Source organism: Athene noctua, chromosome 1 (genome assembly GCF_965140245.1).
Source record: "Athene noctua chromosome 1, bAthNoc1.hap1.1, whole genome shotgun sequence".
NCBI lineage: Eukaryota > Metazoa > Chordata > Aves > Strigiformes > Strigidae > Athene > Athene noctua.
The window spans coordinates 84,600,618-84,672,706 of NC_134037.1; the positions used below are offsets into that span (position 1 = coordinate 84,600,618).

A 72,089-nucleotide genomic window follows, 5' to 3' on the forward strand; every position below is an offset into this window, starting at 1 on the left:
GTCTCAGTGCTCTGCCTGTAAAATACCCTCTCTCTTACTGGTTAGTTGCATGATTTTCCAAAATCCTTGTGTCTTGGTTTAATCACCCCACCATTAATCAGCGGGTTCTTTGCCACGTTCCCTCACACAGGCACCAAAGAGCCCTCCCCTGCCCCAGCACCAGAGCTTCTGGCATTATTAGGATGTCAAGGGAACTTCCTTCTCTTGAGTGCGTGCCACAAACCCACATCATCTTCCTGCCCCTACCAAAACCCCTCATCTACTGCACAGAGCCTGCGAATGGATGGAGCGATGTGGCTGCTGGTCTGTACTAAACCTTCCCCTTCCTCTACACTTGTTTGCACGTACTTCACATGACCCAGGATGGGAGTACATGCTCTCTGCTGTGAACAGAGAGAAAACCCATCCTGTCCCTGCTGAGCACTGCAGTTGTAACACTTTAAGCAGAGTAGTTGTGCCATTAAAGCCTAGCTAGTCTAGAGGACACCTATTATAGGTGGGTTCAGTGACTCACTACTACTTCACTGTATATGACTCATCTCCCTGACTCTGTGTTAAAGTCCAGATTTGTGTCAATAGGAGTTGTGTTTAAAGAGTTGTAAGTGAACACCCTAACATGGTAGTCAGTAAAGATGGCATTATTTTATTTCCAAGAGTGCAAAGATTTTAGCTTTCACCATCCTAGCCAAATTCTAACTTGAGTATTTACTTTTTGCATCTCAGAATGGTTTCTGTTATTTTTGCTGGCAACTACAGTTTCAATTCCTATCCTAAACCCTACCAGGTTGCTCATGTACTGTAAATAGTACCACATAAAATGGAGCTTTTAATGTATTTGTATATTTGGAAAAGATTTTGAGAAGAAAAGACAGCGAGTAATGTTCAAATATAAGAATATTTCTTATTAGTAACTTATATACTCTTCTAGCTCTTCTGAGAGATATTGGCATTTATAAAATGCTGTTCTGAGTTTCTCTGATGAAATGCGAGCTGTAAGAACAGTCACTGCTTTTAATCACAAATGAACCTGAGGTGTCATAATTACCCTTGGCTCTAGATTCAACAGAGTTTACAATGCATTAGAAAAACATAACTAGCTATATGACTGCAGGGTAATTAGTTCAATAAAAGCAAGATGGACTTCTTGTAAAACAAGCTAATATAATTCATTTATTTCAGCTTCTCCAGGAAAATCTCTTCAGGAAGAAATTAATTACTTAAGTTTTTCACTGGCAGCCAGGAGCTTCTGACAAACACTGAGCCAGGAGCTGACTCAAGCACAGCATTCAGGGCACTGGTGTCAGATCAACCCTTCCCACAGTGAATCCCCTGGCCAGGCTCCGAGGAAAAATGCCACAAGTTGGAGCCCACAGGTTCCCGCTGCCTGATGGGGACAATCCCAATGATGAGAAACAGAGAAGCTGCACAGAATAATTCTAGGAATAACTCACAAATAACTTTCAAAAAATTATTAGGATTTCGTAGTTAGTTTCCAGAGAAAAACTACCCACTCTGATATGGCATCCAGCAAGGTTTATTCTTGTGAGTCTAGCTCTCAGAAGATGTCTATCCAACAAAAATGTCAGGAATTAGACAAGTCCCAAATACTGACTTTTCAGTGGCTGTTGTTATCCCCTGGAGCCATTCATAGCGCTGAGGGATATGGTGTCGTTGAGAACTGTCAATGTTAGGTTAATGGTTGGACTGGATGATCTTCAAGGTCTTTTCCAAACAACCCAGACAATTCTGTGATTCTGTGACAGTCACAGGCATTTCCATGAATAAAGAGATATTTTTCTCCAAGCAAGAAATATTCACAGGCTATTGTTACATAAATAATTGTAATATCAGTTATTTCTCTTTCCCTTAAATACATACAGGATCAGACAGAAAGCCCAGACAAACTTTCTTCCAGGCGGCAGAATACCAGGATACAAAATGTAAGTGAGGCTTATCCTTTAATCACTAGCTAGTTTTTCTCAGATTGTGTAGACAGCAGGTGTTTTATCATACCTTGTACAATCATGCTTTATAAGAATTTACTGAAGCTACCACCAAGCTCCCTAGGTTCCTCACCGAGAATCACTTCTGAAGTACAACCCTTAAACTTTCCTTACCAAGCAAAAAGAGAAAAAAAAAAAAAAAAGGTGGGTACTCTGGGAAAGGATGAGGCAATAATAACAATTATAAGCAAGCTGCCCTCTTAATCAGAAACTAAACTTATCTCTGTGCTGGACCATGAATAAGGCTCAGTGACTATAAAGCAAGAGATGTTCATAGTGTTTTGGCTCATCAGATTTGATGCTGCAGAACGGAAACAGATGAGTTGAGCTGGTTTCACAGGGAGACTTAACATCTAACAGTGCACTTACAGGTCTTACCAGCTCAGGCACAAAGCCCTCTAAAAATCACTGCATTGCTTCTACATGCAGGCTTAACACCTACATACATGCTGTTCAAAAGAAATCACAAATTAATCCTTGTGATGTTATCCAAGATGGCAAGTCCAGAAGACACATGAAGAACTTCAGTTCTGGCTGAAAAGAGTATTCGTGCCTTCTGAGCTGCTGGGACAGGTAGATGACAAAAGTATTTGTAAGTAAAAACTTTTGGCCTCCGTATCTTTGGGAGGTAATTGTCTCAGCCAGATTTAGTAATATTTCTTAGAACTTCACCATGCCACTTTTAGAAGCTTTTAATGTGTAATTATTTGTAGATCCCTGTTAGTGATTCATTAATGCACTAATTTCTTTATCATCCTTGTGTTTCAAAATATTCACACTTACTGATACATGCCTACTAAATATTTTCATCTCCCTCCTTTCTACTTTTTCTTGATAGTGAAAACTTCACTTTCTAAGTATTTTTTTTTTCTTTCCATTTCTTTTTTCTTTGAAAGAGCATTTTAAAAGAACAGTTCAATACAACAATATTTATTAGAAAATTATAACCCTTGAAGGCTTTTGAAGCACCCTGTGGAGTTTAAAGGAGAATTGTGTCTTCTGTAGACTGTTACAAGAAGTCTCAAGAGTATTGCCAAAGGATATTCATAACAGTTCAGAGGTTTCAATAGTAATTTCTTGTAGAACCATTTGAATGTGTCTATAATTCTCTCATAACTTTAACAAGGCCTCTTGGGACAATCTTAACTCACTCTGTTTGTTGATAGATTTGTTGTGCTTCATTTCCTTGAAAGTTTATGGTCTGAAGGCTAGATTGTACATGTCCAGGATCCTTTCATTCAATACATTATTTGGACAATACTAATGGACCTTAGCATGAGCATATAGGCAAAAAAGGAGATAAAGTACTACCTGTTCATGTTTGGGAAAACACAAATGATGTGTCTGAGAAGACACACAGATGAGACTTTCAAAGTCAAGGGAAGGAGCCACACCTTTGCTTTCAGTGGGTGTTGAGCCAGGCTGTTTCTGGAAGGAGAAGTTTCTTTTCAGTTTTTCCACCTTTGTGTATTGTCTGTAAATCTCTTGTGGCTGCCTTCTGTCCTTTGCATTTTCTTTGTTCATCTATTTTTAAATAACCAGACAGACACTGTTATAGTTCAACTTGTTCTTCAATATTGATTTTTTAGGCTGACATATGATTTGCTCCCATGGCTGTTTGCAGTGACAAATCTTTGGAGCCAGGACTTCTTGATAAAAGAAATTGTGTTGTTTCACCCAGCCACATTGTCTGGAAGCCAGGATGGCCTGAGCTGCTCACGCTGGAAATGATGGCTTTACTTACATGACGATTGAGTGAAAGTCGGCTGTATATGTCCTAATTAGTTTTGAAATATCTGAACTCACCATTGTATGGTACAAAATGTGCTAAAATGAGAGATGCTGCCTTACCTACCTAATGTAAAAAATGTTCTTTTTTTCTTTTTATGCTGGAGGTTGAAGTTAACAGTTTAATTAGGTTGGAATTTCATGTACAGTCAGAATTCCTTTGGGCTGAGGTGTGATTTTTACAGTTCATTCCTGGCTAACAAGGGGAACTATTTCTTCTGAAAATCAGAGGTCCTGAAGGGAAAATATTTCCACTGCATTATGTTTCAATTGGTTTAAACATAATTCCAGAAGTGGCTGAACACCTGAGAATGAGCAATACGTGGCGGAAGTGGGGTGCAGCTCTGCTCTTCTCAGGGATGGAGGCACCCACATCTAAAATGCAAATGGAATGAGCCATCTACATTGGTCTTGTTTACTCTGATCAATGCTGACTAACGATCTGACCTTGTGCCCCTCTACTCCCCATTCCTTCCACTCCCTGTCACTGCTCAGAGACCAATTTGGGGGCTATATCAGAGCTTGTCAAATGTCAAGAAGTGGACTGGAAGTCAAGGAGGAAAGGATCATGGAGGATTCCCAGCACTGTGGCTGCTACTATGGGAGTGCACGTCACCAGGACACATCGCAGAGAGATTAGGTGGTCAGGGGACAGAGCAGCTCCCTTGTGTCCCTCCCCTCTCCCTAGCTATCCACCCTGTTCACACACTACGTGCTGTAGGTGTACCCAGAAGGCATTAAAGCACAGCAGTGTCTTGATAACTAGATGAAATATCAGTACGATGTCAACAGCTTCATTAGGAGTCACTTACTCTTCAGTTTCTCTTTCAAAAAACAAGCCCCAATTTGGAAACAGCCATCACAAGTGGATGAGTAAAAAACCTAACATTATAAGTGGCTGCGTTATTGTAGCATTTCAGACAATGAAAAACCTAACAACATCTGGTCAGTCAGCATTTTTTCTGAAAAAGCACAGCCATATAAATATCTGTCATACTAATAACCTTTTAAAAAATTATTTATATAGTAAGACCACAGAACAAAAGAAAATACTACAATTGCTGAAATTCCACTAGTGTTTATATGGACTAAATAGCACTATATATATATATATATATAAGCATCACTTGTAAAATATGAAATAGAGACATTTATAGTAAAATTGTGTACTATCCTTAGCTACAGATGAATCATTTTCCTCCCAAATTTACAGCACACAACAATACATAGAGAAAAGCAAATTATAACAAATTATGCTACAGGAATGAGAAGAACAACTGCATCAACTATTAGATTATCTTTTATAGCTAATACAAAGACATACTCTCCTGAAAGCATGCCACAGGGTTGTAATTTTCACGAGAGGAAGGCTATACTCTGAAATGATAGACTTCATAAGGACTACAGTCTGCAGAAATGCTAAAATGCACTGAAAGAAGTGACATTTAAATCTAATTATAGACAAATTTTCAAACTCAGCAGACAATGTAATTTCCTCTGTAGTTTAGTGAAGCTATATTTAAAATATTATTCTTGATTATTCTACTTTCATAGCTAAAACCATTTCAATATAAAATGATGAGGTGAAAATTCAGTTTTCTGCTTTAACATCAAGCAGAAGAAATATGTCTTAGGGAGTTCATTTGGGGGACTGGAGGGGAGATCTTTCTTTGTTGCAAAGCATTGTGCCATTTGTCAACAACTTAAGATCTAAAAGAAGTACCTTGGGACCAAAATCACAAAAGCGTATTGCACAATTGTACATAAAATGCTGTGAGATATATATTTTTCATAAATATTTCATGCTTTAGGATAGTTACATCCAGCTTCTCTTTCAATCTGAACTTCTCAGAAGACGGGCAGGATTTATATGATTCTGTGGTAATAGTACATTCTGTTCTCCCCAATAATGTCTGTCTATCTGTCACAGAGTATGAATGGGAATGTCTACACAGACATAAGCCTGTGGCTAAAAATTTTGGACTGCCTACCTTCAAGTCCCTGAATTGGGGTTTAGGCAACTAATCACAAGCCACTTGGCTTTCCTAAACTGTTATGGTTCCTTCTGTGTAATGCTCCTTCGGGTCTGCCATCCCATCCCCCTGGCCTGTGGAAAGCCATACACGGGCCACATATTGCTATATGGGAGGAGGCAGTGCCCTGGCGTATATTGCACATTTCCACCACAGCCTGGACATCATGGTAAGTCACCAAGGCCAGCTCTGACAGAGGTGTTATGCTGGAAGGTAAGATTTGCACACCAAAGGGATTTTTCATCCATTGATATTTAAACTGAAAACAACTGCTGTTTCTTAGTGGGGGCTAATGGTGGGAGACACTGCATCATTATCAGGGAAGGCTGTCAAGTAGAAAGGGGCAATGGTGACTGGCAGCAGAGCGGCTGGGACATGGATGAGTTTTAGACATGCCTATGATACAGATAAATGATTACTTGTTTTGAGATTTATTTACTTATTTACTTATAGAAAACTGCTTAGCAACTTATTTACTTATTTATAGCAAGTTATAATATTTTTTTAAATATTGCTAAGAATCCTGCTTGCCCAGACTGTTCTGTGGAATTTTACCAAGGACTACCATGTTCATCAAAACAAAGCAGTTCACTGTGAAAATCTATCAAGGATTACAATGTTCAGCAAAATATTACACGTTTGGCCTTGAGTAACAGGTGACTCTAGTTGGAATTTTGCTAATGAGTAAAGATAGCCATATACGAATGGTAGAAGTTCTATTGGTTCTCTTAGATAAGATAGAAAGTAAACCGTCTGAAAACACTCTTGTTATTCAAGAAATTGGCCAAGAGAATCTGCGCATGCTCCAGGGAAAAAACAGTGAGAAAGACTACGAGCCTTCCTCCCAAAGACCCCCGAAGACGACCACCAGGAGGCAATGCGCAGGTGCAAAGATGACATAGACTGCTGACATCAGCCTTTCGAACTAACCCAGCCTTACTCATGCATATGTATGTTTGTGTGATGTAACCCAATGAATATGGATATCCACACTCTGTAAGTTTTTGGTAAAATGTGCGGTGGGTGTGCAAGCTTTGTGGAGAAATCCCCTTGCACCCTGGCGCCGGAGTAAACGTACCTACTTATAACTCTATTCAAGTTGTAGAGTCTTTTTTTCTGCAAATCACCTACATGCATACAAACATCCTGGAGAGACTGTAAGAATACTAGTGGAGATAAACAACGTGGCCCAGAGAAGAAGCAAGGTAAGATCCCACCATAGGACAAAATTTGCTGGCAGAGGCCAGCTTGGAAATTGGACATCCCTTTCACATGCTGTAGAAAAATACACTTTGCCTGTGCTTTGTACACAGACTTATTTGCTGGCAGCAGACACCTGGTTCCATCATTGTTTTCTCCTCCAAGCAGTGACTTCAGTCACTGGGGATTAGAGGTTTAGGAAGCAGGTAAATCCTTCATGAGATTGAAAAGAAGTATGGCTTTGACCTGCACATGTCAACTTCCTAAAGATTTCAGTAGGGTTTTGCTGGGACTCTTGACCATGTTATTAAATGCCTGTCCAATTCTCACAGCAACTGTGGTTCAAAAAGTGATCTTCTGTTTCTATGCCTCCGTTTTCCAGATATGAGGAAAAGAGAATTTCCTCACTCAAAGGCTGTAAGGAGTTTAAAAGCACTGGAACTTTCTCTCTTTTCAGTGCTCAAAAGCATTAAGCTGCTCAGTAATTATGGCACAATAATATAATATAATAACCTAGATAAATTTGTTGGCCAAATAGATTTGTTATAATTATACAATAACATACTGAGGAGAAAGTTCTTTGCAACCCTGGACCTAATTGCTATGGTTTTGGGTAGCAGGAGTAACCATAATCATTTTCACCATCAACATGCCTCCCAATCTCACCCATTCTATGATTCTTGTCATTATTATTAGCTGACAAGTAGTACTTCTCTTCTAGGTGCCTTAAGCAGTTTAAGGGAACTCCACAAGATTATTTCACTGGTTTTGGCTAGGGAAGACTTCTCTGTACTGGTATTCTGACAGGAGAACACTCAGCCTCTAGCTGCTGGATGTATATTATTCTTGTCTTCTCATGCTTGTTTCCTTTGTGCGACTGGACTGAGAATCCTTTGAGGACTGAGGGGGTCTGTTCAGCACTAGCTTAAATGCTTAATATCTGTGAAGCTTAATGTTTAATATATATCACCGTGCATAATTCTTACAAAATCCTGCTGAAACTTTCTTTTATTACAGTCTGATTCTTCTCTGTTTTGGCTCCTTGGAACATATTGTGCCTTATGTTTCATTATTGTAATTAAACGTCAAATTAACTAAAGAAGAATATACAGCCCCTAAGCTACTTCTTCTATAAACTTTCTCTTTCAATTCAATACTTTCTCTTTCAATTCAACAATGGATTTTGGATGTACCATATTTCATCAGCAGATTTGATTTTGCTCATCAATGCTGGTTTGCACCATTGCAGGTAAATTGTGCTCTGCCAATAAAGCTTTTTCAAAAAGAAACATTTCATGCGGTGTGGTAGCCACATAGCATATGAAAGCCTTTGTATTTTAGTCAAACTAGACACAGTAAGAACTTAACTGTAGTGAAATAGAGGACATCAGTACAATGTGAAAACAATTTATTTGTCCCTATTGACTAATAATATTACACATTATTCTAATCCCCAATATTATTAGGGGTTTCATCTTCCTCTTTCCTTCTCTGTGCACTGCCTAGAAAAATACTTCCCTTTACTTAGTAAGCACAAAATAAGAGAATTTGTCATTTGTCATTGTGGCAATATATCTGATTACTATTAATTATAATTTTACTATTATTTATTTATTTATTTATTTATCTATTAATATTTTGATTGGTTTATGTTGATGAGGGATCTGATGTTGGCCTGAAGAGAAAACAGAGATCCATCTAAAGCATAAAGCCTTATGGAAGGAAGGCTTCCAAAAGGAAGATTGTTCCACAAGTTAAGTTATACATGTACCGTCCCAGAATTAATTTCATGTCAGTTCAGATTCACTGGAAAACCTATGCTAGTGGTCAATTCTGCAGCCTGGTTTAAGATTTTCTCATTAGTTATTTGTGCTGACCTAAAACTTAGAACTTCATTAATGAAAGGACACCTTGAAAAATATACATAGCGTTAATTTTATTTCATTTTCCTGTTTATGAAAATACAATCATAAATTCATTTTATGGGGCGTGTAGAAGAAAAGGACTTCAGTTAGGATCAAGAACAGGCAGAGGTATTATTAGTTTAAACAAAGAAAAGGGGGAGGTAGAGAAAAGCATAATGCAGCATAAAATCAAAATCCATAGCTGGCAATGTTCAAAAGGGTTGCAAACATTAGTTCCCAATCTCATCTTCTCAAAGCATTTTGTAGATCTGTCTTAAAATCAGGTGTGAGAGATCAGAAGAGAAACAGTGGCACTGTGAGAAATGTTTTTTCCCTAGAAACTGCGTTATTCAGTCTTTTATTCTTTATCTCTGTCAAGGTTAAAGACTTGTTTGAAGGATAACAGGCTGGATTCTGGGAAAGAATTTTCAAGAGAAAGCAAGGAATGATCTTCTAGCATATGTTGTAATTGTTTCCCATATACGTCTCATGAGCCAGACAGAATAGTATCAGGTCACTGATAATTGTTTTGCTGTAAGAGCAAGAAAACCAGAATTTGGGGGGGGTGGGAGGTGGGGGTGGGTGGTGTTTTTTATGTGGTTTTTTAACCGCTTCACACATTTCTGACAGTACAGGGGAAAAAAAACCATCAGGTTTTAAATGAGGTTATTCTGGATAGACCTACATTTTAAGCCATTTCTTTAACAGACTGTAGGCCAGACAGTTTTTTTATTTCTTTCTCAGCACACATGCCCTCGTGAACATCTGGTAAATGTTACAAGTGTACAGTGCGTTCTGACAGAAGTGGATAAAACAATAATACTATTGTATTATATTAAAAATTAATCAACCCAATAGCATGATATCTCATATTAAAGTTGTCTTACTTCACAGAACTTTTTCTCTTGACTTGTGATGTTCTTTATAAGTGTATCTTTTCAGGGGAAAGTATAGAATTTGGCCTTGCTGAAATTGTACTTAAACCTTAAAATATCTCACGACTCAAGATTTGCAAAGGCATCTCGGGCTGAGTGATAAAATTATCCTTTTGTACTTCTGATAGGTTTGTTAGGCTGATTGAGAGCCAGTGGGTGAAAATAGGACTCAAATTCAATTTTGATTGATGAGTCAGATGACATAGTTGAGAAAAAGTAGGACACTGCTGCTTGTGTTCCCTCTAAGTGGATAAAAATAAAGGACTAAATTTTCAAAAGATTCAGGTCACTGAAGTAGGCTTTGGTATTCATTATAGCAGGTACATGTGGCAATAGTACCCATGGGCTGTTCCAGGCGTTCGTTCAGCAAGGCAATGAATTGCACTTATTAAAACTTAACTCTGCTGAGGCAGAAGGACTGCATGGAAAATGACCCTGTCCAAGTAGTGTGGCTGGGTGGGAGTTTATCACAGATTAGATGGTTTTGCTTGTGTTTCCTCATCTGTGAATAGTAACTCCTGCTTACTTCATTGTGGTAATGTGGGCCTTCAGTGATGAGGCTCAGGGTTTCTAGTATGGTGTGTTTGTGCTGCACTCACAGCAAAGAGGTATTAGGCATCAGAGCTATCAGGACTGACCGCAGAAAGAGATGGATTTGCTTTGCAGGAATGATGAGGGAAGGACGCCTGCTTCAGTGCTCACCCCCACCACGTGCTGGCTGTAAAGCATGTGCCCAGAGAAGAGGGTTGCCTGGGTTCTCTGTCCCACTAGAACAGTTGTAGGAAAGTATTGGAGCTTGTGCCAGCCTACAGTTAAACACTAAGCTTCTTCAAACTGGAGGATCCATCCAGCACAGGAAATATCCAAGGTTAGTCACAAGGGTTGTCTTCAGGTACAGCTGAGGATCTGGGTTAGAGTGTGGTTTATGTATTAGAGACTGACAACGATCTGTAAGACCTCTCTTTAAAATTTAAATTCTCGAGGAGTCCAGAAAAGCCAAGTTGCTGCACATCCTAGCTATCAGCTATGGCTGTACCAGGAAAGAGAGATCCTTTCCCAGAGCTGTAACCCTACTTCTTCCAGGGTTCCTTTACTTCTTGGGCTGCATCTAGGCAGCATGTGAAGGTCATCCTAAGAACCTGCCTTGTGGTCTCTGTATGATCCACACAGAAGCAGCCACATCCAGCACCAGCCTTTCCTACTTCAGCAAAATAACTTAGCCTGGAAGCAATGTGTAGTTACCACAAGGTCTCATATGGGCCAGGATGGTTGCAGGCGTCCAGAAATTCAGTGCTACAAACGATAACGGCTTCAAAAACATGTCCAGCTGCCTGAGACCAGCTGCCCAATGAGGAGTCAAAGAGCAGTCAATGTCAGAACCAGGTTTCAGCACACCGACTTGAGTGCATGAAGAAGTCCGAGTGCACACACTGTTCAGTCTCAACTATTTACCCAGGTCAGGGAGGCTTTGGAGAGCAGTGCTGTGCTGTGTACACATGCTGGGGCCCAGAAAAACAGAGTCAAATGGACCTGAAGCTGACACTTATTCTGGCAAGTTAACGTGACCTTCCATGAATGGGAGAGAGGGTGTGTTAGCTGTCAGTGAAAACGTCACCACTGCTGGGTCCAGGTTTACTTCTACGCATCCTGCTGTAACACAAGTCCAGCTCAGCCTGTTGCATAAAACTGATTATACGAGTACACAAATTCTAAGGCAATACAGTCTGAATTAAAACAGGGAAAAGGACCTACCAATGCTTTCCAATGGCAGCACTAAACTAAGAGACTGGGACTAAACCTCAATTAAACTAAAACAGAAATCATGGAAATATGGCCCAACTACTGAAAAAAGTAGTTACAGAGAGGCCATTTCGTGCATAACCCTGTCTGAGACTGTGTGTTTTGAAAGTGACCCAGAGAAAGCTGTTGGGCTTTGCTGGCACCATCATTTCCTGGGTGTCCAAGAACCCGCATGACATCTCTGAGACAAAGCCAACATTGGTCCCAGAGGTGGTAAACTTGGAACACCTGTTCGAGTCCACCTCAGCTACTGCATTATTTTATAGCCCTCCATAACCATCTTTAACACCAGGCTGCAAAGGAGGGGGAAGATGTACTAAAAATTCTACAGAGCAGAAGGAAGAGATTAAAAGTACTTTGTGAACCTTTATCTTCAGTACAAAGTATTAAGTATCTTAACTGGTTTTCCTCTTTTCAATATCTTGAACAAGAGGTTAAAAAGACTGATTCTGCTGGCTGACTGCATAGGACTTAGGAGGGTAAGGTCACTTTATTTAAAACACTGAATTTTATTTAATGTAATGCTCTAATAAGGTCATGTTGACATCCTGAATTCTTTGAGCTATTACATTCCTTTATCATTAACACAATCCTACAAATCACGGGCAATTATCTTTCTACCAAGATATGGCACAACTTAGAATATAACAGTGAAAAGTTTGAGGAAGCACATTATATATATAATTATATAAAACCATGTGTGTATACACATGAATGCATGTATTCATGTACATATATGCAGCCCTCATCGCCACTGGACCTATACCTCTTGGAGTGAGCAAGTTCCTTTTCAGATAATGCCACTGGGTAAACCTGATGGCAAGTATACATGAAATTACTTTTTCCATTACATAAAATGCTTATCTTATTAAAACAGTTATCTATCAGTTATTCCACCTGGACACTGAAATAATTGGTTAAATATGAATACTTATTACAACTCCAAGGAAAATTACATTTACACTGAACAAGGCATGACTCACTTGGGAAAGAAATTGTGCCTGACCATGCATATAGGCTTTCTTGAGTCTAAGTAACACTACTCCATGACGTAAACCTTCCCCTAAATATAGCCCCCGAACCAGGCACGTTCATTCTTTTGCTATCACAGATCAGTGGTCTTAACCTTTGTGAACAGTGTTGCACCATTAAGTTAACGGCATAAAATGGTCTTTTTCAGGAAGCTACTAAATCTCAATCCTTCTCCCCTCCCTCTCAAGTAGAATGCAGCCAGGCAGGATATTGGAAATGGCACGGACAGAGACTTTGCTGAGTCTTTTTCTTCCACAGCAATATTTCTACTGTCACCAGTTTGCTTGGTGATAAATTTTAAAGACCTAAATATGTCTGTACTCTCCCATCACATCTTCATCCTCCTGCCACATTAAGATGGGAATGAATCTCCTCTTCAAATATTACTTTTTTTTATAAAGTCAGGCTGTGTTGTTTCAATTTTTGTAAGATTCACATTATTTGACCCAAATCTAGATGATTCCCTTTAGGCAGAACACCTTACCCACTGGAAACAGAACACATGGCAACCCATATGACTGCTTCTCAACTTCACTACATTTGTGTTGGTGTCTGTGAGGATGTGATTCTTCTAACTCCACATTCTGCCTGCCCACAGGGGCATGACATTCAATCAGAACCACTGGATGACCTTATATTAACATTTGCAAAAGCCCACAAATTGAGTGTTCAGAAACAATTGTTCAGATACATTTTCTTCTACAACAAGAAATGTATTATGTTCCAACCTTCATTTAACAGATACAGCAAATTAGGAAGGATTCTACTTCTTCTCAGTTTAATTTAAAAAAATATTCATGGGAACCGTTAAACGTGGCAGGAACCTTAATGCAGGTGAATTCAGAGAATCTCACACTTAAGGCTATCTTCATGTAGGCATAATTTAGGACAGATCAGTCAGACTTCAGACCTTCTAGAACCACTGAATTTATACTTGTGCCAAATTTGAAGAAAAATCCTGAAAGACAAATCAGTTCCCTATTGCTACTAAATATTCAGCTGACAGGGTGACACAGCTTTGATACTATTTCATGCTCTCTGTATGTAACTGTTTACTGGCTCTCATGCTGTCCTGGTTCATCCCACTCTTCCCCACCACCACCTCCTCTGTTCACTGTATTGTGAGCTCATGCTATAGGTATGCCAGAGCAGAACAGGTTTGTCAGGACAAGTATTGCCTAGTAACTGATCTTATTTACCCTGCTTCTCAGGACTTGAGGTTCTTCAGCGCAATTTATACTTTGTTTTTGAGAGGAATGACATTTTTTTTCTAAGATTGATGTAAAAATGTTTGTGATTTTGGTATGAGACTACTCCGAAAAAAAAAAATCCTTTCAGTCAACTTGAAACTTTCTGTGTGTTCGAGTCACTTTCAATTTGGTTTTTTTTGGTGATGAAAATATTTTAGCGTCTTGATATTAGTAACAGTGCCAAATGTGGGTGTTTCCCTTTCCCCAGACTCATATTCCCCTTTAGGGTCTAGAGCTCAGTGATTAGAGCAGCAGAGCCCCAGTGTCAAATCTCCTCTTTGCCATATGCCATTCAGCATATGCCAGTCTCAGGGCACTGGAGCACTCTTGTGAGCTATTGCTGCTTTTCACTGAAGCTACTATTTTTATCTAATGTCATTTACACTCACTGGACAAAAGACTAGAGTACAGTGGTCCCCCTCTCTGGTCACTGGCTGCGACCAGGTTGTCATCTTCCTCAAGCCTGCTACCATCTCCTTGTCTTCTGCTGTTTGGAGCACTTCAGCATTTCATTGGAAATGTGTCAGTGTCGTGGTTTAAGCCCAGCACAGTCAGTAATAAAAGATTTATTTAACCAAAAAGCTCAGAGAAAAATAGGCTGCCATTAGCACAAAACCTCTTTATTTCAATTTCATGTCTCCTACCAGAAAATGTCAGTGATTCACACAGCTCTGCGAGGGCCTTACATTTCTGATGTATGAGAGGATTTTCTCAGCCGCTGAACTACACTAAAGAAGCTGCTAGTCCAGTGATGTGGCAGGGGAGTTATCCTGTCTCCCCAGGCAGCAGAGTCAGATAGACTAGTAACTTTCAGTACGGTTTTCTAGCACCCCAGGACACAAACGTAGTTTCTGTTTCAGTTTTATGGGTGAATTAGAGCATCTGTCTTCTATCCTTGATAGACAGGCAGCTTGTACTTGCATTTTCTGTAGCTCAGAAGGGAGTTTGATGTGATAGAGAGCACCAGTATCTACCAATATTGGGTTTCTTCACTATGTTAGCAGCTGGACTTCTCCAGCAGTAAGGAGCCCAGTCATCCCTGAGCACAGCTAGTGGATGGGTGATGTGATGATGTGGTATGCTTTATTAACAGGATTCATGTTTTAGTAAGAGGGATGACAGTAGAATGAAACTTCTGCCAGAAAAATACTGCTCTGTAACAGCCTGCTCCAGAGCTTCAGTCACTCCTTGCTGAAGCATTTTTTGACTTTCTGTTATACAGTACATAACACTGAATTTAGTACACTGAATCCTTCACTAGCTTGACCTTTGACTAGCAAAACAACGTGAAAATGGACATAGCACACTCTGGAATAAAACTGGAATGACATAATTGCATTCACATATAATATTGATACTAAATGTAGTAAATACTGGTAAATACACTTAAAGTCAGAAATCTGAACATTATGACACCTTTCTGCACATCTATCCCAATGAAATATGTAATTAAATTATCATCCATGTCTCTGAGTTAAAACATGAACATAAAGAGTGGTGGCTAGAACCCAGACTGTCCAGACATTTGCTTTGGAAGCAAGAACATGAACACTTTGGTGACAGAGCTGTGCTGCTCTGCCGTTGTCTCCCATGGGGCTACACATCCAAAAACCTGTGGGGAAAAAATCGAGTTGTAAGAGCAGTGCAGGTTCTGTTCAGCAGAGAGTCTTCCTTTCTCACCCACCAAGCCTCCAAGTGTGAGAGACTTCTAAAAATGGAGAATGAGTGATTCATAAAAATGGAAAACTGAAGGAAGACAGTAAATGAAACCGTTCAGCTTACCCAGCCACAGTTTCCTATCACCACTGAAGAGAGGTGTGTTCTCAGGCAAATATTTTCTAACCTTTAAACAAATATTTGGCTTGAAGTTTGGGAAAATCCTGTTTCATAGCAAAGACACGCCCACTGCCTATCACAAATGTCACTGTACCTACTAGATATTGCCATAAATTGGATCGTATTATGAAATCTATTGTATCTGGCAAACTAAGTACATTTGATCAAAATGAAGCCCAGTATGTCACACATATTGTTTTAAATGGCTTTTCTATTATAGATGGAGGTACTCAGTTATTTGGAATTTGAGGGGACAAGTGATTAAGTATTGGATGGAGTTAGCCAAGCATACCAAATTGGCCAATGAGGTTTCTTGACCTCTTTTTCTGTAACGATGCTTAAATGCACACGGTCTTAGTGCAATGCAATAAAACATTTGTTTGGAATACTCCCTTCAAAAGCTTGTCTGCGTTACATTCTTTCAGACAGTATCCATTATTAATTGTCATTGCTATTGATTTAGATTGCCTTTTTCCTACATATCGCTAGTTTACAGTAAAATACACATTTTAAAGAGATGCTGACACTGATGAAAGGTGCTGAAGTGGTGGTGTAGGGATGTGACATCTGTCTTTGTCTGTCCTTTGTCAATTAACTTCTGGATATACAGCACAGATTTTTTGCAGTTACTCATTTCAAGCCCCTCCCCTAGCTTAATTGTGCTGCACCTCTGCTCGGTGCTACAATTTATACATACGAAGAAGGAACCGTTTACCCTGCAAGAGTTCAGGAGTTCAGCGGTGGGGGAAAAGTGTATCTTCCTATCAAAGCACCCAAGTGCCTACGGTGCCCCCTCCCCGATTGTATGATCAAATGTGCATGCAAAAAGTGCACACGCATGCACATGACAGACACACATCAGTAGGCCAGAACACGCGTGCCCTCCTGGCACGGCATCGAGAGTCTGCTTGCTCGGCCTGTCTCGTAGGTATCTACCACATCCCCCACGTGTGCTATTCGACCAAGCGTTCAACCAGCTGCTTTTTGCATGCATGAACACATTTACATTCTGATCATGAAACAAGGGGGAGAGTGGTTAAGCCCCTGGAACAACTCAGCTGTGGCAGGCAGTGGGGAATGGGCCAGGAACTGGATGAGCCGTTCTGCCAGGCCAGATTCATCCCACAGCCTAGTGTAGCTGTTATATAAAAGGAAATGTTGACACATCGTTTTCAGTTTCTAGCATGAAAAATTGTTTTGTGCTTTTCATTTTTGCATTCTTTTTCCATTTTACTCCTTACAGCTTAGAGGGGCATCTCACGTCTTAAAATACATTGCTGGGTTTGATATACCCAGTCTGAACTCACTGGGTCAGCCCCAGTAAATTTCTAATTTACAAACTACTACTTTGTCTCTGTGACTACCAGCGGAGACGTGAAAGGGAGGTGGCAGAGCCCTGCAGGATGCGACCAGGGAATCTCCTGGCTCTCCTTTACCAGAAGCTGCCTTCAGTCACCTTAAGGGACACTTTGGGAAGCTACAGCTTTCACTGCTCCTTTTCATGTGGTGGGGAACTTCTTTGCGGGTTAACCATATGATTGCTGCCCGGAGTTTGAGATGGAGGAAGAAAGAGACATTTGAAGTGAAACTTGAGGAGATCACAGGTTCGACTGGCCAGTGCATTTGTATTTGTCATGGACGCTGCTCTAAGCGCTAGCCGGGTACTCCATGCTATTAAAAAGTGTCTCAGGAGCCCAAGAAGCAAAGACTCACTCAGCTTGGAGGGGGTTTCTGGAGGTTACCTGCTTCAAACCGCACCCCCAAACTGGACCCATTTTGAAGTTTCATCCCAGTGGATCTGAGGGAGGCCATTAATGCCCGCCATCGGCGTTCCTCCTTGAACGTTTCATATGCCCGAGCCGAATTTCAGCCTCCCCTTCACACTGCTGCGCCTCTGGCGTTACCTTCTTCCGCTTTGCCTTTTGAAACGTGAAAGAAATAACCCCAACCAACCCAAACCAGAGGGAGGAATTGCTGGTTTGGGGACTTCTCAAAGTAGGGGCGGGGGGAGCCGCGAGGCAAAGAAACCTCCAGACACCTCGGTAGGAGAAAGGGGACGGAACCCCGAGGAGGCGCCGGCCGCACGCCACCCCGCCGCGGAGGAGGGGAGGGGGCTCTCAGTCGCCCTCACGGGACCGCGGCTGGGGCCCCTCGCGCTCTCACGCGTTACTCGGCGACGAGGAAGGGAAAGCGCGAAGGCGCCGTTTTAACGGGCGGCAGCGGCGTGAGGCGGCGGGGCCGGGCCAGGCCGGGCGGGCGGCGGCAGAGCAGGCCGTCCCTCCGCCGCGGTACCTGCGCGGCGCCGCCCCGTGAGCGCCACATCAGCGCCGCTCCGCGCCTTCGGAGCCCGCGGCCGCAGAGAGGGCAGGCGGCGGCCGCCGCACCGGCCGCGCTCCCCCTCACACCCCCCCGCCATCAAGCCCCAGCTCCCCCTCGGCGACCCGGCCCGGCCCTGGCTGGGGAAGATGCTGCAGTCGCTGGCGGGCAGTTCCTGTGTGCGGCTGGTGGAGCAGCACCGCTCCGCTTGGTGCTTCGCCCTGTTGGTGCTGGGTTACCTGCTGTACCTGGTGTTCGGCGCCGTGGTCTTCTCCTCGGTGGAGCTGCCCTACGAGGACCTGCTGCGCCAGGAGCTGGGCAAGCTGAAGCAGCGATTCCTGGAGGAGCACGCCTGCCTCTCGGAGCAGCAGCTGGAGCAGTTCCTGATGCGGGTGCTGGAGGCCAGCAACTACGGCGTCTCGGTGCTCAGCAACGCCTCGGGCAACTGGAACTGGGACTTCACCTCCTCCCTCTTCTTCGCCAGCACCGTCCTCTCCACCACGGGTAAGGGAATGGAGGTCGACCCGGCGCCGGAGGCCTTCCGGGGAGGCCCGGACCCCCGAGGGGCCGAGGGGCTGGTGTGGGGCCGTCTTCCCCCCGCAGCGTGGGGGCAGCCCGGCCTCTGAGTGGGGGGCCGGAGCCTGCCGTCCCCCCTCACGCCCAGGGCCGCGGGGCTGGTGCGGGGCCGACCGGCCCCGCACCAGCCCCGCGGCCCTGGGCGTGAGGGGGGGCGGCGGCGGTTGGGCCCCGGAGCACTCGTTGCTTCCCAAACTCTTTTGTGCGAGGGCAATATTTTATGTAAAATGCATCAGCCGTGCTTGAAAACCCACCCAGTTCAGCATTAAGAGCCCAATTGCCAGCTTCCCCCCCCCCCCCCCCCCCCCCGCCTTGATAACTTTGCTGTTCTTGAAAATCCGGCGAGGTGCCCACCTCTCTCTCCGAACTTTTGAATGCTGTTAAGGATGTCTCCCTAAGATCTTGGTCTCCTTTGCATTTCTTTCAGCCTTGGGGGAGCAACTGCTAACCTGGGTATAATAACAAAGATAAATTTCAGTTTCCCACTTTACCGTCAATTTTGGTGTAAAAGACAAAAAGGTAGTGCTTACTTGCTTCCAAATTTCATTGATGTTTTGAAAAGCTCGAGGAAACAGTCCTTTGGCCGTAGTTTTTATAAGCAGTGATTTTTATAGCAGTCACGTTTCACATAAGATCGTAGTGGACAGCCTTCTCCTAAAGGATGAGTGCAGGCATTGTGCTGGGACACTGGGCAGTGGTGATTTAAATGTGGCTCACTGAAATAAGTAACACAGGCTTCTCAAATAAGAACAGCTTTAAAAGAATCACCCTAAAATTAGTCCAACCAGAGGGCTTTGTGTCTTGGAAGTACATTGATACTACTATAAAAGATGCAGTGCTTTTGTTTTGTTTTGTTTTGTTTTTTCCCTGGCCCCAAGTAAGCATTCTTTCTATTATGGGCAATATAATCTGCTGATATCAGTAATTGCATTTAATAATATATACTTGATCTTATTTTGGTGCTTCCTGACCAGTTTCAAACAGCTAATGCTTGTCCTAAAAATAGTTGTCATTGAGTATATGGATCAGGTTGTCTGCTTGTTGTAAGGAGGTTGGTTTTTTAAAAAAAGTAAAATGGGGTTATGGGTGTCCCTGTAACACCCCCCACCCCCCCAGTCTTAATAACTAGAGTTAAGAAAAGAGAAAGTGACATCCTTGTGGCAGTTAAATGTTTTCAGTAAGTTTCTAAGCATCAATCAATGTGTAGTAATACTACTGGTGAGAAAAGCGTGGAATTGTGATTAGTACTTCAGCATGTAAATTTTCTCTCCTTTTTTTCTTTCATTAAAACCATAAAGCACTTTAAACTTAAGGTGCCGAATTGACCTTATGATGCCTGTTTCCATTCCTAATGTCATACTGTCTGCTACTATAGAATGTGAATTACTTGGTCCAAGAGCTATTTTTGTATTCAGAATATATTTTCTGTAAAATAATAACCTACATTTTCAAAAAAAGGATATTAAAGAAGGCCCTGCTTTTCTATTTGTTCTCATACAGTGTAGAGTATGTAGCTTCTCTCTTTTTTTTTTATCAGACAACAATCTAATCTACAATCCCTGCAGTTTCTTATTTTTAAATCTGGCAATATTGATTTCAGAGCTGAATAAATCAAAAAATGTTCACCATGAGGACAGCAGAGATGGGACTGAGTTGGTAACACTTTAGTACTGCCTGCTAAGGCACAGCTGCAGTTTGGATTTGGTGGTATAGTTCAGGCAGAGATATCTCTTTTCCACTGCACATCTGCTTAAGGGCAAGGCATAACGTGGCTCTGCATGGGTAGCTGATTTGATCATAGAGGCCCTACAAGGAAAGTATTGAAAACACAAGGTACCATTGTCCAAATGGAAAACCTTTTAGAAAACTCCACTTAAATGGCATATGCTTAGAAAACACAGAGGTCCAAAATGCATGTGTTATCAATATTTCTGTGAATTTCAGAAACTGAAGTTCATCTAGTCATTGATGTAATAGACCAGGCATGCAATGGTTGGTACTTCCTTCGACGTCCCGTAGTCTTTTGGGTCAGGCCCCTTTTAACAAAATCCCTGTTTCTTGTAACTACACCTGAAACATTCTCTCTTTACTGAGTACAGTAAGGGCAAATGCAGAAAAGAGAACCCTGGTACTGATGGCACCAACTGAAGGTTGCTTCTGTGCATGACTGAAATTGCAGGGAACGCTGGGATATGCCTTATGTTCAGCTGGCTGAATTTGTCATTCATCATGTAAATAAATGCACACCTACCCCTTGTACAGAGGACAAGGCTTATTTCATAGCCTTTTAGTTTTCTATATAAATCATGGAGGGAAAGTGCTTAATTTTAGCATCCCCAACTCCACTTCTTGTTGCCTCTCATTATTCTTACACTTGTTGGCTTCTTACTAGACAAAATCCTTGAAGAAAATGATAAAGCCAGTTAAGAATTTGGAAAAAAATGAAGAGAGTTTGCATAATAAACGCAGTAAGGCAAATTGTTACTTGAAAGCAATTTATATTGCTGCACATGGACTGTCACAGGACTGTCACAAGCTGCCTGAAGGACGGGCAAACAAAGGGCAGTGAAATGGACTGGGGGTGAGGCTTCAGCAGATTATAGAAGCGACTGGCAGCAGGTTTCTCCTCTAACAACTTTATTCTTCTTTATGCAACTTAAGCAGTCATGCAGAATGCCATATGAGCAGTGTGCAAGAGGAAGCAATTTGGTCATTAATCATTGACAACATAAACACTAAGAATATACAGTTGTGTGCATTTAAATAGCATCTGTCTCAGAAACTCAGTAATTATGGCCTTACGCACATCTACGGTCATCGCTTGTCTCAGTGCTAGATGTCATGAACGATCTTACTGAAGCAGTAGTTTTTTGGTTGACTTTGTTGTGGGGCCATCTGTACGAATATGTTCTATTTCTAAAAATAAAAAGGAAGTCATTTTTTATGCTCGCTCTCCCAGGTAGCTTCTTTTCACTGTTCTTGGCATGCTGTTAGGCTCCAAGACCTTACCCATATTGGTGCAATATAGGAATACTGCATTATATGAAGCAGAGTGGAGTAAACAAGAAATTGATATTGATTATGTGCAAGATATAAAGAGTAAAGTGGCTTCTGTTCGTTGAAGAAAAATAGACGGGAAAGGAAAGGGGGTGCCAACTTAGGAATTTAGGGCCTGTTTTTTTATATTTGTTCTTGGAAAGGGTCTTCTTGGTGTAAGGATACCCCACAACATTTTATGCAAAAGGATCATAAGTCTTATTGTGACTGTCCAGCTTTGAGTAATTTTGCCTCCATCACAAACGTGACTGTAGATTTCATTTAACATTTGGATACCAGAGGGAAGTTGAGAAAGAGCTTCTTTGGATCCTTCTCTGTTGTGATAGTTGGCAAGGTACACATTACAAGGAAGTTAGGATAGCCTTATCCTGATCTAGGGATTTGCAGAGGAAGGGTGTGGAGAAGTTGCATCTTCTATGATGGCAATGCACGTTTTTCATTTTTTGGTTAAGATCAGGCTGGACTCTCATGTGAGCCACAGGAGTCAAGATGGTAAGAGAAGGGAGGAGAGGGCTATTAGTACTCAACCGCTGTATTCTGAAGCCCATAATATCAGCCACATTATGCAAGGTGGTTACTGCATATCGGCATCTTCTCCAGTATTTAGCCCGTACCAATTTCAATGTGGGTGTTGAGGATGGGTGTATTATGCTGCATTGCAAGGAATGACACCCACGATCCATGATATACTGAATTCAGATTTCTGCTTGCTGTATTCTGAAGAGAAAGGAGCATCTATGCAGTAGTTGTAGCTAAATGCTGACAGTGGCTGAAACTGTTGAAACTGCTTGGTTGAGGGACTTACAAAGAACCAACATGGCTTTCAGGGAAAGTTTTGCATTCGAGTTAAATAGCTTATATGAGTCTTACGGGCAAGCAGTATGAGGTGTTCATGCATATATCATTTGATTCATAAGAGCATTTTCTGTTAGGTCTGATAGTCATAAGCATTGCTATTGATGACTTGCAAGAGAAACTAAACTATGCCTTTATTTATGAAAAGTAACAGGCTGGGAGATTATGCTGGAGTCAGTGTATGTACTGTAGAAGAAGATGCAGTCCCTATGAAGAGACAAGGGAGGGAGAAACCTGTCAGTCTCCACCACTTTATCCATATTCTTCTGTCAAGAAGCGGTCTTTCTCACTTTTCTTCCCCTCAGATGAACAGACCCCACATCCAGTGTATGTGTAGTGTGCCATACAGGTCTTAACAAATCCATAGAAAATTAGGGGATGCCATGAAAGCATCATCATGATGTCTTTGTAATGCTCCACTGTAAAGATTCGTTGGCTGTTGCAGTAGAGCCCTGAGGTGGAAGAGTCTACTTGGTTCTTTCATATCTTATGGAAGAATGAGTATTTAACTTAACTGGAGATAGCTTCCAGAGGCTTTAGGGAAAGCAGAAAAATTTGTCCCATACTTGAATTTAATGTAAAATGCATATTTTATTTTGCTGGCATCAGAATATGTGGCTTGTGTCCCTGAGGATGCCTGTATTAGCTCACTAATACACACTGAATAAATACATTTCATAATTCATACCAAATGTACATCTGGAGACTTGTCAAGATCTCTGTTGCCTCTTATATGAAAATGTACAAACTTTGTGACGGTTTGAACTCAGATCTATCTCACTAGTAGTCCCCTCTGACTCCAGCAGAAAACTGAAGCTTCGTTGTACTCCTGCTCTGACTGTAACACTCACAGATCATTTAAACACATGTGATAAAATTACAGCTATACACCAGGGTGGGGGTGCCAAACTTTCGAAAGGAACTTTGTTTCTCTTTTAGGAGTTATTTGTTACTTAGCAACGACATCTACAGGAAAAGGTAATTTGCCGAGATGATCTGGGAGACAAAGCGAGATTGTGCAGCGCTCTTGCAACAGAGTGGCTTTTGTACTGGAGTGCTTCTAAGAAAAGCAAAGGAAATGAAGAAGTAGGTTGAGAAAGATGCCAGAGGAGAATTACATTCAATAAGACAACTATTTGGGCACTGATTTAGGATGTGAGAAACCACATTCTTTTCCCTCCTTTTTCTGGAAGGACTTGAACCTGAGCTGCAGCAGAGTGGTTGAATGCTGCGGGGTGTTCTGGGACAGGGTAGTCATAGCTGCTGTCACCTAGGCTGTCTCCCCTGGAACCAGGCATCCCACCTCTTGGATTAAGTAGTATAACACTATATAGTTATACTATAGAGTCATTCTGTCTGCCTGTGTGTCTGCTTTCCTCTCAGGGAAAATTCCTGTATTATATACAGCGTAGAGCAGCTCCAGACTTGCTGCTGTCATATTCTAGTCTGGCCCCAGGGTTAAGATGCTGTCTCCTGAGACATGGGAGGTTTCACTTGAGTTCTGCTTAATGCCATTCTCAGGACAAGTACCCAAACTAAGGCCTTCTAGCTGTCTTTAAGAAGAAGAGCCCAAAAGACTACTGTCTAGGAGAGCTCTAAGAGGAGGCAAGATGAATATGTATAGGCTAATACTGAGAAAGACTGGATGCTTCTGGTCTCCCAGCCTTACAACACAAAAACATGGGAGCATTCAAGAAAATTAAAAAAAATTAATCAAATTATCAAAATCAAAAAAATAGTAAAAGAAAATAAGGGTTTTAACAAGTTTAAAAAAACAACCAAACAAACCCACAAACCAAAAATATCTTGTATGAATAGCTCCAAAATACCTGTATTTGTCAAAATTAATGATGATAAACTTTTTTGAATGGATATTAGTCTCTGTGCTTCAGGATGCAAGCCACTCCTTAGGTACCAGAGATGACAGTTACAGACAACAGACCAAGTCATATTCTCTCTCATGTGTCCAGGACAAAGGGACACACAAGAAATGTTTTCTTTACTGAAGTAGGCAGTAGTGGAGAGGAAATCTGGATCTGTCCTGTCTTGTGTTCCAGGTAGAGTAGCAGTTCCTGGTTCCTTATGCGAGTACAGCAATTAGGTGTGCCAAACACCTGTGTTTGCTGAAAGAAAGGGTGGCAAGAGTAGCTCTAATCTGATGATGTTTATGCTTTGCAGGCCAATGAGTAGTAAAAACCATCTCCTGGCAGAAATCGGAGAAGCCATGGATTAGCATGACTGTATTATTGTTTGGAGCAGTGCTGGCTGCTGATGGATGGAGCGTGTCTCTTACAAGCTCTGTCCTCACTTCTTCATCCCAGAGCTCTACCTGCCTTGCTAAATTCCCAGTGATAAGGAGCCATGCCAGCAGCTCTCCACAGGTTAAGGACTGCAGCTGCTGTCCCCGTAGTCCTATGTCAGGTCTAGGGTCATTCTTCCTCTGCTGAAATAAAAAAACAAAACAAAAATCCACCCCCCCAAACCAGTCCTTGAACTTGGTATAATACCCAGAGTGTAGTTGGGGTCAGCACTGAGTTAATGGCGTTCTGCCCTTCACTTATTGACTCTTTTTTTGTAAACATTAACTTTGCAATTTGTCTGTTTTTTCCTGATTTAGCTAGGTTAAAATTAATTGCTGTTTGTCATAGGATTACATAGCCTCCTGTTACGCTATTATTATTTATAATTATTACTCTGGCTTTATTTTGTTCTGTGATATTTACATCTTTATTGAAAGGAAGAGAGTAATCTCAAGAAATTGCCTTCATTAAAAAGTTTCTATTTGTAATCCTTTTGCAAAGCTGGAATTCTTATTACCATTCTACTGACATCTCCAAATCAAATCCTAAGCTAAAAGTTGTGTACACTTTCAGAGCAGAACTTCTAAAACTTAACAATCAAATCCTGCAGTTCCTGACCATTACAGACTAGGATTTTCACTTTTATATGGATGCAATTTAAAATAAGTCGTCTTTCAAATCTGTAGTTTCTCCTATTTTCATTTATTTGTTGGCTGGTTCTTGTTCTTTCTTTGTTTCACTTTGGCCTGGTGCATCACCAGTTCAATAATCTGTGGGGGTTTTGGATAGAAGAACCTCATGATCTATGGAGAAATGTCTACTTTAGCCACATCTGCAGCATAATTATAAAGTAGACCATGAGCTGCTAAGCCATATGAAGACCAGGATGTTTCCTGGCACGTGCAGAAGTGGAATTTTAGCAATTTGAGAAAAATTAGGATAACTATGAGAGTTTTGATGCCTCCAGGATTAAAGAATACCAATAAAAAGTGTCTCTGGAATTAGCTACCTAAATTCCTACTGTGTCTCTGGATCTGACCTCAGCTGCTTGAAAGTTATGATATTTGTACAAAATTCAGCTAAAATCCTAGAGTAGTTACTGCTGGTGACCCAGAAGACCCTGGGAAAAATGTGTCAGTTTGCTTTTTCACTTAAGAACCTAGCTGAAACCTTAAACAGATTGCGTTTCTTAGGAGGACAAAACAGTGATGTGGTCCTGGTTAAGACCAGGACTGAAAGGAATGAGTGGAGCAAAGCTTTTCAAGTGGCTGTGCTTTGGAAAAGTATCTGAGTGGCTTTTGCATGAACATATGGATTTTCTTTCCTGCGGAAAGAAAAAAACCCCACATTCGTCTCTGAAAACAGAGTATGAAAACTTCGTTGCAGGAAAAGCACATATGAATCAAAGTGGTACACCAGCTGTCACCAGACCCCAAACGTTTACTAACTGATACTTCCTCAGTATTACCATAGTCTGTACTCCAAATGGATTCTGTGCCAGCAGCTTCTGTGCCAGAAGCATCCTTGAGGAACTGGGGGATGCAGATGCAGAAGCAAGGAGGTCACTTAGGCAGTATTCCCTGGCAGCAGCAGAGGGAGGAGGTTGGGCTGGGAAACGCGTTTTGCCAGTGGAACTAGCCAACCCAGTAGTCTGCTTGCATTGGAGAAAGTGAGGCTGTGCCCTCTGAAAAGTTGCGTACTATTTACCCGTAGAAACTTTACTAGCAGTTTTCATCCTTCTCCTGAAAATCATGAATCCAGACTGTTGTTGTGCTAACAGGGAATAGAGGCTTTCTGCATCTTTTTACTGTCCTCTACTACAAAGCAAAAACTTCTGGAGTAATCAGAACTGTTATACAGAGTGTTTTTAAGCATAATTTAATACCATTGCAAATGCAGTTTTTGAGAGAACTGGTACCATGAGAATAGGGTTTTGTCATCTCTTTTGCTCCTCATGCATTTCATGTTCCACACACTGAATGTATTTTCTGAAGATGGTAAAAATAACTCCAGAAGCTAAATTGAAAAGGTTAAAATGTACCTCTGAATTTCATGCTACGTGTGATATGTGAGTACCTGCTTCTGTGTCTTTCAATTATTTAAAGACTGTTTAAATTGAATCGGCTAAATAACCTTAAATTCTTTATCAGTAGCTACTTCACTAATGGTTTCTAAGAGCAGAAATAGGAGTTGGTTTAAGGGGGGAGGGGGACCAACCGGAACTAGGTATTGAAATGATAGAGTTAAGACATACACTGTACTGTTCTTTACATATTTTTTTTATAAGCAGAAGCTTAATTCTAATGATAGATGAATCTAGCCTCAGAATTCTGGTTTTTGCAATTAAAAATTCATTTCAGTCAGCACTTAGGTTTTGAGACTTAGTTTCCTTGTTGTATGGCTGTATGATATTGTTAGTTGTATGCTGAAATGCCCATAAAAGGAATCCTTTTCCCAACTTCACTGAAAATATTTTATTTAGAGGTTAAATATTCTTCACGCAGTGTTTACAGTAAAGGCACTGCATTTAGCTAATATGACTATATAGCATTAAAATAGTGAATAAGTTACACATTTGCTTCTATGTATTTCTTGCAGTGTTGGTAAAAGCTGTGTACTAGGCTTTTCATGCAGTGAGACTAAAAGTATGAACACATGGTCTGCTGAGGAAAAAAAAACAGTCTGCCCTACAGAAAATTACACAACTACAAAGCCTTCTGGGAATTCTGTCACAAGTGCACATCTGCTTTTGCATCTTCTTTTGTGGAGTAATGTGCCTAAAGGTGACGCATGAGTATCCTGAAGCTAAGCTAAACACAGAATTGCAGGGAAAAGATCGCTTGCATCAAGGCGAAAGGAGGCAGCCAGCTCAGCAAGGATTGTAAAATTTACTATGTTTCAGAAAGTTCTTCTCCCTTTTTGTTACACGCAAGGGCTAAATACATACTAAGACTATAATTATTTTAAAATGTGAGACGATTTCTCAGCATTAAGAGACAAGTATTCTTTCAGAAGACCTCAAATGATGGCAGCACTGGCTAGAATGGGGCTTACACATGTTTTTATTTTAAAGCCTGTACTGAATTGTCTCTTATGTGACACTTGGGCTTTTACTTTCTTTGTTATTTTAAACCTGTATGGCACACTATGAACACATATTTTGCTCAGTCAAGCTTTTAAAAATGTGATTGGCAGGCTTAGACATTGCAACATGCAGTATTAGTGCCAAAGTCCAGAGGCAAGTTACAGTAGGTATCCTCCTTTGTTTGCAATGTTGTTTGAAAAGGGGTTTGTTACTTCAGTGTCAACAAATGCAAAGGCAAGGCAAAGATTCTTATTTCACCTCCTCTCCAATAGGCAGGGTCGTACTATACATGGATTTAAAGAAAGCTGTTGTGAAAAAAAGCCTTGTGTTCAGAGATCTGCTAAAAAATGAAGTAGTTTGAATGTTTAATTCTTGGGGACTTCATTGTACAATCCTATACATCTCACTTCATAAAAGGGGAAGACCATCCCTAAAAATTGCTTGTTGTATTAAAGATTAATGTGAGAAGGCCGTGAAATCTCTACTCCATATATATTATTTAAGGAGCTATTTGCCCAACTGCGTGTTGTACAAGAATGGCATAGACCTTTCCCTTTGAAGCCTGCAGCCTAAAGGAAATGGGAAAACCCTAAACCAAACCAGAGAACTTCCTTCTCTTGTAGAGTTTTGGAAGCTCTAGGCTGTACGATTTACTCATGGGCAATTAAATTTTAAACACATCACAGCATGTCTTGTTACTTATTTTCATTACTATATTTTTATTTAGTATTGGAATGCTGAGTCAGTAGTATAGCAAAAATTATTAAGGCTCGAAGATGTATCATTGTGTTACTGTTTGAAAGACTGTAAACCATAAGAGTGATGCACAGAAATGAATGCAAAATGCTGTAAACCATTTGAATGATTAATAGTTAGCAGTGAAGCCCTCTTATGTGAGGGTATGAGATTGTTTAATTTACCTATGTGCATCTCCACATCTGTTGAGAAATCCAGACCTCCAACCTGGCTTCTGGTCCACTGCTGCAACCCCAGCTGGGCAAGCAAAGAACCACGATCACTACATGATGTTGCTTTGCATGAATCAACAATTCATGTTGATAAGTAAAGAGTAAATCTAAGGGCAAAATCCTGCCTTAGTTCATTATTTGAGTTATTATGCATTTACATTCTGCCTGTCTATAGTTGTATCTTTAGTCATATCTTTTAGTACAGCTATTTGTACTAAGTGAAGCCAGCTAAATGTTCAGGTCATGCTTTCTGGGAGTAATTGCCACCTGACAGAATTTTGTATGCTGCTTTGAGGAAGATGTCATTTATACCACAAGTTATTATTAGCCATGAATCTCAACCAAAGCAAAAGATAGAAACTCTCTCAACATCTTCAACAGAAGTTGGAGTGCCAGATTTTAGCCTTGCATTTATACCATGTCCTTAGATGCCATGAGGGAGATGGTGATAATCTTTCACATTTCTGAACCACTTTTTATCAGTAGAAGCTGAAGCATGTGCATACCAGGAACTGCTTTATTGATTAGAACACTTTTATTATGTTCTGCATTTTGTGCGATTAGAGCGATATTTCTGTATGCACTTTGAAAAAAGGATGAACTAAGACAAAGAGGAAAAACACTCATGAAAGATTATGTAAGAGCCATTAGTATGGTTGAGAATAGGAGCCTGTGAATTTTGTCCTGCAGTTCTCCGCTCCCACTGCTAGGCTGCATTCGGATACAGTAAGCTGATTTCCTGTCCTGTGTACTCCAGCATGCTTTCATTTTTTGGTATTGGGTATTCTTTTTTCTTTTCCCTCAGTAATAGTTTTTCTGCTCAGTAATATTAGAGGAAATTGCAGGTACTTGAATAGGGACTCACAGAAGGCATATCAAAGTGTGCAATGCACATTTCTGTATCTTCAGTGGAGACTGCAGAAATAATTGCCACTCCCTTCTAGGAAATCCTTCAGTTGTGTACTGTGTGTAGAAAACAAACTAAGCATCAGTTAGTACAGCCCACATAAGCAAATGTGTGAGTAGCCTTTGTGGGAAGTAGGCAGTGTTTGTTCTACTTTAGCATGCTGGTTGCTCCTCCTAATACCTAGTAAAATATTTGCTCAGGATGATGTAAAACAGAATAGACTGAGCCTACCTAACAGTGCTGCCAGCAGAAGGAAGATGTCTTAGACTCCTGATTCCCACCCTATGGTCTAACCTTATTCCCTGTGCTAGGACTGTTGCCTACTGGACTACACAGTAAGACAAGTCAGTTTATCAGACTGGAAGAAACGTATTCACTTCCTGCTGGAATAGTTTGCTCTGAGCGATTGCAGTCAGGTAAACTATAGCCAATGCAAGAGAAGGTAGACCCACATAGAGAAAAGGATCTTCTTTCTCAGGAGTAACTCTGGGATTAAATTAGAGATTTCATGTAAGAATTTGGTGAAAGCATAGAAAGAATCAGAAATGCACAACCAAATTAACAACAGATGTAAGAAAGGAGATGGCAATCTAAGAACATGTTCTCTGTAATGATAATGCATTTGACAATTGCTGGCTGCCCCTTGTAAAGGAGCGTTATTTCAAGCAGGATTAAAATGACAGCTAGCAAAGCTGAAAGAGTTTATCAGGAGTCCTCTTATTAATACAGATGCTACCACTACAGTATTTCTATCTGGTATACCTCAGGTACACACATCTGAAGGGGAACTTTATTTTTTCCCACTGGGTAACTAGTGTTATGTGATAAATTGCATTATCCTTGAAACTAGTAAGGAAGTAATGCAGTCATACTGTTGTGTTTAGTTACTGTAACTAGCTTACAAAGTCTGATCATTGACAGTTACAAGAAGCTGGATGTGTTCATAGGACCAGACACTTGCAAATAGATTTCTCCCTTGAAAAGATGTGTTAACTATCAATTTATGCATTGCTGCCCAGGCTTTTAAATGACAGGCCTTTATTTTGGAGTTACCAACCATTTTAGATTCCCCCTCCCTCAGTACTGAGCTCTGAGATGCCACCTGCAACACCCCACTTTCCTCAGAGAGTCACAGGTTGCATCGATCCAGCCTTTTTCATGTTGGCCACTGGCAGGAGGGTGCTGAACTTGAGAAACCTTAGTATGATTCAGTCTTCAGCCTGGATGATTGCTAGGCGTTTCTGATATGTGTGCTACCTTGACATAATGGAGTTTAAGGAAATAGGACTCAGAATTATTGGTCAGTGTTGACGGGTTTTGACTGACATGGTGGGTCCAGAATTGTGATGGGGCAGTTGGAGCATTTTTGTTGAACTGTCCTACTGATTTAATGTTGCCTGCTTTCATTATATGCAGGGCTATCTTATTCTGTCCCTGAGAGGCTAGAATGATGTATTTTCACTAGGAGAATCATCCTATAGTTGTAAGAATTTCTGGAAACATCAAATATCCCACCAAGACACAGTAACAAACTGAAGAGAGGTTCTCCATTATAAAACAAATTGCCATTAATCTAAACAGACAATATAGTATTTGAAAACAACACAGCATTTAAGTTGCTCTGTTTGTGTCTTCACATTGCTGACTAAATGTCTTGTATCTGTAGTTTGCCTTTCTAAATGCTACATCACTATTTCTAAATAACTTCTTCTAGATAAGCAAACCCAAACATTTCATCCTCTTGTGAACATAAATAGTATGTGCAACTTTCCCTTTGCTGGTAAGACATACAGTTGTGGTTGTCCTGGGTGTCCTGATTCCAGTGTAACTAGTCAGATTGATGGTTCCCACAATTAGAGTTTGCTGTGCAGGATGTCACATATACATGAATGATTCAATAGGACTAGTGTATCAGTAAAACTTGCTTATGGTGCACCAAGATAGTTCTCACAAGAGTTGAAGTGTTTACCCATTGGGCCTTGCAAATTCATGTTCTATTTTGAGCATGAAACTGTGAGTATATTCAGCTAGACCACATTCGAATGGCAGAGTACATCAAGCATCATATTCAGGACTGTGATTTAGAGTTTAGAGCTAACCATCTCATCTGAAAAAGCATCTCATTTTGTGTAAATATTGTCTCTTAATTTATCTTTATTTTTTTTAAGTTAGAAATTAATATTTCAGATTAAATGTCACATATAAAAGTGAAGAATGATGCACTTGAGTTCTGTGTGGTTTTGTTAGTGCCTTTAGCGATTCTTGCTCTTTGTGTTAAATTGATGTGCTTCTGTTTTGCTTTATGTGCTGTTGAATTCTTCATGTTTCCGAGGAATAGCTATTAAAACAGAAGCCAGAAATAGGATTTATTTGTATGCAAATGCATTATGATGTCTGATTGATCTATGTACGTGTCCTGATTTCAGCTGGGATAGAGTTAATTTTCCTCTTGGTAGTTGGTATAGGATGAGAATGATGCTGATAACACACCGATGTTTTAGTTGTTGCTGTTAGTTGTTGCTGGGCAGTGCTTACACTAAGTCAAGGACTTTTCTGCTTTTCACACCACTCTGCCAATGAGTAGACTGCGGGTGCACAAGAAGTTAGGAGGGGACGCAGTCAGGACAGCTGACCCCAGCTGACCAAAGAGATATTCCATACCATATGATATTGCGTTCAGTGTATAAAACTGGGGGAGGAAGAAGGAAGGGGGGCACATTTGGAGTGATGGTGTTTGTCTTTCCAAGTAACTCTTACACATGATGGAGCCCCGCTTTCCTGGAGGTGGCTGAACACCTGCCTGCTGATGAGAGTGGTGAATGAATTCCTTGTTTCGCTTTGCTTGTGTGCATGGCTTTTGCTTTACCTATTAAAATGTCTTTAGCTCAACCCACGAGTCTTCTCACTTTTACTCTTCTGATTCTCTCTTCCCCATCCCACAGGGGGACAGTGAGCAAGCAGTTGTATGGTGCTTAGTTGCCGGCTGGTGTTAAAAAACACAACAATATGAAATATTGATGTATCTTACAAAGATAGGTAAGGGCTATGTGTCTTTATCTGCCAGACAAGGGAGATGATGCTAGTAATTTCCCTGAGTTCCACATATTAAATCAATAACAAGATTAGAACTATAAATTCCTATTCCCCTGCTGTATCTAGTAGATAACACTTTCTTCCATGTGAGGTTGCATTTTAATGTAAAGATGCTGCTTACAGATCTGATTTTAACTCCACAGCATGAAATGGCCTAATTTTTTAATGTTGTGTGATAATTCCTTACTGCCCACAATACCAGTTTCATTCCCTGTTTTCATGCTCTCTTCTTTCTGATGGTGCAATAAAGCAATTTTTGTTTCAGAAGTGGAGGTGGGAAGCATACTAATTTGCAGCTGGTTGTTTCTTTTTATTCCCAGATGGTAGGAAGAACAAATGTGGCTCATTTCAGTGCAAGAAATGATAACTTAGCAAGACTAGATAGGTATTCTTCACTAATTGGATATGTGATTAAAGCACTGCAGTAAGTGCCACTGCAACACATTCAAAGCTTTTGACACATCCCAAGGTGCATTTGGGATGGTAACAGGTGCAAATTATCAATTTTTAGAAACCTCTTCCTAGTAAATTTCACCAGGCTTCAAGTAGAGTGCCATACTGCACAGGTGCTGGACTCAGCAGCAGCAGCTGGCACATCCCTGTGGTATACCATGCATAAACAAGGTCTTTCAAGTGGTGGAAGGCTGAAGTAATTGATAGAAATTTAAAACCTGTTACAGGAAAATTAGAGTGGGTGGGGAAAGAGAAAGTTGCATCATGAAATGAAACCATGGTTGCAGACCTTTTCCAGAAAGAAAAAGCTTCATCTTCCACCAGTCTCTTCAGAATGTGTGTATCCTCTCAGCTTCGCTGCCAGGTAGATGCTAAATGTGTCTTAGGTGCTGAAATGAGTTTTTCCATAGGTGCAGACGGCCATATCTAAAGACAAAATCTGGAAGCATTACTATTGTGTAAAGCACATCACCTTTATGCAACAATCAAATGCTTTTTAGCAAATTAACATGAGAAATTAGAAGATCACTGTCATGGAAAAGCTACCGGCTAAATCTAGTCAATAACGTTGTTTTCTCTTTCCTGGTTCTGCCAGAATGTTGTCCATATTAAGATTTTTTTCCTACTTTGAATGTTTGAGGATGTGAATTCTGGGAAGAACTGCAGAATTGTACCAACCAACTGCAGTGGCTTGTACCCCTTTCAATACCTTAAAGTTGGTGCTGAAGTTCTTAAGGCTTTTAATGAAGGCTTTTAATGTTTCTTTGATTGCATGTTAATCTTGGTGATCAGTGGCTTTAAATATCCATTACTGTGGGAGTGCTGCTGCACACATTGCTGAATGTAACAGTGTAAAAACCCTTGACAAAAGGCCAGCACAAAACCGTGCCTTGTTTTCTAACATTTCTGAGGCCTACAAGTAAAGCTTTTGTAATAAAGCTCATTGGCATTTCTCTTTTATCAGATCTAAGTTTCTGAGACTTACAGAGTTTGTTCTATCAGAAAACATTAATAATGAAGTAGTTTGTTGGTGGGGCCCCTACTTTGATACAGATTTTTGACCATCTGTTGCCTAGCGGGCAAGTAAACCAATAAAAGAATAATTGGAATTTTCCTGGCTGAATTCTCAAAGGAGCCCTCAGGAAGTCTCACCTTGCTTTTGACCTGTTGGTTGGGTTTTATTCAGCAGACTTTTGTAATTTTCTTTTCTTTTTCCTCCATTGAAAAATGAATCTGAGATAACAGGGAAAATAACTCTTGAAACAAGATACAGGTTTCTTTACTTATGCTAAATCTTTGCTAGAGGCAGATCTAAAAAGTGATATTTGTGTTTTGGATTGGTATTTCTAGAAATACATGGTTACTGAGAGGTCTGGGAGGGGAAAAATATCCCAACACCAGACAGATCCTGGTTTGATTGGAGTTTAACCCTTATAGAGTGTTAAATCCAGGATAACACTAAGAGGAACCAATTTCTAGTATAAAGACTTCAGGTTTAATTAAAAAAAAAATAAAATAAATAAATGCCATTAACTTTAAAAAACCAACAGCAACAAAGAAACCAAACCTAAGCAGCCAACCCAGAAATGCATGCCTATCTCTTGACTATTGTCTGTGATAGAAGCGTGAGCACTTTGCCACAGAGGTTTAACAGACCTCTCTTTGCTGAAGGCACTCACGTATTTAGGCTTTGCTCCTGCCTTGAGTGCTGGGTGAAGCATACAGAGGGCGTGAAGTCTTTAATGACATGTCACTTCAAACAACATGACCAAAGTTGTCAGGGCTCTGTGGGAGCACAGGTCCAGCCCACATGAACCTCATGTCAGGCTGAAGTTTTAGCATGTCACACCAAGAAGGAGGCCATTTTGATAGGAGCCGTGTAGCTTACAGCTAAGGTTTGAAAAGTCTGCTCTCGCAGGGTAAGTGGGAAAGCTTTGCCAGCTGAGTGCCCGGGGAACCCACGCTCTTCCTGCAGTGAGCGTGCACTTTCTAAAGGCATGTTCAGTACCCCTGGAATGGAGCATGTGCCTGGCCTGGAGTCCTGCCACCCTTGTCTTGCATGTGGTAGGTCTTTTTATGATGGCGAGCAACGCACGCTTTTGTGTAGACTGTGCTGGAAGGGTCTAACAGTTCCCTTGGGTTGATAATGTCTGCTTTACTTGTACATAATTATCCAGGCAGGTTTATCAAGATCCAGTGTTGGGTGGTGGCATGAAAGAATGTTATCATTTTCCACTTAAAGTTTCTAACTTTTGAGCTGTATTTCTCTCTGATACTTCTGTTGAGAAGAGACGGTATTGCACCAAACATTGCAAATAATCATCTCAGATGTAGGAGAGACATACTAATTTTGGTACTTACTTTTTTGTTTCCATTTGGTGAATGCAGTGAATTTCATCTACTGTTGTGCTGCTCTAGTACACCACCTTCTCTGCAGTTATCAGTACTGAGCACTTCCTTATAACCCTCTACCCCTCCCATATGGATCTTAACTGCTGGTGTGGGTATGACTTCATCACTAGCATCACTGCTATATGGTTGCAGTGTTTTTCACTTCATTAACTAGTACCTATGGGTAAATACTAGCTAGAACAGCAGCTCCTGTAAATCATCAAAGCATTACTGCTTGCTAGCTATTCAGTATGCCCATCAGACTGTAGTCTGTGCATCAGGCATGCACTGCCTTGCATGGTGGTGTGAGAGACATGGATGAACTTTCTGATGAAAGGAACCATAGAATGTCTGGGTCCAAATTAGAAAATACTAGCTTTTTTTGACCCAGCGTTATATCCAGTTTCTCTTCACTTCATGGAGCATCCATGTATGTTCTCGAGTGACCTGTGGTTCAGGTAGCCTCACAGACTGTTAATACTCTTGATACTCTTGTCGTTCCTCTTGCTGAGTCAAGATAGCCATTCAGAAACTGTAAGTGAAAGCCTTTCCTACAAAAAATCTGGAGCCTGTTGGAGAAGTGGAAACACTTCATGTATGCAGAACAGTACTTTTAAGGCACTCTGGTATGGCACTGCTGAATGTGAGTGCGGGACCTGATGCTTGAGAAGTGCTGTTAACTTCACTTTCAAACTGAAGGCAGCTGAAGTCTGCTAGACTTCTTGGTCCTGCATAGTGTGTTCAGATCAGGAGTGCACTGCTGAAACTAATCTCCAGATTACTCCCACTTCCCTGTTTTGGTTCACACTTGTGGAGCAGTTTTGAAGTGTGCAGACTGGATGTCTTTTCAATTGAACAACCTAAAACAGGCACTCCTGGAGAGTAGTGAAGCACACCTCAGATATTATTTGGCACCCAGTCTTTGTACACAGAGTAGAGCAAATCTGAAGTAAACCCTGACTTCCCTAAATTTAATGATGAATTTAGGTCCATGCTACCAAGTATTCCACTCTACGGATACACATTTACTGTGCTGTAATACTAATGTAAACAAGGTGACTATGCAAATTTTTTTTGTTTTGTTTTTTTTTTTTTTTTTGCTGTGCTTTACGTTCCAGTAGTCAAAATAATTGGTTCTGGGCAGGAATTGGCAGATACTTGATCCTTTAAGTAATTTGATCAAATTGCACTTTTTTTCATTGCATTCAGATGAGATTTTTAGAATAAGATCTCAGCTCCTGTTGCAATCAAACTATTTGCATCTTTTAAAGGACCAGTTTTGCTGACAAGCCTGACAACAGAAAAACATTTTCTTCATCACGACATCTTGTAATTTCTCCTACTACTCTGTGGGACATGAAGAGTATCAAAACTTATCACATTTTTCAAATGGAAAATTACCATCTATAAATATATACTTTTCAGGGGTTCCCCTGCAATGACTGCAGCTTTTCTCTTGCTAATTGAAATGACAACAGGTATGTGTACTGCTTTATGTTTTGTGACTCAAATTTGATTGATTCATTTTAATATTAGTGTTTGTGGATCATGAGAGCAGCTAACTCACAAGTGGAGCAAAGCAAAGCTATTTTTCATCAGTCTTCAGGAAGGTGTTTTTTTCCCTAGTTTGAAAAGGCATGTCTATATTTTAATCTGTACAGGAGAGAAAATATTTATAATAATTCATATGAAAGTATGTCGGAAATAGAAGAAAGAATGAAAAGGTTATTTGTGCTTTATTGTCATTTATCCTGAATATTTAAGGTGACAACAGTTCCTTCTGCCATGTAATTGGTACAGAAAAAAAAATGGAATTGGCAAGACATGCCCAGGCCACAATGTCAGTATTCCCACCTTCTATAGCTCATGTTTATGTATAAAGATGCACAACAACCTTAATACTATACAGGGTACAGAAATTTCTTCTTGAACAGACAATTCTCCAGCATCAGCATCTGGGTTGAAACAAAGACAATAACCATCTTAACACATTTCCAAACTGGAAAGGAAAAGAATATTCCTTGGAGATCATAGAAATAGGTTAATGGTAAACATGAATAATGTAAGGATTTCTGTGCTGTAATTTTGGAATTATAAAATGTTTTTTGGACCTTGGGAGTTTCCAGGACTGCTAAGCTGCAGGAGGGGACAGCACGTATTGCTCTGGAAAATTCTAAGTGGACTTATAATAGCAAAAATGCAGGAGTTCTTGTTATAAACAAATGGTACTGTCATTTTCCTATAGTTAAGAAAATAAATAGATATACAATGTATGGTTCTATTCTGGTCCCAATTGTTCAACTCATCTGAAAATACTTAATGCACTTTCAGTTTCCCTTGCATAATTAATAGCCCAAGGAGAGCCAGCAACATGCCCCAGCAGCAAAGAGGGCTAACGGTATCCTGGGCTGCATGAGGAGTGTTGCCAGCAGGTTGAGGGAGGTGATCCTTCCCCTCTGCTCAGCACTGTGAGGCCACACCTGGAGTGCTGGGTCTGGGTCTGGGCTCCCCCATACAAAAAATATATGGAGCTGCTGGAGAGAGTCCAGTGAAGGGCCACTAAGATGATGGACTGGACATCTCTCCCATGGGGGGTAGGAGAGACTGGGACTGTTGAGCCTGGAGAAGAGAACGCTCTGTGGAAGCTCATCAAGGTATATAAATACCTGAAAGGGTGGGTTATGTAGTGATGATGCGGGTGGCAATATGGGTGCTGTTGTGTCTCACACTGCCCAGTAGCATCTCATTCTTTTCTACCTTTCTATTTGTGTTCACTTGCTGTCTTATATTTTATACTGAAGTTGTATGTTTTGAGTGCAAGAAAATATTTTTATTCTGTTTTGGTAGCACAATAAGTAGACAATAACTGAAAAGAATATAAACAGTAGTGATATTTATTGTGGGATACATTAAATACTTTTATGAAATATAAGTGTTTTAGTTTAGTTTTAAATATTTATGTATTAAGTTCTAAATTCTTATTGCATTTATGTAAAATAATATTATATGCACAAATTATTTTTTAAATACCGACTTTTAAATATATTTTTATATGGGTAATTATTTATTTCTGCTGAAGTGATTTTCTATTAGAAGTGCCACCCTGTGCATAGGTCCAGGTCAGTAAAAGTGTTTGCTGTCTCTTCATGTGGAACTCCCAGAGAAGTCATGGAGTTGGTACTGGGCTTATTGCAGGAAAAAGGATAACTTTTTAGAGGCCTAAGAACATACTCAGTAGGAAATTGGAATTATTACTACTTCTGGTCTCAGCATGAGAGGTTGGGTTTGTTTATTTATTTTTGATTAACAGTTGCCATGTTTTCTGAATGTGGATATGTTACATGACAATCCGTAGCTGTATCCACTGTCATTATTTACTGGTTATTTAGGCTGATGCAGATCATGTTAGTCAGAACAAGAATTGAACATCACTGTTTTGCCAGCACTGGTACAAATCCTTGGGCAGTTTAAAGAATACCAACTATAAGATCATAAAGTGAACGGTTTATCTCAATGTATTCACAGAAATAGTGTGGAAATATCCCTTGTCCTCATATAAACATTCTCCCCAGTTTCATTCATCAGCATCCCCTTTTCCCAGCATCTGTGGATGCAGTTTCTAGCTTCGTTTATTTGAGCAGGTGAAACATTGCTTCCTGTGCAGGAATGGATGTGGCAGACTTCATATGCTTTGCAAGATATAAATGTTCTGATGTACAGCTGTTCTGGTAGAAATTGGTTTTTAAACTGGCTTTGACCATAGAAAGCAATATATACATGCCATTGGCTTGTTTCTTGGGTTCAGATGCTGCTGACAGCCGGCCAAATCACTCATACAACCTTACTACTAAACTGACTATGTTCAAAGCCATTTCAGCAGGTGACATTGGTGAGCTGATTATATGAACCTGGTCCATTCCAAGGTAACTCCAAACCTAGCTAGCAGGACGTTGATTCTGAGGAATTAGCAGTCCTGGGCTTTGATGACTAATGGCAGCAAAGGGCAGTCTCAGAAGGAACTGAGGTCACTTATCATTAGTAGTAGATACATGCAAATCAGTGTGTTGGAATCTCTTTTTTTGGGGGTGGGGGGGCGGAAGAAGTCTTTTGACACTAGAAATTGGCAAAACAAAACTATTCTGAGAAGTGATTAGGTGAGAAATCGTTATGGAGAAGATCTAATCCTCATGGTTAGTTGTTTAAATATGGTTTTACTGCTTTTGTTCTAGTGAGGTTTGAGATATATATTATTATTGAAGGGAACTGGAATGGCACCATACTAAATCACCTCAGATGGCAGTTTAAATCACCCTTACTGGTGCTGTGGAAGGATGAACCTAATGAATGTTTTCTTCAGTGGCAAAACTGGTTTAGGAGGTTTCTGCCACACCCTTCATCACCTCTCTAATTATGCCAATGCAACTCTTTGAGGACTGTGCTGTAAGCTTTGATTAGTGTAATGAACTAGGTTTCAAACAAGTCTCCTTCTCACTTTCCCTCTTTTTTACACCCAGATAATTACATCAATTCAGTTTTCATGCCTGTTTATAGTCCTTTACATTTTCTGTCTGTATTGCAGGGCAGACAGTCTTGTGTGCAATGATGTGCTAAAAGGCTGGTTAACTACCTGCCTATCAGTCATCATCAAATCTGGTCTTTCCCAGTGCACACCCTATAGAAGTAGGAAAGGCAAAATACCTTTTCTGAAATAATTTGATTCTGAGCAAATGTTTTGGCGTGTGTAGATATGCTGCATAATATAGCATATCTCTTTCTAATTTATTTCATTCTGTATGGTAGGTGTGCTTTGCCTGCAAATTTATGGCCCAGTCAACTGCTGTACTTTACATAAGCTTCCTAATCAACTATTTCAATCATAATGTTGGTTTGAACTCTGTAGGACAAGTTTCTCATCACTTTAGTTACTTCTGAGCTCTCCCTTGCAATAGAAAAAATACTTGAGACTTGCTTGTAATCTCTCTTGCCACATGGATCTACTGTCACTTGACATTTCCTTTTTATCTTAGAAGATAATAGACCAGTTATGAAGAATGATGTATTTCACTGTTAAACGCAGTGGAAAATGTCAAAGGTTTATAAAAATAACAGTGTAGAAATTATGTAAATGTTATCATTGACCTTCACCATCATCATATTCCAGTGAGTCATGTGATGCTTGGGATAAATGAGAGATTTTTGCATAACTTTAATACATAGCACATGATTCACTTCTTCTATTGGGGCATTTTGAGATTATGAGCAGATTTAAAGGGCTGACTTCTCTTCAGGGACACTGACTCAAACCAGCAAAGGGATAAGTGTGCTTGTTGTATTGTGTTACCCCATTGGGGTTGGGTGTTTCGACACTGCCATCTGAATGGGTGTGTCAGGGAGGACACTGGATGTGCTGAAGATAACCCCCTCCCTGTCCTGAGAAGCTTGTTGGTGCCACATAGGGCTGGTAGTGTTGCAACAGCTCACCTGGGGCTAGGGGGACCTGAGGGAGCAGTGGCTTGACAAAACCCGTGGTAGGAAAGAGGGAAAAGAGCACCTGGCAGAAGAAAACAGAGGACAAAACCACTGACAATTTAAGTCAGGAGGGAGAGGATCAAGCTTTAATGCTGTGCACGGTGGTGCCCATTCATGCGACCAGCCCATGACAGCAATCATGGATGGCTAATGCCCTGGGGGTATAACAGGGGTAAGAGAAAAAGCCAGTGCTGCAGCCTGCATACACACCTTCCACAGTCCATCATTATAACCTGGGAGAGACTGTCTGGGGGAAACTTTCCGAAGTCTGTGGCACCTGTTTGCTTGTTGCTTGCCTCACTTGATGTCAGATCCATTCATAACATGCAGAGATCTGCCCTTCAGGGCAGTCTCTGGGGAATTTTCTGTGGAAGTCCAGGCTGGCTTATCACAATACAGAATTACAGCACCTCTGCACTCTGACACTAAATGCTCAATTTAGGGTCCTGAAAGACCTGTAAGGCGGCCATTGTTTCTTAAGAGAGAAGACCAATTAATGAGCTACAGGAGGGACTGAACTACAAAGAGGCAAAGCAGTGATGATACAGAACTGCTTAGACTGGTCAGAACAGTATCTGAGAAGGATGAAAGGGGAAAACACCAGTACCAACAAGTGCCATGCTGACACAGAGTGGAGGAGTAGTGTGAACTGCTCGTAAGCAATGCTGGGTTTGACGTAGGCTGTTTTGAGTTGGATGGTGTTGTAAGCTACCTAGAGACTCTGGAAACAAAGTGCGATGGTACATGAAAATAGAGGGAGAAAATGTATCTCACCTGGAATCGATGAACGATGATCATTGCATCCGAAATAGCATGGCCAGCAGTGACAGGGAAGGGATGTTACCCCTGTACTCAGCACTGGTGAGGCCGCACCTCAATTCCTGTGTTCAGTTTTGGGCCCCTCACTACAAAAAGGACATTGAATGACTCGAGCATGTCCAGAGAAGGGCAACAAAGCTGGTGCAGGGTCTGGAGCACAGGTCGTACGGGGAGAGGCTGAGGGAACTGGGGGTGTTTAGTCTGGAGAAGAGGAGGCTGAGGGGAGACCTCATCGCCCTCTACAGCTCCCTGAAAGGAGGCTGCAGAGTGCTGGGGATGAGTCTCTTTAACGAAGTAATCAGCAATAGAACAAGAGGTAATGACCTCAAATTATGCCAGGGAAGGTTTAGACTGGATATTAGGAAGCATTTCTTTCCAGAAGGGGTTGTTAGGCATTGGAATGGGCTGCCCAGGGAGGTGGTGGAGTCCCCATCCCTGGAGGTGTTAAGGTCAACATGAGCGCTGAGGGATATGGTATAGTTGGGAACTGTCAGTGTTAGGTTAATGGTTGGACGGGATGATCTTCAAGGTCTTTTCCAACCTAGACAATTCTGTGATTCTGTGATCAGTTCTGCCTATTTCTGTACAAAGTGATCTAACAGGAAAAATTAAACACAGGTAAGACAAAAGGGAAAATAACTAAGAGGAACTTGCATAAGAGGGATACAAACCACTGAAAAGTGTAGAGAAGTCGTGACCAAGTCTTTTTAGAAAGATATGAGCAACTGACTAACTTGAAAGACAGCAAATGGAAGAGTAAATATTTTGTTCAACACATAATTGACCTGTGTAACTCACAGCACCAAGATCAATGTAAAAAGATTTCAGCATTTTAAATTATTTTTTAAAATAAGCACTTTTGTAGGCTATGATGACATTCAAAATTGCATCAGAACAGATAAAGACATTTTTATATTTTTGTAAACTCGTAACAGTAGAAGTCCTCCAATTCATAAAACAGTAAATTATTTTTAAGGAAAAAATCCCCATATGTGAACAGAACTGAAACCCAACTGTCTGTATCTTGTGGGGTTGTGCTCTTCGTATGATCGATCAAATGTGATCTGTCTCAAGACACTGAGCTAGATGGAGCATTGATATTATTTAATTTGTCAAATCCTGCTGGTCTTGCACATGTTTTTTCTGTGAGCTTTTTTTGAAGAAGTGGTTCCACCAAGCTATGAATAGACAATAGAAGGGATTATATGTGAGTAATATCCTTTTATCTCTGGTATCACTTATCTTCTGAGTTTGGGCAGGTTATCTGAGGGTTTGGTTATTTCAAAGGTCAGTCCTTTTAAACAGGTGATTGTTATCTGATACTTGCATTATACCTATGAACACACAGCATTCAGTAAATCTTGTCTGTCTTCATAATCTGTAATACAGTTATCAGATATGCTACATGGGCAATTTAGTTGTAGTCATCCATAGCAAGTCTTCTTGATAGAATAAAGAAATGTCTTCATAAGTAGTCTCCTTTTTGTGAGCATCCTTTTCACCTAACTAAAAGAGTATTTTAGGATTTTAATTGTAGTGCTTCTGAACATGGTAGTTTCCACTGAAAAAGGCAAACAGGCATACATTTTGTTATCTATTATTTATGCAGAACTAGCATGTGCTAGGCACTTTACAGAGGAATTATAGAAGGGAATTTCTCTGAAGGTTACAGTACAAAGAAGCTGCAAACAGGTGCAGGAGCAGAGATGGGAGGCAATAGAGTACAAGTGTCTGAAAGCAGACATGGAGTATCTCCTGCCTTGGATCTGTGATTTCCTCTCTTTTAATGTATGGCTGTGTTGGGGTTTTTTTAATGACTTTTGTACAGTGACAACTAAGATTATAGGCATTGTTAGGAAGTCACATAAAAGCAATTTCATACTGGGAAAAATATGGATCTTTTTCCTCCCCACTTGCCATAACCTCATAAATTGTGACTGTTTGAGCTCAAGCCTTTCAGTATAATCATTCCTAAGCAGTGACTGTATCCTGAGTAGCAAGCAAACATTGATCAATCATGTGTTGCTTTTTGAAGATGTCATTCTCTTACTGGTGCTGGTTGAGTGGAGCATATATTCTCTTCTCGGTTTGGAATTGTCAACCCTCTTTAGTATTATAGTTCCTGTAATTGTCATCAGCTGAGGAGCAGATACACAATCCCCTCACCATGCCTTAAGTGATGTGACAGCCTCACCAGAACGGCAGACCAGACCTTAGAAGGGAGGATCTGCTTCAGGCACCTCAACTAATTCTGTGAATTGGGAACATTTCTGCAGGGGTTAACCAGGTGGGCTAGTCTGAGCACCCAGTTTAATATAACCTTGTTGCAAACTTCCCTGTAGTAAAGTCTTTTTCATTCTACATTTTCCTCTGAGTCTGGGTGCATACTGTATAGCACATGGAAGGATAATGTCTGTCCTTCAGAAGAAATTATAATAGAAGTATTGAAGAGGTAGCAGAACCCCTCCTCACCAATAGATGAGCTGATGGCTGCCTGGGTCAGCACAGAGTCTGGAATTAAATCACCATCAACCTGCTCTGTGCGTAGTGAATTGACAAAGGTGTCAGAGTAGTGGGGTTGGTTTTTTGTACACATGATACAGATATTTGAGTTCAACTTAATGAAAGTTTGGATTAATTGTACAGTGCAAACTTATATTAAATTTAGGAACCTGGAGCTTGCAAGGGACTTTCTAGATCTGCAGGCTCAACTTCTGCTTGCCCTGTATAGCCTCATGATGTTGCACCATCCATAAAGTTGCCAAGCTTCATCAAGCTCCATTTTAAACATAGCAGGACACTTTCCCCAGTACCGAACATGGATGTCTGCTCTAAAACTCTTCTCTGAAGCTCAAAAACCTTTTTCTAGTTTCTAGACTAAGTTTATTCATGCTACATCAAAGCTATTTGTTTGTGTGGCAATATTATTCTTCATCTAAAGCATTTCTTTTCCCTTGGTAGTACTTGTATGCTGATGCATTAACAGGGAGATACTATATCACTTTTCAGCCTCCATTCAGCTGTGCCAAGAAAGCAAGCCACTTCTACCTTCCTCTCATAAAATAGTCTCTATTTCCCTGATGGTTTCAGTAACCTTCCTCTGCTCTTCTTCCAGTACAAATTCATTCCTTAAGTGTAGATATACATAACAAAGTAGATTAGTCCAGATGAGGTCTAATCTGCATCTTACTCAAATAGCACACCTGTATCTCTGCTTTACTGAAGACACCTTGATGTGATTGCCATTGCCTTTTTGTGGTGACACATGGGTCAGTTTTAGATACCCTGTGATCTACTCAAAACACACATCTTCTCTTCCAAACTTGGAATTGATTGTCTGTTACAAAATGCTTTCAGGAAAACTAAGCAGCTGGTGCTGGTCCTCATATGAATGTGAGACAGGGAAAGACAGAAAACAGTAGAAGAAAATGATTAGTTCTTGCAGTAAGGAAATGTCACAACAGTTGTTTCTTGGAGGCCTGTGGTGGGGCTTGTGCTGTTCAACATGTTCATAAATGACCTGGAAGAGGGAGGTAACAAAGTTTACTAAAGGCACAAAATTATTTAAGGCAATAATGATGATGGAAGAATTCTATAGAGCATCTGGGCAATAAAATGGCCCTTGAACATGAGTGTGGATAATGTGCACACATCAAAACCAGTCCTAGTTTCACATATGAAGTGATGGGATCTGCACTGGTGGATCCCCAGATACCTCTGAGGGGCGAGATCCTGGGCTTCTGATAGGGCCAAGAACGTGTCAGCTCAGTGGTAGCCAGAAATACTAGTCAAATGTCCAGCGTTATTAGAGATAGATTAGAACACAAGGTGAGAAACCTTCTCTGCAGCTTCATAAATCTGATTCAGCTGTGTCTAGCATGCTCTGTGCAGTTCCGGTTCTCTTATCTCAAAGCAGATAAAGCAAACAAAAGGGGAACAAGAAAAAAAAAGCCATTAATTAAGACAATTTTCTGGGGTTCAAAAGGCTGAGCCTTAGTAAATTATTCATAAAGTTATTAAAATTCAAATACAACTGAAGTTTCCTGTAAGGTTAGCTAACATGGAAAACTACACCATGCGTTTCTTCTCTAAGACTTTGTACGTTGTAATGCTAAGACATTTTGCCCACCTTTCATCGTCTGGAAGTATCTCTATGCATCTTAAATAAAAAGAGTATTTCCTTTTCTTGCTCTGCTGGAAAACTTGAAAGATGCTTCTGCTATTAAATTCATTACTGTAGAGGGGAAATCTTCATGTTCATATAAAACCTGATGGGGCTTGCAGAGCAGCCAGTTTCCCCGAGGGTTTCCAGGAACCCTTAGGGAATGTCTGCCCACTTCAGTGCTGCACTGGGCACAGTGGGAAAGTGTAGAGTGAGCCCAGTTCAGAGATCAGAAGCAGCATAACCCTGTACACACTGAGCCCTGCCTGGGCTCCTCAACATAGCTAGTTTCAGTAGCTCTGGAAAATGTCTCATTGTACAGCACTAACGTAACCCAAATGAACTGACAGATTTGGGGCTGCAGAATTACTAGGGCCTCTCTGCACTTGCTTGGCTTACACTGATATAAGGACTACCCAAACTAGATTTCTTCCTTGCTGCAATGAAAACAAAAAACTCATTTTTTTGGTTGGCAAACAGAAGAAAGCATTCCTGGTTTATGGTGGATTTACTGTTCTTTCCTGTGCCTATGATTTACATTTAGAACCAGGCTGTCTGGCAGAGTGTGCTTTGGCAGTGTCGCTGCTTTGCGCTGGTACAAGTGTAATTGCACATGTTTGTGGAATTGAGATCGCTGGCCATGATCAGCCTGTACACCAGTGGATATGTTCCTCCTCTCTGAACAAATCACTGTTGATACTCTCATGTGTAAAGGACTAGGCAAAAATCCAGCCACAGTGGTAGGATCCCAGGAGTTTTTCTGTGAAAATGTTCTGCTTTTAGGTATCTTTGTGGCTTATCATCTAAACACCTTGCAGAAGCATGGAAGTATATAGCATGGAATGCTGATTATAATAATTACATGTAATTTTAGTGATTTTCACAACAGGTCTTAGAGTGTGTTACTACAAAGTAGGTGTAGGAACTTTTTTCTGAAGTATGGATTAGTTGACTTGATAAGGTGAGTAAAAGAAGTTCCATCACTTTGTAAAACTAAACAAAAAGGTCAGCAGGAAAATCCAGAATAAAACACAGATTTCCTGGCATAGGTTCCCACTCTTGACTAGGCGCTACTTCCTTCTCCAAAATAAGCATTTATACAGTTATGTTTGCAATTTTAAAGTACGAAAATAATTTTTTAATTTTTACTTGCTTATTTCTAGTACTTAGTCTGTGTTTGTCTATTTAAAACAGACTTTTGTACAGTATTTGTCAAGAACAGCAGAATTCAGAATTGGCAATAGCGAAGCAGTTTTTTTCTCACACAGTATAGCCAATATCAAATTGGTACGTGAACTCCCAGCTTTAGCTCAACCTGTACCTCCTCTGCTTTGTTCCAGGTTATGGACACACAGTGCCTTTATCTGATGGAGGAAAGGCCTTCTGCATCATCTACTCAGTCATCGGGATCCCATTTACACTACTTTTCCTGACAGCAGTGGTACAGCGTATCATTGTATATGTCACCAGGCGGCCTGTATTGTATTTCCACATTCGCTGGGGCTTCTCCAAGCAGGTTGTTGCAATCATCCATGCTATAGTCCTTGGATTCATCACTGTCTCGTGCTTCTTCTTAATCCCAGCAGCAATATTTTCTGTTCTGGAAGATGACTGGAATTTTTTGGAATCTTTTTACTTTTGTTTCATTTCTCTGAGCACCATTGGCCTCGGAGACTACGTACCAGGAGAAGGCTACAATCAAAAGTTCCGAGAGCTGTATAAAATTGGAATTACATGTAAGTATGAAACTAACCAGCTAAATAAAAGTCATTTTGTAAAAAAAAAAAAAAATAAAAAAAAAAATCAGACTTTTCCTCTTCATTCTGTGGATGGTGATTGTTTTGTGAGCTGTCAGCTAGCAAACTGGGCATTATAGGTAGCTGTGCAAAGACGAAACCTTTAAATAAGGTCAGTTTTCTTAGTTAAGAAAGAGAAAGCTAACACCAGAATTCCACTGTGCTAAACCATAGCTACTTACTCTCTTATTAACAGTCACAAAAATGCTCACATTACTGTTATAAAAATGGTTATGAGCATCATGGGCTAAGATTTCAGTGCATCACAGAGCCAGGAAGATGATCCTTGTAAGGTCATCTCATAAGGTGAGATGACGAGTGGGCAGAGATTAATCGAGTAGCAATGGGAATTGAGGCAGAATAGCAAAGTTTCTGACTCCAGTAGTAACAGAAGGTAGCTGAAGCTGGCACTGGTGCATATCAGTCAGAGAGAGACAAATAAATTGAGATGATAGCAAAACAAGACCATGAATGTTAAATTTAAATAGTAATTACACAGAAGAGAGGCACAGTGATCAGTGATTTGATCAAAGTAGAGCTAAGAAAATTACCTTTGTGTTGGTATTCTGAATGAATGTATGCTGAGGTCAATATTCTCCAGTGACAGTGTTTTGAAGCACCCCCATTTCTTGATACAGCTTCAGTCTGCACTGCCCTGGTCACCGGGCACACTGCTTAAAAGATCTGAACGGCCTAACCTCACCTTTTGTGTCAGGTCCTTTTCTTAGGCTGGTATGCATTTTTCTGTGCACGATCCAGCAATTTTAATGTAGGCAAAGTGTCCATTAACTTGGTTTTGTATTTTCCCTAAAGAAAGATTGGGCCTTCGAATTTTCATTCCTTGAAGCAGGGCCTTGAACTAGCCAACAGAACACTTTATTTTATTTTCCTGCCAGGTCTGTTTTCATTGCAGGAGATTTCCCCCTCTACCCATAATGTTAATTTTAACAGCAGTAGCTTTTAATTATTACCCTGCTGATCTGTGGAGTTGATTTGGCGATGCTAACTGATGAAGTGAACGGAGAAAGTTACATGTAATAAAGGCCTGGTAAAAATTTTAGCTGTTCTGAAAATTCAAAATCAGAAGGAAACATTATGGCTCAGATTATCCTTTTTCAAACTTTAAAACACTTAGAAAATACTAAAGGAAATTTATTAGGAAATACTAAAAGGAAAAAGTAGCTTTTAGGCAAAGTTATGACCTTAGAATATTTAATTTCAACAGTTTTTAAGGTCGTAACTTTTAAATTATTGTTTTTCCTTTCATGTGAACAATTCAAGGAATCAAACAGAATATAGAAAATGTTTTCTCTTGCTGAACGTAAATTTTCAAGAAGAGCTTTGGAGTTCTACATCAGAAAATGCATAATGAGTGGTACAGGCTTTTCAAGAATTTTTAGGAGAACACAAGTCCTGTTCTAAATCAAGTGGTGATCAGCTGGACTGAGTTTCAGAGAAAATTATAAAATTCTCTGTGCAGATTTATAGATGCCTTTTAATTGGCATAGCTTTGTCACTTCTTCCTTGTGTTAAGGCATACCTCCCTTTTGATGTCATGAGACAAATCTTAAAAACAATTCATAAATTTTAACGGTAGTGCTGATGTAGGTCAGTAACTGCTATTGCAATATTGATTTAATGGTGCTTCTGGAAGGAAAAGGAAAGTGTTATTGCCAGCAAATAATCTGTAACTACAGGTGAAATATTTATGCCTTTAGGTAACAGAACAGTGACCATATGTAGATTATGATAATTAATCTATGTTGATCTTTCAGCACATTTAATGTTCAGCCTTTGGTTGAGCATGTTGTACTAATAATTATACACTTAGCTTCTGCTTGATTTACTCATTGAAATGATAAAATATTCAAGTAGTCATGCTCCTCATTAAATTGTAATGATCAGTAGCAGGGATCTAATGAAACATTGAGATTAAGAAATGTTCATTTTAATACCTTCCCTATAGATGCATATGTTTGGAGAGGGGAAAAAAAAAAGAGCACAATGGGCTATTAACTATATGAAGCTCCATTTCCAAAAGTCTCAGTCTATGAGAGCTGACTATTACCTTTAAAAATCAGAGTCAGTACACCACCAAAGTCATCAGTAATATCATTTAAGTAACACTTCCAAGTTTGAATAGCTTATGTATGTTAGTAAAACATTACAAATACTTTTCAAGGTGTCATCAGATGTAGAGACTTCGTCAGGTTTTTAAAATATCAGCAGTGATTTTTCATTTTGATTTTATTGGGTTTGTACGCATTTCTAGTTGCTTTGTTTTTGCACTCATTTCAGGGTATTGGATATCTTCTTACAATTTTAAAGGAAAATAATTCTAATGTTTTCATGAAATACAGGTTATTTGTCCCACTAAACTGGCACAAACAGCAAATAACCGTAATTAGATGCCATAGTTTTACTTCTTTTTATAATATGTAGGAATATTAAGGGAAAAAAATCTTTTGAAGAGCACTTAATCGTGAAGTTCGTCAGTAAGTGGGGGAGCATGTATGTGGCAAGTTTTAAGATTCTGTTTCATTTAATGCCTTTACTTATTTTTCTCTTGTACAGTTGTAACAAAATTAAAGCCACTAGGGTTACATTTTTTTTTATTATGTGAGTCTTGTTGATAGTAGAATGAAAAACGAAAAAAAGAATTTGAGAGTCCAAACTGGGTTACAGAGCTCTGAAACTGGGTCATAAAGAAGATTAGCATACTGTTCAGCAATGGCAGGCATGGGAAAAGTTACAGGGTTAAAAACATTCCAGACCCACTTAATTTGCTAATAATTAAAACACTTTTTCTTTTTTGTACCCAGGTTATCTGTTGCTGGGCCTTATCGCAATGTTGGTGGTTCTTGAGACTTTCTGTGAACTTCATGAGCTCAAAAAGTTTAGGAAGTTGTTTTATGTGAAGAAGGACAAGGAAGAGGACCAAGTGCATATAATGGAACATGACCAGCTCTCCTTCTCTTCCATCTCAGACCAAGCAGCCTCCATGAAAGACGATCAGAAGGCAAATGAGCCTTTTGTGACTTCCCAGTCCCCAACTTCCAATGACAGCTCTCTAAACAACTAATACAGGGGTATCCACACCATTGTTTTGGTGCGTTTATGCTACTTACCATAAGAAATATAATGCCTCATATTTTTTTTCTGAAAATATAAAAGCTGGAAGACTGTGCTACTTTAAAAAGGATTCATCACTTCCGACATAGAAAAGACTTCTGGGAAAAATGTGGGAGCAACCCTGGGAATAGGGAAAAAACGTAGGATGTGGCTGGGAACATTAGACCATTTTGCTTGAGGGATAAGGAGTTAGGTGTATCACTTTCAGAGGCGCCAGAGAGAAAGGCTTGCACAAGCAGCTTTATCCAACATCTGTAAGAGAGTAGGCCTTCACTGACATCCAGTTCATTTAGTTGCACACCCCATCTTGCAACTGGGTGACAGCAAATTTTGGGATGTGCACTTTTGATTGTCAATAGTATAGTCACAGATTTAGTCCAATCACACCAAATATCTTAATTTGGAAAACATTTCCAGAGCAGTATCTACAGATCTGCTGGATGGGGAAGTATCTAGATCATCCCTCTATTGCCCAGTAACTTGCAGGTGCAAATAATAATTCTGGGAATGAAAAAATAAGGCTCCGGTCCCTCCTTTGCCCATGCCATTTACCTTCAGATTTCCTACTTCCTTAAAAGGTCCCCTAATCACAAGAAAAATGTTGTCCTGAGGAGAATATGCCTTGAGTCTTCCATGCTGTTTGTCTTTGTATGAAATACTTTTGTAAACTCTGAGAGATATCAACACCAGTTCAAAGTGCTGGGTGAGGTGGGGTTGTAGGGAAGGGAGACAGCTGCATTTCAGTCCTCTGTCCTCTGAAATGGGCAGGCGTGGGGTTTTAGCTATGTGGAATGAAGTGGAAAAGAGTCAGCGTTTGCCACAATTGGCATAGCCATGTGCTTATGGCATTCTCCTAGTAGATGGTTGAAATCAGTTGAGCAGAAGGACTCAGTGCTGTTTCTTCCACAGTCCAACCCAGTGTGTGCTCTCTGCTAAGCTGATAGGTAAGTGGAGGAACAGAAATCATGTCACCTTTGAACATAGCCCCTTTTTCTTCTTTTGCTTTTCTAAGTAGTACTCAGAGCACTTTGGAGGAGGAGGGAATGTTTCAGGGCAAAACAATTTTTCAGTTTTTCATATGGCAAGAAAAAAGGAAAAATGTCACATTTGGTTCAGATGGGACCGAAATTTTTTCCCCTTGGGAAAAGTCACTAAAAAGTCCTCACTCAACTTCTGAAGCTGGAACCTCTTTGGCTCTAACAGGAGAGGTGTTTTAGTCCAGCTACCAGTCACTGTGCTGAATGCAGGGACCTTGGTGTGAATTTCAGTGAGCAGGAGATGAGACTTAAGGGGTTGTAGTACTCTCTCTTCTGGCCTTAAGAATCTACGATATGGGAATCTTGAGAATGCTTTGCAATGAACAAAAGATCTGGAGCACAAATAGCCATATTAGAGCAGCCTCCCACATAAGAATAGTGTAGAGGAGAGCTTTTTCCCTGCAGCGCAAGCATGCCAGATTGCCTGTAATTTGGCTTTTAGTGTTTAGAGCTGAATAATATTTTAATGTAAAAGAAAAAAAAATGCAGTGTGTCTAGATTTAGCGCACGTGGGAAAAATACTTGAAAGTTAATAACCCAAAATATGCTGTGTTTGAGCTTAATTACAGCTAGCATCAAACAGATTTTATATCTTTACTGGAAAAACTTACTTTATGGTTAAATCAGCTGAAAGTCTTCAATTAAAATTTATATTTATAGACAACCAGAGCTAAAAGTTTTGGATGTTTTGGGTTTTATAGATTAGGTGAGAGCATACTGTGTTTGCATGTTCCCAAGAAAGTGGCTATTTTTATACTGCTTAAGTTAACACAGTTCTATTTATAATGAATGTTAACCGGTATATATGTACATATATACATAAATATATTTATATACTGTACATATATCATAAATCACCAGAGTTTAACAGACTTAGGAATGGCATTTTAGATCATTTTTTTTCCCCTAGGCTTCTCTTTATACAGTCAATAATTGAAAACTATGGCATTAAAATGACACTGACAAAATTAAGAGTACTGTACTATAAGAATCATTTATACTGGGTTTTTTTCAGTGGAATTTTATTGATTGTTTTCAGTACCTTAAAATTAAAGATTTCATTTCAGTGTAACATTAAGCTCTAAAGGATATGCACAGATGCTAAATAATATACACAGTTAACTTTGCAGTGTGTACACAATTGCAAAACATAGACACATGAAATGAAAGCACAGAATTCAAAGCAGAAGCGATAAACTAAGCAGTATACTGTGATGTAGGTGAGTATTTGTTATTTTAAACTTAAATAAAAAGTCTGGCTTCTGCCTGCCTGCACTATGAAGTGGGGAGTATTTTCTTTAGTGGTGTGTGTGTGTGTCCGCGTTTGACAAGATTGTACATCCTTTAGTTAGCCTTCCTCAACTCAAGGAGGCACCATTAATGCCAGAGTGTGTTACCTAACCTTAATATTAATTGTAGCTTAGTATTGTGTTGATTATTCCTACAGAACAAAAACATTCCAGAGTGTGTTTTTGTTTCAGATGCTGACTGATTATAGCAAATAAAAAATAGTGGCATAACATTTACATTGTCTTTATAACCTAACTATTCCAATATTTGAGGAAATCTGAAAAACTGTCATTGCAGGTTATCAGTACCACTGATTAAAATGGCCTTCATTTCTTACAGTTTTTATGTGATGTGAAGCCAACACACAAGATCAGAATAGTTAAAACTGGAATCCAGATTTGAATGAGAAAGATAATCATGCAAGAACCTTAGTATAAAGTGTGTATCTTTCCTAGAGGCAAACTGTGAAGTGGGTGTGTGTAAACCCAAATGGAAAGTGTGGGTCGTAAAACAACGGTGCTGAAACAAAAGTTGCAAGAGGGAGTAAGAAATGTGAGCAAATTACTTATATGCAGAAGAGGATTGCCTGGGCCCTATCCTCACTCTCCTGTCTTCAATTGATCAAGTCATATATCCCATTAATGGCTTTATTCCCATGCTACAGCTGACATTTGTCATCTTCTCTTTGTCTTTCAGTCATTAAATATAAACGTGTTTCATTATTATTTCAAGGGAAAGAACTGGCGGGCCATTCAGTTGTGTTGGGGGAAAGAAAATAGAAGAACCAACTTGAGTTTTGATCTTGGAGCGATGTGACAGCCATGTTTGTCCCTTTGAGAACATGTCCTCTTCCTTAAGAGTTTCTTCCCCAAGCTTCACCAATGGCACCTAGTGCGGGTAAACACAAGACTTGCTGAAGGTTAAAATGAGTAATTTTCTAAGTAGGTAAATTCAGAGACTTAAGTGGTTTGTGGCTTTAATGCCAGAACTACAAAAGTTACCTAGTTGGGTGTTTATGTCAGAGTAATTACATAAGAGCAGCAGTTTGGGATTACATTAAATGTTTTTCTAGCCCAGTATTTTGTCTGTGGCAATGGCCGAGAGCAGACATGTGTGAACTTGTGTAAGGAGAGGGCAAGCATGTAGCAACAGTTCCGCAGAATATTATTCTATCTCCCAGCAATGTGCAGCTCTGGATCTATGATAGTGCCTAGGAAAGTCAATGTAGGTGTGATGCGTAGAAGATGTGCTACACTGATGTGCATGCTCTGTTTTGGTCAGCAAGAGACTATCCCACACAGATTCAAATGAAGATTACCTATTACTTTCCCAAAAAGGAGTTTCAAGTTAAGTAAACGCTTTACAGTAACCAGGTGGGATAGCACTGACAGTGTGACTGCATGGGATGGTCTCTTGAAAAAGGGAAGAAAGGCAGGGGAATGCCTTTTACACACTGTTACTTGGACACTGATGTCATCTGTGTAGATAGGAGCATACACTGTTTGCTGATGCTAAATCTTGCAACTCCACATTGCTACACTACCTTTGTAAATAGTAGTCAGGAATCTACTGAGTTGAACCATAAGTTGCTAAAAACATTACTGCCCTAATGTTATTCCATTATTACTGATTCTTCTAGATTCTACCTTCTACTACAGCAAAATAAAGTTACTGTAACTGGAATCAGTGTTATTCCAGATGTGCACCAGTACAAAAGGATGGGGTTTCTCTGTTCTGCACTAGTAACTGTCATTATTGTAGTGTATATCAAGAAGCTCCTAGATAGCCAAAAAAGCATATATCTTCATGTTGCTCATTTCAAACAAACAGTAGTTTTTAAAATCACGGTTGCTAGCTCTGCAAATTCACATGCTTGCTAATGCATATTAGGTACTTGATGTGTGTCATTTTCAATGCTTGCAATGTTAGTCTCATCACTTCCTAAGTTATCATTCTACCTGCTTTTTATCATGGATTTCTTGTCCCAATTATCTTCAAATGTCATCACATTGCCACTGACTATGAGTGCTGTGATGCAGTTATTTTGCTGGTGATGATGGGGCTTTTGTCAGAGCCGTTGCCTTAGCTGATGAGACTATCTCACGTGTGGCAGCTGGGGCCAAATGATAGATTCAGGTAATGAGGAGTGAGTGTGGCTGGGAGCAGGTGCACAGGCTGACAGCCAACGTCGGGACAAAATCATCCTGGCAGACTGTGAAGTGACCACATAGTCTTCACCAGGCTTCATTGCCTGTCACTAGGAGTAAGAGAAAAATGCTTCCAAAGGAAGGAAGGAGGAAGGACATTGCCAAAAGTCATCTGAAATGGAGTTCAATGGAAATTAGTTTTTTCACAATTTGTCTATAATCTGTGACTCACTTTTACTTCAGTTGCACTGTATATAGTACACATTAGGAAAAATATTTGGCATTTCCGCAGCGTAGATGGTCCCTGTGCTCCCTGAAGCAAGTTATGCTTGTTATCATAATGAGTTTTCCTGTATTAAGTTCAGTGAGTGTTCAGACCCATGAGCAGGAGTGTAAATCAGTGCCACTAATGAAACTTTCCAGGGGCAAATGGGGCTCAGGACACTGCCTGGCCCTGGGGCTGCCTCCCAGACTGTCTGGAAAGAGAAAAGTGAACCCTTTACGTTAAAAAGTGGGAAACCCACTCTTCTGGGAGGCTCAAAGCTCCCAAAACCCATTTAGTGCTAATCCCAGAAGTTTTGCAGTCTTGGTATATATGTGCAAGTATCCAGAGTAGCACATGGAACAGCAACTTGGTTTCACTATGCCTAAATTTTTAGAATGGTCAACCCACTCAACCTCCTGAATTTATCTTCCCCGTGTAAAAATGTGACTTACGGTATTCGCTGACTGTCCCTAAGCACCCACCAGTAACCTAAGCTAGGCTGCTGCTGCAGGCGGCAAGGTGACATTAAGAGGACAGAAGGACTCCTATACCATCTGCTCTGAGGAGGAGCGGAGATGGGAATAGGTACGGGGCAGGTAGTCATGGGGAAAGCCCCTTACCTGCTCATGAGAATACATTAACTTCAGCTGCAGTGTATCATTTTATTTTAAAACAACTTCTAATGTCTGGCATATAAGGACTGTACGATTCATCCCGCTGCGCTCTGTACATCAGCCAAAGTTCATGCTGCTACTAATGTAATGACTATAAAAACTAATAGCTCATCTAGAAGAATTAAATTATTTTATTTTTCTTTTTAAGTGCATCATTGCTGTGCTTCTGGGCATTATTTAGGCTCTGATTTTATTCTGGCCTGCAGTGCCGTTATCCTACAACTGTAAAGCTTCTGCTTCTGCCACGCATGGGCAAAAATTAATTAGCATGCTTGCATAAACAGAAGACAGCAAACTGTAGTATCAGTTTAAATGGGAATTAGCAAATCCTAATTCTGTATTCCTGGGCTGGTTTCCTGATTATGGGCAAAGATCTGTTAAACTTGTTTAGCGATTGACAGCTGTGATTTGAGGCTTGCTTTCTGAACAGAGATGCAAAAAATATCGATGTCCAGTAGTAAAGTACAATAACACCTTTGAGATTAAGTCCCCCAGATGTTTAGTTAGACGCTTTTGCAGATTAATCCTGTTTGCATGGGTTAATAAGGCCTTGTTTGAAATTTAGTATGCAAAAATTAAAATCCATGCTCCATTTAACCCGAATTCCTACAGCATGTTCAGAGAAAATTGAAAACACGAAAGAAGATGACCTTACCTCATACACCACCTCCCAGGGAGCTTGACCAGAGAGCTGCTGACTCATGCTCAGAACTGGGAAAATTCCCCGGCTTTCCAGGCCACAGAGGCAGGCAGCCCTTGCCCCAGGAAGGCTTGCAAGCAGCATCTCCAGCCTCAAGAAGATGGGGCTGTCCTGCGGGAGAGGGGAGGGGAGAGCAGCCTCCGTGGGACACAAGAGGAGAGACCACAGCTGCTCTGAGGCCGAAGGGAAATAGCTGCGATGACAGGTAGAGGGGACACGGTGGGACTTGGAGTGGGCAGGGGCAGGCAGCCGGCTCCAGCCCGTGGGGAGGGACCTGCGCCAGCTGCAGCACGAAGCAAGGATTATCAAAGTGGGCTGGAGGTGCTTTTTGAAGTGACTTAACTTTTAATCTTCCACACTAAATTGTGTGGGGCTTTGAAGTCTACTGTGGGAAAGAACTGCAAAGAAACAAAGAAGTAGGAACTAGTGAATCCGTAAAAATTAGTAGGTGTTGAGACAGAAGATGCATTTCTGTCTTCTAAAGGCAGAAATGACCCTTGTGATGCTCTTCCCTGGCCTCTTGCAGTTTCTAAGATTGCGTTTCTAAGTCTGACAGAGACTCTGTCTCAGCTCTCATCCCCTGTCCTAGATGCTAATTACCTTCTCTGTTAAAAATTTCCTGTTTCCTTTGTCTGGCTGCACAAATTCTAATAAATTGTTCCAAAAGCAGCATTTCTATAGGACTTTGTTATGTTTTTGTCTGCTAGGTGACAGACCACATTATGTTAGCTATCAGCTTGCCTTGAGAAGATGAGCATCCCTCAATGTCCTCTTAATAGGCAAAGCAGGCTGAGCTCCTGTGGGCTCTGAACTCAAACATCTCATCAAAAGCACAGCTCGTTCCTGGTTCAGTTTTTCGACATGCATTTTTCAGTGCAGCACTGAAACCAGGGTACCACACTCCTGCCAGTACCCAGGGTGGTACCTCTGCAGAGGGGCTGGGCTGTGGCCATGGACCAGAAAGGGGAGATGGCATTAGCCACCATGCCCCCACCACTGTGCTTTCAGTCTCCCTGGGGACCCCCGGATTTATTCGTCCCTCTCCTCAGCCAGCCTGTGGAGCACAGCTGGGGCTGCAGCACAGGAGGTACCTGTCCCCTACCCCTGCTAACCTTGGGGGAGGTGCATGGGGACAGGGGAGAGGCTGTGACAGCACCAAGTCCTCTCTGCTCCAGATGGCCCTCAGTGTCTGAAACAGAGACACTGATTTTAGACACAATCTGCTGCACCTTATGAGAGCCAGGAGCTTTGTGACCCCCTTCCAGCCCATCTGCCCAGCCTGCTGGGCAGGAGCTGATTGCATCTTGTGTTGACCCTCGGGATGCAAGAGGTTGTCAAGCTCAGAGAAACATGGGCTGATCCACCAGAAGGGACAATTACACATTTTCTTCAGGGAATCTCAGAGCACTAATTTTAGGCAATAGGGGTAATTCATCAATCCTTCTGCCCCCCTGGCAACACCTTGGGCATCAACAAGGTGCAGAGCACACATCTGAGAGTATATATGCACCCTTGGTCAGGACTGAAGCACCTTGCAGGGAGGGCATTGCAGAGAGAGGGAAGATGTATTTTTATTAACTTCAGGGTACAGCTCAAAAAAAAGTAATCTGGTGCATTCATTGGAGCTGCTCTAGGGCTGTACCATGCCCCTGTGATAGACAGTGCCCCTGCAATGTGCACTGAGGACACTCGTGCTGTGATCTCCTTAATGAAGTCTGGCTTTAATTAAAATGCAGCTAAGGCTGCAATTTTCTTTTAGAGTAGGGGCAATAGACCTAATTCCAGGATACTTAGATGGGTAAGGCAATGTCAGGCACCAAGAACCCGCCTCGAAACAATCCAAAAACCTGTGAGTATCTGTCAAGTTACTGATAACTTTGATGCTGCAAATATTTCTATCTCATCTTTTCACAAAGGAGACTAATAAGGTTTATGCTTTTTTTTCTTTGCATGTTATGCAATGAAACAAAAACTAATCTCAAAAAGTCAATAGTTTTTCCAAAGGTTTTAGTCCTGAATGCCCTTAAATGTGAGTTTGGTGACTAAACAGAATAATGTATTGATCCGTATGCAGACAGGAGACTGACACTGAATGCTTGAATAAAAATAGATCCACTGGGCAAATAGTTACCCAGGACTTTCTTCCTCAGCTGCAAAATGTAAGCCTGGGTGAAACTCCCAGAGATGATAACCAGAGCAGAGAAGCAGGAATAAATGGAAAGCACACAACCCCAAATTGTTAAGACCCCAGGAAGGCTGCATCCCAAGAAACAAGAGGATGCATATGCACTAAACTGACCAAGTGGGGTAGCTAATACAACCATTTGCTTCTTCTACTTTTCTACCTTTATATCACTGTTGCACTTTGCAGTCATCCTGTAAGCCAGATGGTACCACCCTTCTTGAATGTAATCCAAGTTTATTTTAAAATTATTTTTAGAGGTGTTGCATCAGCAATATGATGGTGTCCTAACATCATCATGTTGGCTGGTCCATGATGCAAGAATTCCTTGAGGCCATGTGGTCAATCTGGCATTTTAATAACCTCTCACATCTCATGAGGTGTGAGATATAAAATCAGTAGAAAACCCATGTGTTGAATAATACAAGGAATTAGCGCTCCAATTTCAGCTAGCGGTTTTGCACCTGTCTCAAGAGTAACCAAGTTTATCTTATTTATTGACTTTATAAATCCTGCTGCTGATAGATCATGGCTCTATCACACTCTAGAAATGCAGCCAGATTCTGTCCCCTTTATATTTGTGCTACTGTTTTAACAGAGATGAAAGTATTGGCACATGCAGTTTATCTGAGAATCAGAAGCGTGTACAAGACCTGGGACTCCTCCTTCAATCCCAAGAGCCCAAATTCAGCTCCTGAATGACAAACTGGTCTCTGGAGGACTATGAGGAAGCAAAAACAGGCAGTGAGGTGGAATGTGAATTTCTGCTCTTTTGCTTAGATTCAATTCATATTCTTTCTCCCATGCAGCAGCCACGGTACATGCTCCCATGGGAGCTTTGCAATTTTAACGTAAATTTGGCTTACTTTGCATCCAAGCTTTATTTCTGCGTACGAGCCATACCACTAACAGCTCTTCTTCTATAGGATACTGTTTAACCTGAAGTCTAGCTAAAAGGATTACAGGAAAATATTTGTGACAGGCTGGGAGGTACTGGATAAATATTTATCATCTGGAGGGACAAACTCAAAACAAATAGAGACTTAGGCTTCATATTGGCTGTAGGTATGTATTAAAGCCAAGGCAGAGCTATATATGTTTTTGACAGGCTTAAGTCTTACTCAGTTACCGGTCCTCTGAGAGATGCTGCTGTCAAATGGTTTAGTCTAAATACATCCAGTGTGTTTAATGGCTGGTTCTGAAGGAGGTTTGGGGTAAACAGTACTCCTGTTGAGGGAAAAAGACTTCATGCCCATTTACACTGCAGATTAGCAGCTGAGAACTATTCCTGGCTGAAAACCACTCTCTTTAAATAACAGCTCCTTTGTTAATGTTTAAATGGGTTGCTACCTCTTGGGGTATTTCTATGCAGTGTTTTCTATTTGTTGTCACTTAATAGGATTTGGTTCTTCTGTTCTAATAAAGTCTGGATGAGCATTCAACTTGGGAAGGGTACAGGCTGAAAGCCCCACTTTACAAATATTTGTGGTTTCTGTAGGTAAATTTCCCCCAAGCTCAGAGGGTCTCTCCCAAGACAAATGTACTGATGTGTGGAAATGTTTGCAGGACCGGACTCAGTCCAGATCAGAGGAAAAAGTCCAGACTTCTCAATTCCAGATGGCAATGCCTTTCTTCATCATATTCTTTCTTTCAGTTTCATGCTCTGTCAACTGGCAAACATGAGTCTTCCCCCATCATTAAAAATTCATGGAAAAGAGCAAGAAAAATTGTCTCAGCTGACCTAGACCACTCTGGGGTCAGAGGGGACACAAACTGGTGGGGTGCCTAAAGGTGGTCTCTATGACACTGAGGCATCCATGCACCTGAACCAACCCTGTTGCTGCCTGCAACAGCTATAGTGCCCTAAAGAAGAGGAAAAAATCAAAATCAAAATGAACAGCATCAAACAAGAAAGAGAAAATCTGTCCTGGAGCCTGGGGATAATCAGGAAAAGGACATAGCATGGGATTGAACAGCAAATCTAGTGTCACAAACACACGTGACTGAGTCTTCTTTCAACTGGAACTCTGAATAATACTAAAGGAATTGAAACCCCATATCTTACACCATCATTTCCAAAATGGAGAACCATCCCTGTGTTCACACAATCGCTTCTGTAACCTAATCTGACATTATCTTGTAACAGTCAGATACCTTCTCCCAGCATCCCTATTCAAAGGCTGCTCCAGCACTTTATTTCTTAAAATTAAATATCTTCTTCTTCTTTCCAACCCAAATTCTTTCAGGGTCAGTGTACACTTCTTTAGCAGCTTTTATCTGAACAGAAATAATTCCTCTCCCTTTTTGCATTTATTGCTCAAATGTAACCCACCCCTCTCAGTCTTCTGTTAACACATCTGCACAAGACAGGCTACTTAACCTGCCCTTAAGAAACAGAGAGAACCATCTCTTGTTTCTGAGTAGTCCTTTTCCCATTTGTCTGTTTAAAGTCATGTTTTTGAAAGGCAGATGATGAGAAGTGCACACTGGCAGCTCAATGAGGCTGTTGCGGCACCTCCGCCAGCGCCAGGGCCTTCCCTGCCGCTGTGGAAAAAACCATCTCACCTGACACCTCCTGTATCTGCTGCCACGTCTTCCCCGGCTGTCGAGTGCAGGAGGCTAAGCAGCAGCGTATCATTTTGCAGTGCACCCAGATCACCCTCCTCCCCAGCATCCCTGGATCTCAGCACACAACAACAGACTTGCTTCTTTGACCCCATCTGAATTATGCCAAGGCTTTTTTCCATCACATTTCATAATTTTGCTAGCCTCAGGGCTACTTAATTCTTCCTATGAAATAATCCAGTCATCCATTATAAACACAGGCCTTGTCTTGCACTGTAGGCATGACGAGAAATGGACTAATTTGTGATTTGAGATACCTCTATGTGCTTGTAACATCCTTACTGATTAATCTTCTTATACTGTCCTCTTCACCCAAGTCCTTACACTGCTTATAATTCTTGCAGTACATCCCAGCTTTACAAACAAATCCTTGTGAGTCACTGCACTAAATTCTTCTGTAGAGATGAGGCCAACTAATCTATGCTATTGACTGGAATAACCTTTTTTGCAACACTCTCCATCTGCATGCATTTGTACATAATAACTAGCTATTTCTATGATTACATTTTCTAATTCTTTTCAGTCAACATGATGGGGTTTGTATCTGCCTAACTTTACCCCTGCTCATTGATAAAATGTAACAAAGGCATCTAAAAATACTTGCCATGTGTGCTTGAAAGGGAAAGGTAATGGTGGATACAGAAGCACTGGGTTTATGTATCATGAAATACAAGATCTGATATGGTTTAACCTATTCGGTGTTTCTTCTTGTTAGCCTCCCCTTTCTCCTGGTAAGAGGTGGCCACACAGAGCCGGGACATGCCGCTGCCCAGGCAGAGTGCTTTTTGTTCACACAACAACTTCCAGCAGGTCCCCAAATCCAAATGCCTGTGCTCAAAAGATAAACGAGACCCCCTGCATAAGAGAACTGCGTATGAGCAGGTCTCACCTTCCCTTGCCCATGAGAAGGGAGACTGCCTGGGGACAGGGCTGGCCGGTGGCCACCTGCCTTACCATCGCTTGGCAGGCAGGATCGCAGATGGTCCGGAAATCAAACCTCTTTCCATGCCGGCTCATCTCCCTGCCATGGTCATTAATAGAAGCACTTATGCCAGTTATCTCAGAAAGGTCAAACATATGCTGGCTATTGGCTAACACCAACTCATTTTCCCCCAGTAATTTCAAGTTGCCATTTGCTGGCTTTCCCAATCTGCCAGCTCACCACAGAATTTGCTTCCCACAGAAGGCGGCCGCAGCTCCCTGTTTGTGCCGCTTTAATCACTTCCTCCTTGAGGTGGGGGGTTGTTTGTTTGTTTGTTTGTTTAATCATCTCCTTCTATGTTGTGCTGAGCTCTTTCTCAGTGCCTCGCACTCCCCCACTCTGTTCCAGTGCCTGCTGTTTTTCTTGGCATCTGAATCAATGCTAACTGGTATATAATCAGCCTGTGTTTTACCGACCAACATTTGTTCCACTGTCAGCTTTCATTTCAGCTTCTGCTCTGATGCCAGTTACTGTTCTGCTCTCTGGTATGGAGCTCTGATTTCTTTGCTGGGTGCTGTACACCACTCTTTGGGTCACTTCTAATTATTTTCATGTCTGTAACGGCGCAGATTGTTGCCCAGTGTCACATCCCTGCTTCTTACTAATCCGCATATTTGGTCCACTTCTACACTGTATCTGCATGTCCTGACTTTTACCTACCTGTTCATGTGATCGTAATTCTGTTCAGAATATTTCTTAGTTTTAAGCCTAATATGATAAAATATTGCATAAATGTCTCCTGACACGCACACTCATACATTATAAGATGCTGTTTTGAGTGTTTTGGCATAGAGCTACTTCATTAAAATCTGCCCTTGATAATCAAAATTCTAAAAACTTATTTCCCTCAATCCCTCCTTTTCCAAATTTGTGTTTTATTGATCACTAGAAGCATGTGTTGTGCTGAACAAATAGAAATGTAGCTAACAAGGCATTTATCTACATATTGTCCATGCTATGGTGGGACTAGATTGTGTAGATCAGGCTTTGATTTTTGCAATTAAGAAGCCACAATCAAAATAATAAAGAAAAGCTGTCTTCTAGGTGTCACAATTCCTCCTCTCCCACTCAGCGCTCTGTCAGTCACTTTTTTAGACCACCTGCCTGTTCTCTAAAGAAGTGCCTACACTCTGAAGTCACCTTTGAAAATGGCCCACAAAGTCCCCAGACATGTTGACGAGGTGCAGCAGCTTTCTCTGCTCCCAGGCCGCAACTGTGAGAAGTGCGTGTCTGCTGGTACAGGCTGTCCATAACACAGCAGCCACATGGGCTCACCCTGTCACAGACAGGGATAGCAGATGAAAGTCCTGGAGATCTAAGAATATTGAGATGCCAAGGGACCAGGAAGGCTTGTATGGACACTCACAAACATCTGAAAAAGATCCCCAGTCCTTTCATGACACTCACAACAGGAGTTCTTAAAATTTTATCCTAAATGCCACTGCCTTTGGTGTTTGTCCCGACTCCTAAGACCGTATCCAAGCACTGTGACAGTGATGTACACTGATGGACATACCCGTGTACACTAATAGGTATATTCACTCCTTCCTGCAGAACAGGGTGCACCTGAGAAAATACTGCATTTCTTTGGTATGAAGTAAAGCCTGGAGACTGCAAACTCCATATATATATAGATATATAGCAGTTATTAACAAAAACTGTGTCAAGGGCCATGGTGTTTAGGCTGTTGATGAGGGGCATAGTGGTCATGATGTTAGACCTGTGGTTAATGTGGCAGGAGAATGCAGACAGAGGAATGCAGATGGAGCAGGTGGGCTCGTGTATCACCTGCTCTAGTCTCTACGAATCCTTCCTCTGCAAAGTCATGTCGCTGATACAATCCAGGCAAACTAGAGGACGTGGCATTTCCTCATCCAGCATATGAGAAAAGTCTGCTGGAAAGAGCTGAGCAGCTGGGAAGGACACTCACAGCAGAGAACCAGAATAGGAAAGCCAAATATAAATTGTTGGGGTTTTTTTTTACAGTTTCCCTAACTTAAGAAGCAATGAGCTAAAACACTAGTAGTCAAAGAAGAAGAATCACAATTCTTTCCTCTTAACATTGTGAATAAGGAAGAGATACAAGAGTCAACAGAGGATAAAATATTCTAAAAAGAGATAAGATGCAGCAGTTCATTTTAAAATAATTAAAGATGACAGCCTGGATCCTGAGATAAGGAAAATGAGGATAGAAAAGGAATCATCAGCTCAGTAAGAATCTGGCAGCTCTTTTGTGTGGCCTGATATGTTCAAAACAAGCAATATTGTCTGTTGGGCAAATACCAATGGAGAGTAAACATAGCTGTACTTTTTTTTCAACAGATAAAGTAGATATTACATTAAAGGGGGAGTTATTACTCCTTAATGGACCAAATCCTGCCCCCAAAGCACATTCAGTGCTATCTTTAAGATGTTGTCATTTTCTTCTCACTAAACATGTTTACTAACTTTACTGGATTAAATGTGAGTGAATAGGCACAGAGTGATCTGCTGAGCTCCTTAAAGCAAAAATTGTATCCCCTGGGGTTCAGGCAGCTCTCCCTTTAACTGAGCCCAGGCAGCTGGGGTAGGTAATGGCAACAAGTGGGGGAAGGTCTGTGGTTTGAAGGGCAAGATCTTCTCTGCAGAGAGTCAGGCTAACTAAAAAGGAATATTGCAAAAATCTAAGCAATGTGCATGGGAAAAACACTTGGTAGAACAGATCCTGGCAGCTTTAGCTATGGAGTGAGGACTTGCAGCAGACAGTGATGGGGGCTTTCATTAGCACAGGAGGTGTTAGCAATCTTGCAGGCAGACTATCCAGGTCAGTGCATCCATGTATGTACAATGGCTCTGGCCTCACCCCTAGAGAAAGGTAAGACCCAAGCCTGTGTCTCCTGCTCGATGCACCTTTTCCCAGCCCAGGGCAAGAGCCGGGGAACATCCTGGTCTGATCTGGGCGTGAAGGGGCTGGTGGGGCAATGTAACTGCTGCTTGGGGTAGGTGCAGCTGTAAAGGACTGAAGGTGATGCTGTGGAGCAGGAAGCTGAGATTAGAGAGAAATCAGAGGGCTGTGCTGGGAGCAAGTCTAAGTCAGAAGATCGGTTTTCTTTTTAGACTCTCACAAGTGATGTTTGGAGACCTAGAGAAAAAGGCTGAACTTCCCTGGGGCTAAAGGATGAGTTTCCTGTCTGAGGGGAAATAGCAAGGCAAGGATAAAACCCTTGTTATGAGAATAGCCAAATATATTCCTTTGATCTAGCTGGGTTTAAACCTCATCCATATGTTTATTAGCCTCCTCTTATCTGAGCCATATCCCTTCTTACAGCTGCATTTCCCTTATCACACAGCAGTGGAAAAGACTCAAAATGTCTAAAAAACATGTCACTCTTTCATATGTTTCATAAAATCCCAGCTGTGACCCATATCATTGTCTTAAGTCCATAACTGCTATACATCCTCCTTACTTTCCAGTTGATTGTCCACTCCTTTCTCTTCCCAGTCTTTCCTTTACCCTTGTCCTCCATCTCCTTTGATCACCTCCTACTGCACCACCCCCTTCTAGGGACCCCTGGGCTATTGTTCCCTCTCTCCCTGCTCAGTTCACCAAGTGAATAGCTGCTTTAAAACCCTTTGATATGCAAAAGTGTCTTCGTGGTGAGTCTCTGGCACCTTTAGAAACCCAGCTGCTTGGGACACTTCTCAGGGGAAGGAATCTCCCCATTGTGATGCCAAGTGAATGCCAAGCAGCTGACTGCTGTGGAGTGTCAGAGGTTAGAGATGAATGCTGAAGTTCCAAAAACTGAAGCAACCTTCAGTAAAATGTAGGCTGTCAAGGACTGGAAGTCTGATACCACCCTTTACACTTATTTGGATGAGGTTTTTGCATGGACACATCCCCTCGAGCCTGTGAGGAGGTAGAGGTATATGCTGATGCCCTAAAACACACCTGTAGTGATATGACCTCCATTTGATCTCTTCGTAAGGCTTGGCTTGGTTTAGGTTGAGTGAAATCTCATGGAGCAAATGTGTTTCTTGCATGTAACAGTTCAAATGCATTCCTACTTGAAATCTCGAAAAGTAGGATGTGAGAAATCATGATATATATGCAGAGCCTGTGAGAAGAAGGTGATCATCTAGGGCTTAGCCATAGGAATGTATAAAAGAGCAGACACCCAGACTAGGCTGAGTCTGAGTTTTTATGAAAACCTCACCAACACAGTGGCCTGTGGAGCATGGGAATGTGTGCTGAGGCTCTTGACCCCGCAGCCAGACAGGAGCTATAGCTATGGAGGGGGTCACAGGACCTGAGTACACCAGAAAAATATGAGCTGTGGACAGGACCTTCTCTTGTTTCCTGGAGAAGGTGTATGTCTCTTGGCCCAAGGTGCTTGGTCTGTCACAACATCCTGGCTGAGGGTGTCCTCTCAAGGGAAAGTGCCGAGGCCAGGCTCTGCTGATGCTCCTGGGGGCCCGACACAGGGCAGGATGGAGAAGTCCAGTTAGAATGTGGGTCTGAGACTTTTTGGAAGTACCCTGTATGGAAGTAGGGTTTGGGACCTGTATTTATAATTATGGGCCTTCACCTGGTTGTAGCAGTTCTTTTTGGTATGTTTTCCTTAAGGGGTCTCATGCCATGCCTGCATCTCACGCAGCCTCAGCTGAGGGCAACTACAGCTTGAAGGAAGCCATGATATTGACAAGGCTCTCCTCTCTGCCTACAAAGCCAGGATGCCCCAGGTGGCACCTCACATCAAGCACTCCTGGTAGAGGAGTCAGGGGGTTATTTTCTTTTTTTTATTATTGCACCAAGCTCACCGAGGGAATTGCCTGAGACATGCAGAATTGCAGCTTTTGTGTGTCTGATTTGTCAAACCACCCTGCACGTGACTGAATTGGGAAAGGATCTCACTGTGTGGCGGTAGCCTGCTGGAGCTTTAGCTTCTGAGCTTTAACTTGCTGTCAGCTACAAGTGCATGAATTTTTAAATTTTTTTTCCATTTAACAGATATTTTCTCTCTCAAACCTTCTTCATGGGTGAATTAACAGAGAGATCCACTTGCTCAAGTAGAGACTGATTGTTGCCTGCACCCCCAGGAGTTCTCTGCATTGCTGAAGTCTCATTTCTGGTCTGCTAACCAGGAAAAATACTTGACAAGGAATAACATGGAGAAGAGCACATGAATGTGGAAAAAGGACAAAGGCACAGACACAAGACAAACTGACACAAGCTCCTGGATACCACTTTACTGAGGGAAACAACTCCAGAAAGTGCCTAGTTTTGGCAAGTCCCTCAACCTTCCCCGAGTGGTAAATTAATGAAGGAAAACAAATCACAGGATCACAGAATCATTCAGGTTGGAAAAGACCCTTGGGATCATCAAGTCCAACCACCAGTCCTATTCTACAAGTTCTCCCCTACACCATATCCCCCAACACCTCATCTAAACGACCCTTAAACACATCCAGGGATGGTGACTCCAACGCCTCCCTGGGCAGCCTGTTCCACTGTCTGACCACTCTTTCTGTGAAAAATTTTTTCCTAATGTCCAGTCTAAACCTCCCCTGTTGCAGTTTAAATCCATTCCCCCTTGTTCTGTCACTAATCACCTGTGAGAAGAGACCAGCACCAACCTCTCCACAATGTCCTTTCAGGTAGCTGTAGAGAGTGATGAGGTCTCCCCTCAGCCTTCTCTTCCTCAAACTGAACAGTCCCAGCTCCTTCTATCGCTCCTCATAGGATTTGTTCTCCAGGCCCTTCACCAGCTTCGTTGCCCTCCTCTGCACTCACTCCAGCACCTCGATATCTCTCTCGTATTGAGGTTCCCAAAACTGGACACAATACTCCAGGTGTGGCCTCACCAGTACAGAGTACAGGGGTACTATCACCTCCCTACTTCTGCTGGTCACACTATTTCTGATAATAAGCTGGGATGCTGTTGGCTTTCTTGGCCACCCAGGCACACTGCCAACTCATGTTCAGCTGCTTAATGAGTCAGGGTACAGCCAGAACACCAAGGTGTTGCTGGAGCACAGACATCACCCTCATGGCTATGCTCAGCAAAGGGCTGCTGCAAAGGACAATGCATCAGAAGAGTGTAAACTGGCTTAGATCAATAGTATGTAATAACATGAACTACTTCTAAACACTTTTTTTTTTTTGCACTACATCTTCATTAGAATAAAAATAATAAAGTTGGGTGTATGTTAGGAAGATTGATTAGGACCACTGATGTTAAAGCAGAGTTCAGTCCTTCCTCTCACTCCTTCCAGCTTGACATTCAAGGACACCCTCTGGACCCCTCTGACAAGGGAAGCAAGCCAGATGCACACAGCATGGTTACAAAAACAGGCTTATTGTCCTGCTCCAGGCTATGTTGATCAGCTGCATGGATGCTTGACAGGTAACCCACAGAGCCCCAAGCACACGAGTTATTTTACCTAGCAATCCCTTTTCACACCTTTTCCTTTCCCAAATAATTGCTCAATAGCAATAAAATGCTGACATCAGGCAAGCAGCTGCCTCCCCACACTCAGCCCCGACCAGAAGCACTGCTTGGAGACTGTGCTGGCTCTTAGGCACTGACAAAGTGTGGCCGCATTTTAGAATTACCATGCATAGCCCCTTAGTAAATGTGGTGTGTTTGCTCCTGCAAGTCATAAACAGAATCATAAATAAAAAGCTTTCCACATGCATGGGCCATAACTTGAGAGCATCCACAGCCACCTGGGTCCCAGGCGACATATTGCAAAGCCTACTTGAGCCTCCTTCACCCATGGCATTAGCCATACTAGCTTGTGTAAAAGCTGACATGCATCATTCTGCTGTGCAGACGAATCCTTTAATTTATACCCCCTATTTTCTGATGTAAGACTTACAAAAGCACTTAACATTCAAACACACCACTTTTAAATAGCTAGAAACTGGGTTTCAAAGCTAGATGTTGTTCTGAAATGATGACACTGGGCTACGAGAGGGATGGCGTTCAGTTGCATAATGCAAATACTGCTATCATTTGTGTCTCTCTCAATTTGTGGCTCTCCCAGCTCTACTAGTTTGCCTAGAATATCTGAATTAGTTCAAGTGTCACAGGTACAACTGTTCAAGTACATTAGTTCAAGTGTCAAGTACATCTGTTGTTATAGAACAACTGAATTATGATGTATTACAAGTTTGTATAAGTGCTCTAAAAGGAGAAATCCTACCTGTCTGAAACTGATCATGCCCTGAATGGATGGTGTCCTGGTTCAGCTAGGATAGGGTTAAGTTTTCCCCAGCAGAGAGGGGGAAGGGATCTCCAGGCGGGTTATTCATACCATGCTGACTCCAGCGTGGGAGCATGGGAACTTTTTCCTTTGCGGCTTTGGTGATGGGGAGCACGGGGCTGTCTGTAACCATTGCGGTATTTTTCTGTATATGTTTTGTCTTGTTTACTGTTATTGCTGTTTATTGTTGTTATCATTGCTACTCTTGTTGTTCAGATTGCTTATTACACTGTTGTATTAAATTTCTTCTTATTTTAACCCGAGGTTTGTGCCCTACTTGTGTCCAAGGGTGGGAGAGGGACAACGGCAACGTGGTCTCCGGTCCCAGCAGGGCCTAAACCAACACAGATGGTCTGACATTTCTATTTCTCTTGATATTCCACCTATAAAAAGGGAGAGAAAGTGAAAGCCCCCCAATACCAGATTGCAATACCAGTGACAGTAAATATACACCTATTTATTATGTATTCAGACATTATAGTGAGTGCACAGAAAAGTGCAGGAGAAGCCACACTTCTGTCACAAAAAAACAGAAAAACTGTGTGGTTAGACAAGACAATGAAGGTAAGATAAAACACTGAATTGCTGTATTAAGCAAGCTTCTACTTTGTTCAGTGTACAAATGGGTCCTGCAGAGAAAAACAAAGCAAAAAGTATCCTGTAATCCAATACACTGTTTGAACAAATGACCTCAGCTGCAGTGTCTCCTAGCATCCAAATAGCTCAACCAATCTTACAAGACCATTAACGTCATAGGGTGTGTTTTATTATACTCATAATCCAAGAAAGGGGAAGGAGAAAAGAGATTTGTCACAGTCGTGTTCGGTAGAAATTCTCTACAAAGGTAAATGGCTGATGTGCCAGGAGATGGCCCATCTTAAATTTATGGCACTCACCCTAGAACTGTAGGACCAAATAGTGTCTGCACTGCCAACGCCATGCAATATGCTACGTATTTGGCATGATGGATAAAAGAAAGGCTGTAAATAAAAGTGATACAGCTAAACAGCATTTTGGAAACTGCTTTCAGTGTGGGGAAGTTTAGGAGTTGAGTGACAGAACCTGTTTGATAGAAGGGGTAGGGGAAGAGGCAAGGAAGAGCTGGATGTGGGTCTGGTTTGTCTATTCATCACTTGTCTCATCTGTACAGTCAGCATCACACACGACAAAGTCTCTCACACAATGGGTCATCATCTGCTGCCTACCCTCTGGGTGGAATTGATAATGGATTGAGGTTCTTCCTTCTGGTTTGATGACTGAATGAAAAAAAAAAAAGTACTTGAATCAGGTTTGTGGCTTCTTGACGACTGGTGTGGAAAGTAATCCTGTTGTGAGGGGGAGCTCTTAATCATCGTTTTCTTTATCGAGTATTAGCACATAATAGTTACAAATTTGATCTTTTAAAATTAGTTGATGGGGTTTTTAAAAAATATACTTTTAAAATGAGCTGAAGGTGGGTTTTTTTAAACATGCTTTTACAAAGTAACCGTTTCTGAAACAAAATTATGTCCCATTTATATTTTTTTTAATGTGTTCAAAACTATCCACTTACTTTGACTAAAATTCATAGATGAAGTTCTTCTGGCTTCCTTGAACACTGGGAGGGATATGGGAGATATCACCCATGTCTCACCTGATCACTTCAAACACTTTGCTGTTCCCTGCCCTTGTCCTCAAAAGGTGACACATGCAGTGGGTAGAGTCTTGTTTCTGCACCTTACC

At 41.1% G+C, this 72,089-nt stretch overlaps 1 protein-coding gene across 1 annotated transcript; it reads left to right on the plus strand.

Annotated features, from left to right (window-relative positions):
* The first annotated feature begins 17,950 nt into the window (after nucleotides 1-17,950).
* KCNK1 (potassium two pore domain channel subfamily K member 1) lies at nucleotides 17,951-53,715 on the plus strand. Its single transcript, XM_074925390.1, has 3 exons — nucleotides 17,951-18,601; nucleotides 47,633-48,028; nucleotides 50,911-53,715. Exons 1-3 carry the CDS (start codon nucleotides 18,247-18,249, stop codon nucleotides 51,168-51,170), a joined length of 1,011 nt encoding a protein of 336 aa, XP_074781491.1. The 5' UTR covers nucleotides 17,951-18,246; the 3' UTR covers nucleotides 51,171-53,715.
* Nucleotides 53,716-72,089: the final 18,374 nt, after the last annotated feature.

Coding starts and splice junctions, on each gene's coding strand:
- KCNK1 (XM_074925390.1), top strand. CDS start 18,247: ATGCTGCAGTCGCTGGCGGGCAGTTCCTGTGTGCGGCTGGTGGAGCAG. Junction 18,602..47,632: donor CACCGTCCTCTCCACCACGG/GTAAGGGAATGG, acceptor GCTTTGTTCCAG/GTTATGGACACACAGTGCCT. Junction 48,029..50,910: donor GTATAAAATTGGAATTACAT/GTAAGTATGAAA, acceptor TTTTGTACCCAG/GTTATCTGTTGCTGGGCCTT.